Source organism: Nicotiana tomentosiformis, chromosome 10 (genome assembly GCF_000390325.3).
Source record: "Nicotiana tomentosiformis chromosome 10, ASM39032v3, whole genome shotgun sequence".
NCBI lineage: Eukaryota > Viridiplantae > Streptophyta > Magnoliopsida > Solanales > Solanaceae > Nicotiana > Nicotiana tomentosiformis.
The window spans coordinates 43,557,678-43,629,766 of record NC_090821.1 but is presented as its reverse complement, the minus strand read 5'-3'; the positions used below and the strand labels follow the sequence as shown (position 1 = coordinate 43,629,766).

At 38.6% G+C, this 72,089-nt stretch overlaps 4 protein-coding genes across 4 annotated transcripts; 3 read left to right on the top strand and 1 right to left on the bottom strand.

The window, feature by feature from the left end:
• Positions 1-37,370: 37,370 nt before the first annotated feature.
• LOC138900089 (uncharacterized) lies at positions 37,371-39,670 on the top strand. The gene is made up of 3 exons (XM_070186796.1): positions 37,371-37,797; positions 39,201-39,253; positions 39,647-39,670. The coding sequence occupies exons 1-3, from the start codon at positions 37,371-37,373 to the stop codon at positions 39,668-39,670; spliced, it is 504 nt and encodes a 167-aa protein (XP_070042897.1).
• Positions 39,671-41,837: 2,167 nt separating this feature from the next.
• On the top strand, positions 41,838-42,443 carry LOC138900088 (uncharacterized). The gene has a single exon (XM_070186795.1). It carries the CDS (start codon positions 41,838-41,840, stop codon positions 42,441-42,443), a length of 606 nt encoding a protein of 201 aa, XP_070042896.1.
• A 15,606-nt stretch (positions 42,444-58,049) lies between these two features.
• LOC104084920 (protein phosphatase inhibitor 2-like) lies at positions 58,050-59,194 on the top strand. The gene has a single exon (XM_009588883.4). It carries the CDS (start codon positions 58,298-58,300, stop codon positions 58,721-58,723), a length of 426 nt encoding a protein of 141 aa, XP_009587178.1. The 5' UTR covers positions 58,050-58,297; the 3' UTR covers positions 58,724-59,194.
• A 2,440-nt stretch (positions 59,195-61,634) lies between these two features.
• On the bottom strand, positions 61,635-65,524 carry LOC104084921 (uncharacterized protein At4g28440). The gene is made up of 3 exons (XM_009588884.4): positions 65,349-65,524; positions 64,916-65,133; positions 61,635-62,133 (listed from the first exon to the last, which is right to left on the bottom strand). Exons 2-3 carry the CDS (start codon positions 65,118-65,120, stop codon positions 61,943-61,945), a joined length of 396 nt encoding a protein of 131 aa, XP_009587179.1. The 5' UTR covers positions 65,121-65,133; positions 65,349-65,524; the 3' UTR covers positions 61,635-61,942.
• Between the last annotated feature and the right edge of the window lie 6,565 nt (positions 65,525-72,089).

Here is a 72,089-nt window from a genome sequence, read left to right as displayed (position 1 = left end):
ATGAAATAATAACCTAACACTCAGTTATATAGCCCATTTTCTGAACTCACCATGTGCGGTCCGCGAAATTCCAAGCACGGCCGCGCCTCCCAGGTCTTGCGGTCGCGAAATATTGGTGCGGCCACACTTTTTAGTGGTTGCACTACCAGGCTTTAGTATTTTGGTCATACCTTTCTCTACAGATATCTAAATTTATGACTTCTTTACCTTTATGGAAACTAGACACGAAGGGCTACAACTTTTGTTTTTGAATCATCTCAAAATTCCTTGTAGATAAAAAGATATAGGCTTCCGAAGTCGGACCGGCGAATCTGCAGAACTCCCTGGAGCGCGGACGCAGACAGAATTGTGCGGTCCGCGAAATTCCAAGCGCGACCGCAAAATTCTACTGCTGTCCGCACTCTTATGTGCGGTCTGCACCCAAAAATGTGCGGTCCGCACCCCCAAAAGTGCCAGAACAATATTAGAGTGCCGAAATGCCCGGACTCGCTCAAACCTAACCCCGAAAGTCATCCGAAACCTCCCAGACACAAACCATATATGAATTTCAGTTATACAACACGCTATGGACCAGCTCGCGCACTCAAAACACTGAAAAAAGGTCGTATTGACCCGATATTGACCATGTCCAAACTCCTAAATTTCTTAACTTTATAAATCTTTCAACCAATGATCCAAAATACATCTAAACCCCTCGGGACCTCAACCAAATATACCAACACATTCCATAACATAACACGGACCTACTCGAGGCCTCAAATCACATCAAATAACGCTAAAACCATGAATCACACCTCAATTCAAACCTTATAAACTTTGAACTTTCAAATTCTATCTCTTATGCCCAAATACATCGAATTAATCCAGAATGACTTCAAATTTTGCACACAAGTCATAAATGACATAACAAAGCTATTCAAATTTTCAGAATCAGATTCTGACCTCGATATAAAAAAGTTAACCCTCCGGTCAAACATGCCCAAAATTCAACTTTCAGCATTTCAAGCCTAATTCCACTACGGACCTCCAAATAATTTTCCGTACACGTTCCTAGGTCCAAAATCACCATACGAAGTTATTGAATTCATCAGAATTAAATTTTGAGGTCGTTAACAAATAAATCAATATCCGATCAACTATTTTAACTTAAGCTTCCAACATGAAAATTTATTGTTCCAAGCTAACTTTGAAATACCTTAAACCAAAACCAAAAATTCACACAAGTCATAATACCTCGTAGAAAGTTATTCAAGACTTCAAATAGTTGGAAGGAGGTAAATGCTCAAAACGACCGGTCGGGACGTTATATTTGGGGTATTTTTCTGAGGGTTTAAGAGAGAGGTAAGAGCATTTTAGAGATATAAGGAGGGAACCTAACATTATAATCATCCAATGTTGCACCAATCTTCAAGAATCAAAGAAGCTAATTACAAGATCTTCATCTAAGAGGTAAGGTTCCATACCCTAGTTTCCAATTTCGAATTTGGGCAAAAGATGGTTGAATTAGAGTATGATTCTTGGGTATAAGAGCATTATTTATATATGCTTGTACTAATAAGGTTTGTGGGAAGATTGTTGAGCTCAAATAAGTAAAGATTGGGTTGTGGAGTGAAGAAAATCTTGTAGAAGAACCTTGTAGTTAGATTTGCACACCTAGTGTTTGATAAAATGCTCAAATGAGCTGAGATCATGAATATCTTCCTAATAATTGTTCAATTTTTGTTATTTCTCAAAATAAATTGGGATTGCAAGAATTTCCGAAATGTTGTAGTAATTTAAGGAAAGCTCAAAGCAAGGTATGTTGGCTAAAGTTTCTCTCTTAGAATAGATATCCGTAATGTTTCCGTAAGATCAAGTATGATTGGCTTAAGATTCCTAACTTTTATATTCAGGGTTATTCCCTATAAACTTGTTTATTTCGAATGAGCCTTATGTCGAAAGATAGATGTTCAAAGTATGATTTGCATATTAAAATGTTGTGGCTTTGAGTCGTATTTTAAATGAGAACTAGTATACCAATTGGGTAAAAAAAAACTCGATATGCTTAAGACTCATAATTGCTCATATGTGTAACTAAAGACTTGATTGGAAGTGTCTTGTTGTTGATAATCTTTAAAGATGCTTGAAAATGAAATAAGCACATTGAAGAAAAAGAGTGTGGCTAACGTGCCAAGAATTTAAGTTATGCTATGGCTAGTAGTGCATATGATTTTAGAGGATGTGATAAAGAATATGAAATGAGCCTCGACTCCACTATTTTAAAAGTGATTTGGAAAAATAAAATTTTTCTAAGAGCTTTTATACTCAATTCATGCCCATTAGTGGCTGCTTTAACTAATGCTTTACTTTATAAATATATCCACTGTGATTCGAGTTCTATATACTCATGTGTTGAAATTGTACATTGTCATTTCTGGGAAAGAGTATTGCAAGAATAAATGGTATATTGATTGTTTATGATTTTTCATGTGTGTTTATATTGTTGGTTGGCATGCCTCATTCTTTGGGAAGAAACCATTCGTGTTTGAAGTTCCCATTTCATATGGATTTAAAGTACATGATTTTTGAAATATTCTATATATTGATATTTGTTGGTGATCTTTGAAATTGAAAGAGGTGAAAGTGTGAAATATGAAATACGGCCATCGTGCCAGGAATAAAGAATCTTGTGAATGGCGTAATGAGCCAAGAAAATATTGTCTGTAAATGACTGAAAATACTAATGAGAATTTATACAATGTGAAATATGTTGAGGTGAGTACAATTGTATTTATGATATTTCTGTTTGCAAATCAAATCAAAAATGTTTTTGGGAGCATCATTAGCAAAACCGAGGAAGGGTGGGTCATAAGGCCCACACCTGAAACTACACGTGCCAGTGTAGGGATGGATTGTGATTATTCTCCTTAATTGGAATGAAACTGGAACCTTTCTGGATTGGAAAAGTCAACCCACACGGCATATGTGGGAAGGCGGCCTAGCTGATCGGGTGGAGATCAGACGCCATGTTACGCACATGGTGGTACTACTCTTGGTAACAACTTTATTTCACATCACCTGTCAAACCACATTGTCCGTGGGGAGATGGCCTAGCCGATCGGGTGTGATCGGATTCCGTGCTAACGAAGACGGTGGTATATCGGTGCTAATGATCTCCCAACCAAAATTGTATATGAAGTTCTTATTTTGAAAATTATTATGTTTTAACTGAACATTTGGATATTGTTGATTATGACTTGCTGTTTCTATATGTTTCCTTCTCTTATATGTGCATTCTATTTTGAAAGAGGACTTTTAGCTATACATACTTGTGCTATTCCACAGTACTAATGTCCCTTTTGCCGGGGGCGCTGCATCTTTAATGGATGCAGGTGGTTTTACAGTAGGCGGCATTGATCAGTTATAGCAGTACACTCTTTTCAGCTGATTTGGTGAGCCCCACTTTATTTCGGGGTCATGTATCTTTTATTTCTCATGTACTGTATTTTGAGGTATAGCCGGGGTCTTGTTGCCGGCATTTCCATATTACTCTTTTATTGTATTTAGAGGCTCCGTAGACAGGTTGTGGGTTATGGTTTATGTTGGGAATTGAACTAGAAATGTTGGTACTTGGAAATCATATTTTTCATTATATTTTCAGTATTGATTAATGGAGTACATCTCCTCTTTATTCATGAATGAGTTTGGGTAGAAGGAAATCTAACAGGCTTGCTCGGTCGGGTTCTCTCGGTTAAGCGCCAGTCGCGCTCCCCGAGTTTGGGGCGTGACAGTAAGACTAGGAGTGTTGAAGATGGTAAGAAGATCATTTTATGAGGTATTTGAATAATATAATAGTCATATGTAAGTTTTTGAGTCATGCAAGTTGTAAAACAAAAGTCGGAAAAAAGTTATCGCATGTTACGTTTACAAGTTTACTGAAATTTAGATCTAATATAACTGAGTTTTTCTTCCAATATACTCGATGTTACGGGGTCACCCAACCACCTAATTGAAGTTTTAAGAGTCTATTTTCCAACGTATTAAGATATTTTTCGATATGACATCGGAGTAGAGAGATATTCATAATTTTGTGAGACTGCGTAGACAGCCCCTTTGGGACACACATAGGTGGTGGAGAGTTCCACCTTTCTATTAAAGTGATGAAGACCTTACCCCCACCTCATTTTCGCCCAAAATTGAATCCTAAGCTCCTAAAAATCTCCCAATACCTTCTCCTACCATTCAAGTAAATTTCTACAACAAATCAAAGTGGTTTTCCCCTTGAGATCATACAAGTGTAAGAGAAAACTTGTTCTTCCCTTGTTGTGGTGAGATTGAAGGTATTTCAAGTTGAAGCAAGGTATAAGGGGGTTGATTTTTTACATCCAAGGTAAAACTCACCCTCACCTACATGTATAAGAATTTAATGAACACTTTGAAGTGTTGTTTGATTAAGAACTCAAGAGATAAAGGTGGAAATCGTATATATAGTGTTGTGTTGTAGTGGACTATTTTGAAGCTATGTTTGTGATGTGTTGTATCTAGAAATAAGTGGAATAGCTTGGATATGATATGGTTAATGTTGTTATTATTTTTTTGTCGTTGTTAAGTTCTTGAGGAAAGTAGAGAGAAGTAGGAGAGGTGCTGCCCGATTTTGTTTAAGCAAGCTTGTCACTCACTGGCTATCGATATATTCTTAGTATTGGTAAAAGCTATATTTTCATCTTGTAGACTAACATATTGGTGAGTTGCTTGTGGTGTCGTGAAGAACAACTGGGGTTGAGGTTTATAAGTTCTTCCTTCCTTCTTTCGGCATGATTCTGTATGTTACATCACCCTTATAAGTGATTCAAGGGGACAACTTCTTGCATATGCTCTTTATCGAGGATTAAGGCCGTCTATAAGTTCACGACATTAATATAGATAAGTTGCAAGCTGTCTGTAGTTGTCCTTCATGGATATTCCCTAGAAACGAGTAGAGCTCCGGGAAGCTTGTATTGTATATAATACAAGAAGTGTAATCCCCAATTGATCGTTACCTATAAACGACTTAACGAGCTAGAGGTTTTGCACAGTCGATAGAATGACTTAATTGCTAGAACAAATCATGATAGTTTAATAAAAATATCCATAATCTCGTTAATGTTAGGGAGAGCAGCTAAGTAAGGTAATAAGCTGCCTAAACGCGAGTCCCCTCGTAGATTAAAGACTATGGAAAAATGATTTAACCAACGAATGGTAACATAAAAGTAGAATAAGATAAAGTTATATAAGTTCTAGAATCAGATTGTAATAGGGCCACATGATGACTGTACACATCCTAGGATAGACATGAACTTACAAAAGCTATAGGTTGTAGGAAATGAGTAATGAACGTAAGAAGCGGTTTAAAGAAAACGAGTTAACAAATGCAAATTATGAGTTTTAGCGAGTACTCGACAAATTTATTTTTTTATAAGTACGAGTACCTAGCTTGCAGATTGTTGATTGCTGAATGTTGTTTGATGTTGCATATACATAAGTATGGGCCCTATGTATGGTCGCTAGTGAACGCATAGGTGCGCAGTAAAGGTGGTTATGGACGGTCAGGAACATGCATAACCAAACCCGAGTATGTGAGCCTAACAGACGATCTGCTTAGGTAAGCGTACATGCCGCCAGATACTTATGGTTGTTATGCGCCTTACGGACTGTCTGCCTTGCTACGCATAACAGCCACTTTATGTTCAATTTTTATGAATAGACAAAAGTGTAGTAAAAGATGAGAAATCTAGTCATTAGAGATAGTTCAGAGTACTATGATAGTATAAGATGTGTAGTTAGACAGCAAGACCAAGCAGTCCAAGAGATTGTGATCTAGTAAGACGATTAAGAGTATATGATAAGTACACTCTTGTTCTTATCTTTCAGCAGAGATTCTACTATATTCATACATGTTATTTTGTTTTCAAGTTTATACATATTGTTTTATGCCTTACATACTTGGTACATTTTGTTGTACTGACGTCCCATTGCTGAGGCACTATATTTCATGCTTGCAGGTGCAAGCAATCAGTTTGATGAGCCCTCACAGTAGACGGGGTTGCTATTCAGCGGAAAATCGGTAAGACTCTATTTAATTTGGAGTGCAGCCAAGTCTAGAGGTCAGGTTAATCGAGTTTTGCTACAGACTTATGGGTAGGCTAGAGCCCTATCCCCACCATGTTTGATGTCAGACACTCTTAGAGGCTTTGTAGACATAGGTTCAGTAAGTACAGCATATAAGTGGCCTTTCCGGTCCTAGTTTGTGTTTTCCTTTTGGGTTGTATGGTATTGATTGTATCATACTTATTCCATGTTCTAATTATGTTTTCACTTGCTTATAGGTTGTTAGTAAGAGTCAGTGTCGACTCCTTATCACCACTTCTTCGAGACTAGACTTGATACTTACTAAGTATCGTGGTTCTGTACTCATACTATATTTCTGCACATTATTATGTAGATTCTTAGATAGGTACTAGTGGTTCCCATCCAACTATTTAAGAGCTTGCATTGGAGACTTTGTGGTGAGCTACCCTATTTGTTCGGTCTGCAACATATGGAGTCTGCCTTCCCATGTTTATGCATATTTGTCTATTTATTTTCTTCCACTGATTCTTTTATTTAGTAGAGATAGTTTACTCTTGTTAGATGCTCATAAAGATGTAACATCAGATTTTGGGAGTTTGTGAGACAGTTGTGGTCGTGTTTAGACCCAGTCTCTGACTTATGCATTCATGATGTTGTTTTGAAAATTATTTTGCTTTCATATTTATACCATAACTCTATTAATTACTTAATAATTGGATTCTATTGTGGTTGTTGTGTGTTGGCTTTTCTAGCAAGCAGGTTAGGCACCATCACGACCATTGGTGGAATTTTGGACTGTGACAAGAAGTAAAAGAATAATTTATTACCTAACTTCTCCCAAGTACACTCCACAAGTAGCTCAAAAATATAGCTTCCCTATCACTAACAATAGTTCGAGGTATACCATGTAATTTAGAAATTTGTTTGACACATAGATCAGCAACATGCGAAGCATCATCAGTCTTTAACCAAGGAACAAAACGAGTCACTTTAGAGAACCTCTCTGCCATAATAAATATGCTATCTTTGTCATACCTTATTCTATGCAAATCTTACACAAAGTCCATAGAAATATTAATCCAAAGTAAAGTAGGAACATGTAAGGGCATATAAAGCCCATGTGGTAACACTTTAGATTTAGCTTGGTTCTGTTCCAAACATCGCACACACACTTTTTTAATATCTTTTCTTATACCAGACCAAAAGAAATTTTCAGCAAGTATGTCTAGTATATTTTGGAGTCCAAAGTGACTTATAAGTCCTTCATAATGCGCTTCCCTTACAAATATTTCATGCAACGAGAAATTCGAGATATACAACTTATTTTCCTTAAAATAAACCCATTATGAAGATAAACTTCTCATAAGGATTCAACTTACAATCTACAAAAAGCTTTCCAAAATCAACATCATTAGCAGACATAGGGTAAGGGACTACCCCAGACTTAGTAGGGGTGCACCTCCGCATACTACATAGGCGCTACGGATTCCACCAGGTCCACAGGGTTCACAGACTATGCCGCTCCACCTGCACCACTGGCTAGGGAGTCCGTAGAAGCATACTCGTAGATGCAAAACATTTTCTGCAGATGCAGAAGGTTGGAAGCTGAAGGGGGATCGCAGAAGCGATATTTTGGCCGCACTTGCGGGATCGCATGTGCGGTTAAGTGACTCCAGATGCAGAATCACTAGCAGGTTCTTATATTCAAAGGGTTTGGATGTTTTCTCATTTTGATAGTTTTGGAACTCGGCTAAGGGCGATTTTTGGAGTGCTTTTCACCATAATTGAGGAGGTAAGTGAAGTTTAATCACTTTTGTTGATAAATACTGATTACCCATTCATTATTACACCTAGTTTATGTGAATTTGAAGTAAAATTTGAGAATTATAGACCATGTTGTTGGAGAGTGAGAATTGGTAATTTAGGGGTCGATTTGTGGATGGAATTAGATGAAATAGTATGGTAGGACTCGTATCAGAATGGGTGTTTGAAATTTGTGAGTTTGGTCAGGTTCCGAGGTGCGAGCTCGGGGTTGACTCTTTGATTTTCATTGAAGATCGAATCTTTATTATCCGAAATTGCTTTCTATGACCTTTAATTATATTATTAAGTTATTTTAGCTAGATTCGAGCCATCGAAGTTGGATTTGCGCGGGAAGAGCTTATTAGTGGATTGATTTAGCTTGTTTGAGGTAAGTGTCTTGCCTAAATTTGTGTGGAAAAATTGCCCCTTACGATTTGGGTTGATTGTATTATTTGAACTATATGGAAGACGTGGACATGAGGTGACGAGTGTGTACACGGACTTATATATGAAAATTGACCGGTTTAGATTCTTAGGTTAATCATAAGCATTTAATTGAAGTTGTTATTATTTGTGCTATCTTTTATTGTCAAGTTTATTCTCACATGCTTTAATTAAAGTTGTTATTACATGTTCTAGTTTCCATTGTCAAGGTTTTCCTTATATGCATTTATTAGTAGTTGTTGTTATATGCTATTCTTTCCATTGTTGAGTTATTCTTATGCATTTAGTCGTAGTTGCCATTTCACGCTTTCTCTTTCATTGTTAAGATTATGTTATGAAATAGAATTAGAAGATGCCGTTTCAGGAAAATACTTTCATGGTTGAGTATTGAAGTTGTAGTTGTTGAAAGCTATTAATATGGTTGTGGTTGAATTGTTGGTTATGGGAATACCTTTCCTTGTTGAGTTATTTCTTGTTCATTTGTTGTTATTGAGATTATTGTACACATTGTGGTTGATTCGTCGGTTAGGTATTGTGGTAACATTGGTATTTTTGATTTGGATAATGTTGTGGCATATGGGCACGTGTGGTGCAAGTTGATTATTGTGGTGTGATATTGATACTCGTGCGGTGTATATGGGTGGGTATAGAAATGCATGCGGTGAGATAAGGTGGGATTTGTATGCGTGTTTCTAGTAAGGGAATTGCTTGAAGCCACGCAGTGCAATAAAGAGGTTAAAACGTGTGTAGCTATTTCAAAAAAAACGCGGTGATATAAGGAAGATTTTATTTATGACTTGTGAAATGTGAAAAATGAGGGGTGGTACCTCAGTTGTGATTCTTGTTGTACATTCTATGTGAAAAGACTTATTGATTTGAACAGTTATTGTCTTTCCTTCATTCGCTTTTTACTTGTATTTTTAAGGTACTTGATCACTTGTTGTTCCTACCACATGTTCATTCTTTGTTTTTCTTTATTGCTTTAGTTTCCGTTGTTAGCCTTATATCATCGTACTGTTATGTTGTCATCTATTTCCTTGCTTTTCATTTTTGGATTATATCATATTCTGTTCAGGTTTTTTTTATCTAGTAGGTGCCTTGACCTGACCTCGTCACTACTCTACCGAGGTTAGGCTTGATACTTACTGGTACCGTTGTGGGGTACCCATGCTGTGCTTCTACACATTATTGTGCAGATCCAGGTACTTTTGCTCGTGCTAGACGCCTGTGAGTTAACCCAGTTACTTCGGAGACTTTAAGGTATACTTGCTTGACGCTCGCAGGCCTCAGAGTCACCTTATTCTATTGCCTTACTATTGTTTACCCCACTCTGCGATCCGCAGCGTACTTCTGTCCAACATTTTCTTCAACTCCCCAATGCACTGTTTAATCCAAAAAGTACGAACTACTATAACCACTACGCCTACTTTGGAATCACGGAAATCAGGTTTTTAGGAAATATTTTACGGGGCCTTACAGTTAATTTTTTTAAAATCTCAATATATGTTAGGCTTACCTAGTCTTAGAGACTAGGTGCCATCACGACATCCTAAGGTGGGAATTTAGGGTTGTGACATATTTATTTCTTACCAGCTTTGTAAATCTAAGTCTTAGTAGCTCATGACTTGTACTACCTGTCCTTGGGTTGTTGTATAAAACTTCAGACAATTCATTATTGAATTCTTATTACTTTCATTAGATATGTGTTTACTGTTACTTGGCTTACCTAGCGGGTTGGGTTAGGTGCCATCACGACTAGACGGATTTTAGGTCATGACAAATTGGTATCAGAGCACTAGGTTCATAGGTTATATGAGTCATGAGCAAGTGTCTAGTAGAGTCTAGTGGATCAGTATGATACCGTCCAAACCTCTCTTTGAGAGGCTACAGGGCATCTAGGATAAACTTCTCATCTTTCTTTCCTTATCGTGCGGCATTGATTCAGCTCGAAGCATATATCTTGAATTCTTTTCACTCACTTGTATGTTATGTTGAGCGCTCGATATCAGTTGTGCATCGATGACTTGTGATTCCATGGATGAGGTGCGAGATGTGTTTTCTCTGTTTTGGTGATGGGCCAGTCTAGAGGACTTGAGGCCAAGTTTAGACCGCATCTTGGGCGCGGTGGTTTCGGTTGTGTGAGTATGTGCATTTGGACTTATGCATCCGGTAGTGTCCCTAGGAGTGGGACTGTTGGCTCAGTAAGTGGTTAGATAGCTATATGATGAATAATATGTGACTGAGGGTTATGCTTAAATGGTTTGGACGTGACGAGGAGAGTTTGCTTTGGATGTGAAAGGACTATGGCTGCTCGATTTCAGTGTTAATGTGTTGTACAATCTTGAGTTTTAAGTGTTTGAAGGATCATTCATATTGTTCATTTATGGAATGAAGTAGATTCATATGTCTTATTGACGAGTTTAGACTAGGGAGGATTTAGCGATTTCATAGTGGTTGCAACTCTGATGGGGTCGTAGAGAGATGCCAGTTTGAGGCCAAATATGTGGGCTATCTCCTGTGAGATGTTCTGAGGTTCTATGATTATTATGATGTTTTGTGGAGAGTTTCTTCCTACTAGCGGGCTATACGTGTCGCAATTTGAGTTTGGATTGCTTGAGGAAGTTATCTTGACTGTCACAAGGATGAACGTGAGTTTAGCAGATGATTTGAAGTATTTTGTGCTTAGTTCTACGTGAGTGTATAAAGAATTTTATTGAATTACAGTGCGGTATTATGGTTGTTATGGAGTAAGGGTAATGTGGGTTATCAGATATTATATTTTATGGCTATGAGCCAAGTAGGGGAGTCTATTATTGACGATCAGCTGGCATGGTTATTTGTTATATTAGTTTCGGCCTGAGGCATATTTGAGGATCAGTTGTTACTTGAAGAGGTTGGTTTTTAGGATGACTTGAGTAAGAAAATTTCTGGATGCATGATGTACTACACTTTATTAATATATGGAGATCTTGGAATGGTTTAGGTTTGGTGTTCGTGAGGGATGTAATGTGCTAAGAAAAAGGGACTCGCTTAGTTGCGTTAAGGTGGGGTTAACTATTTGGGTATTGGTGTGCTAATAGAGTACAAGTTGTTTGACCTGTATTGGCAGTGCATTTAAGATTAGAGCAGAGTGGATGACTCTAGAGATGGTTCTAATGAGTTAGAGATTCATAGATGGTGTTTGAGGAATTTTTGAAGTTGCAAAAGGCTATGATTTGAGATTTGCAATGGATGGTGTCAGGACTCGCAGTATTTCTGTACCATTAGTGGTTCTATATTTCAGTATCAGAGAGTTTAAGGAAATAGCTTCAGATTCAAAGAAGGTCTCTTCGGAGTGGGTATCTCGGTTGCGGTACTTTTGGGTGCTTAAGAGGGAATACAATGGCTTATGGGCTTTAGGGCGATATGATTTCATGCTAGGATCTCTTGTGGTGAGCGTTGGGTTACAGATTGTAGTGTGCTGGCAAGGAGAAGAGTTAACTAGAAGGCAAGTCGAGATAAACTCGAAGAAATAGGTCAGCTTGGTAGTGGTTTAGATTGGCATGGTAATATAAATGATCGGTTCTTTTGGTTCTCTTGGTGTGGTGAGGCTTAACCGGTATTTTGCGTCTATACTCTTGGGTTGATCGACCTGCGTGATTTTGTTGAGTTAGATGGATTCAATTCTGATGGCTTGGTTATGTGTAAATGGGTTTCGAAGAGTTCTGGATAATTTCGACCACGACTTGGGGCATATGTTTTCTACATACATGGGGAGTTTGTTGTGTGTTGTGATTTTCTCCAAGATGGGGCAAGTGGAAGGTTCCCTGTGGATAGGAGTGTTTCATTCTTGTGATTCAAAGTTGATAATGGGATTCTCGTATTTTCATATGCTGGCATGATAGATACGGTGCGACGTATGGGATTGAGGTTTGCATGTACGAGGTTGCGGCTCTGTTCGGAGGGAAGGTTATGAGTTCTACATAGCATGGACGGTTTAAGATGTTTAGAATAGTGTTGGCACTATCTGGTATCACCTAAGAAGGGTGCATATTATAGAATGGCACACTATATTTTGGCTTGCGGATGCTTGACTAGTATAATGATAATCGACTGGTTGATCGACTACTGATGTTCAGATTTTGCTATGTGGAATGGAAGAATAAGGTAAATATTTCTTGTGAGATGATAATGTATGAGGGATGTGTCAGGCATTTGAGTGGTGAAGTTGGGATCGTACATAGAGATTCATGTATTCTAGAGATTTGGAGACTAGGAGGGTTCTCAGAGGCAGATTGTTCCTTGGTTGCGAACTGTGAAGGTATGGCCAAAGTTAGACAACTAATAATATGTGTTATGGTTAGGTTATTGTGTACTTTTAGAGGTTATTTATCTATTTTTGGATAGCCGGAGTTGATTTGGGGGCTCATTGGTAGGCCTAATGAGGATGTGTATTCTATATTAGGTCGGATTTGTTTACTCAACACAGCTATTATTGAAGGATGTTTCATTCGGTTAGGGTGTATGTTATGCTCCATGTGTCACTATTCTATGCTATAACGTGTTGCAAGACTATTGGCCATTCGCACATGATGAGGCTTTGCGGCGAAATTCGAGCGAGGTGGTTCTTGTATTCTTGAATGGTTGATTGTGTCTTGGTAATGGTCTTCCTATTTGTGGTATATTGTGCTAATTGTTTCTCCATGGTTAAGGTTATGCAATTCGCGTATTGGTTGTTGATATACTTCATGTGTTTTGTTTCTCCTTATGTGGTGGGTTCATAGCATTGCGCTTTGTGGTGATATCGGTTGAGTTTGCGGAACAGTTCTCTCATTTGATTCTCTTTCCATTATTGGGAGCATTCGAGTTGTTGCTTGTTTGGTGCACGAATTGCATGTTATGTGGTTCTAGGTAATATGGGGGTGGCATGTTGGGCGAGCAGCTCGTACTGGATGAGATGAGGTTTTGGACCTGAAATTAGTACTATCAGATTTGGATAAGGGTATGTTTTGAAGAATAATATTAGAAGTCACCTTATAATTTGGTAATGGCTCTTACTGGGCGAGGAAGCTCCACAGCTTGACGATATGATGATTGGTTATGAGTATCTCTGTGTTTCCTTCATCATTAGCAGTATAGAAAGGTTCAGAACGAGGTTTTATTTGATATGAGGTTTGTTATTGGTACCGAGTTTGTCATGGGCAACTATTATGGTCGGAAGTTATTGCTATGGGTTCCTGAATTATGCGGTATATCATGTGATTGTATTTTGGGTTATGGTTATAGCTTGATACATCATGTTTAGACTTATACAGTTTGTGAGACAACAGGACTTGAAATGGATTTCGGATATTGGGGATTTGATTCTAAGGTTCGTGGACTAAGCTTGAGGTAAGGATATTCGGTTATATTGTGTCGTCGGGCTTATATGGTTTGGGGTGACATGGGATCACCCATAGGTATGTGCATGATGAGTTTATACGGTGATTTGATGGCTTTGGAACAACACTTGACACGTTTGAGGACGAACGTATGTTTAAGTGGGGGATAATGCAACGACTCGACCAGTTGTTTTGAGCTTTTGCATTTAGTTATGTGGTTTGAGGTCATGAGTAGCTTCATATGGTGTATTGCGACTTGCGTATATTGCCGGTTTTGGTTTTTGAGTTGTTCGAAATTGATTTGGAAGAATGATTCTTAAATAGGAAGTTTTAAGTTGAAAGCGTTAACCAAGTTTGACTTTTCTCTATTTGACCTCAGATCGGAGTTTTGACGGTCCCGTAAGATCCGGATTATGATTTTGGACTTGGGCATATGACCGGATTTGCATTTGGAGGCTTCTAGAAGGCTTTGGCCATAATAGGCAAAATTCAGCAATTTGAAAATTTGGAATGTTCATAAGTTTTATTGGGAGTTGACTTTGATGATATCGGGTTAAATTGTTGTTTCGGGAGTTGTAATAGGTTTGTTATGTCATTTGAAACTTGTATGCAAAATTTGAGGTCATTCCGAGTTGATTTGATATAGTTCAGCACAGGTTTTGGTAGTTGAAAGTTCAAAAGTTTATTAAGTTTGATTTCAGGTGCGATTCATGGTTTTGAAGTTGTTATGTGTAATATGAGGCCTCGAGTAGGTCCGTGTTATATTTTGGGACTTGTTAATATATTAAGACGGGGTCCCGAGGGGCTCGGGTGAGTTTCGGGGTGGTTTTGGATCATTTCGAAATTTTATGCATTGCTGATTTTCTGCTTTTATCTTATGCCTCTGTTGGTCTTTGCGATCGCGAAGGTCCAGCCACAATTGCAAAGTGTGTGTTGGTCCAGTAGTGGTTTGTTCTTCACTGATGCGATAGATGGAACGTGTTTGCGGAGGATGGAAATGGTTACAGTTCGTGTGCGCGTTCCTATCTACGCGTTCGCGTAGTGTTGAGCTATGCTGGGCGGTCATGAAAAGTTCTTCTTTGCGTTCGTGTAGGTTTGACCGCGATTGTGGAGGTCTGGCTGATGTGTTCATCACGTTCGCGAGGGGAATACCGCGAACTCAGAGTATAATTTGTGGCAGAGGGATTTTTGTGCATCTTGATCGCGAGGGTACAACCGCGATCGCATAGGGTACCACTAAGCAGAGCATATAAGTACTCTATTTTCAGACTTTGAGTTATTTTATCACATTTTGAGTTATGAAGCTCGTATTTGGGCGCTTTTGGAGAGGATTTTCACCACATAGATTGGGGTAAGTAATTTCTACTCGAATTTGATTATATTACATGATTTCATCTTCGATTTTGGCATTTGATTGGTGAACTTAAAAGAGAAATTGGGGATTCTTGTCTAAATCACCCTAAAGTAATTAATTGAGTTTGAACATCCATTCGAAGTCGAATTTGAGTAAAATTAGTATTGTTGGACTCATATTCGAATGAGTTGTCAGAATTTGTGAGTTTTATCGGGTTTTGAGGTGCGGGTTCGGGTTGACTCTTTGGTTGACTTTGAGTACTTAATTAAAGATTCGACCTTTTTCATTTGGGTTTGTTTCCTAAGACATTATTTGATATTTTTGAGTTTCTTTTGGCTAGTTTCGAGCCGTTCGGAGGTTGATTCGCGTGGGATGCCGTTTCTAGAGTGTTTGGCTTGCTCGGTATTTGATTTGGCTTTCTTGAAGTAAACATCTTGCCTAAACTTGATTGAGGCACTAGTTGCGTGAGTTATTTGTCATAGCTACGTGCTATGGGGGCACATATGTGTAGGGTTTGAGCCCATGTACGAGCATCGGGATATTTATCCATGCCTGGGGTAGTGCTTAGGATATGACATGCCTTGAATTGATTGTTGAGCTTTAAGCTATGATGTTTCTAATAGCTGTAACCCTGTTTTGAGCTATTTGATCTATGTTTTGAGATTACATAGAGGCTAATCTCCTTATTGAACTTGATATTTGCTATTTTCATGATGAAAGTGCCGATTGAGCAATGATAGCATACTTTGCACATGCATACACCTTAGCATGTCACTTATACCAGTCTAGGAGCATGAAATCTGATATTCCTTGATCATATACATGTGTTCTTGTATATTTGCTTCTGTGTGATATGATTTGGACTGGATGCCTATGACCTTGTTGAACAAATTGTGTTTTTATGTCTGTGACCACGCCGAGAAAATTGTGTTATTATGCTTGTGACAACGCCGGGCGGATTGTATTGTTATGCCTATGACTATGCCGAGTGAATTGCGATATAGCATGAGACCATGGCGGGAAGATTATGATATTCCTATGACCATGCCGGGTTGATAGCACGTTGAATCGGCCATGCTGCGTGTGGATATGAATCCATCCCCCTATGATCACCCTTTCATGTGCCTTCTTGATGGTCTACGCGTGGATTGTGAGAAACCGATGGGTTTCTAGTTGATGTGAGCTCTAGGAGAGCTGGTTACTGGTTTGATTTGATTTTGGAGATTGTGATGTGGGCCTGAGAGCCGTGATGTGATTCTTATTTGGATCGAGATGCATACCGCAATGGATTGATATTTGATTATTGTATTTCTTCTTTATTTGCAATATTCATTAGATATTTATCTGATTTATTAGCATATCTTTCCTATATGTTGGATTTGTTGACTGAGCAAAGTACGTTAAGGATATTTTGTGCTCCAAGGTGATCTTATCTATAATTTCATGATTCGTTCATATTATTGTTATGTACTTGTTGGAAATTATGGACTGTACAGGTTAATGGCGAGTATCATTTATACTTTTGCTTCTATTACCTCGCCGAGGTTAGTTATGATACTTATTGAGTACATGGAGTCGGTTGTAATCATACTACACTTATGCACCTTGCGTGCAGATTCTGGAGCTGATGATGTTGCGTATGGCGAGAGTGGGCATTGAAGATGTACTTTCTTTCCAGATGTAGCTACCACTTGTCCTTGATAGTTTTAGATTTGTAATATGTTATGTACATTTCAAACAGATATTGTATTTATTTTATACCAGCTTTGTAAATCTATGTCTTAGTAACTCATGACATGTACTACCAATCATTGGGTTGTTATATAAACTTTCAGATAATTCATTATTTACTTGTTATTACTCTCATTAGATATGTGTTGACTGTTATTTGTCTTACCTAACAAGTTGGGTTAGGTGCCATCATGACTAGGCGAATTTTGGGTCGTGACAGATTGTTAGTAATAGCCTGTTTGGCCAAGTTTTTAAAATCAGTTTATTCTGAAAAGTGCTTTTCTTGAAATAATTTTTTAAAAAAGTATAATTGGTAAGAAACAGTTTGAGTTTGGCAAATCAATTTAAAAAGTAATTTTGAGCAGCAGTTAGTGTTTGGTCAATTTTTTAAAAAGTATACTTCAAAGTGTCGTACTTTTAAGAGGAAGCTACTTTTTTAACTTCTCAAAAACAGCTTTTGCTTCTGCTTAAAAATATTTATTTGCTTCTAAAAGCTTGGCTAAGTACTTTCAAAAGAAAATACTTTTGACCAAAAAAAAAAAATTATCAAATAGGCTATAATTGTTGATAAGATTAGAAGTTAAACTCATGTGAAAATAGCGACCTAAAATTAAAGGACATGGGACACTCCTGAAAAACGTAGTGCACTTGGCAGTTTGTACAGACCAGTAAAAAGAAAGGATTCTTACTATTTTATCCAGGAAGCAAAAATGTTTTTTTTTTACTTAGGTCTAATCGTAACGTCTTTTAGTCTTAGCAAGTGTATACCAAATGTATAATAATTGTATAGAAGTGTTATAATCAAAGTACACATGTATACCAAGTGTACAATAAGTGTTATAATCAGATATGCATTGATTAAATTTAGGATATTTATTGTTATAAGTTGTTTGTATAAGATAAGTCTATCTAGTTTGGCTATTAAAAGCAAAAATGCTTCCAATATTAGTCAATTCATAAGTTGCTATCAATATTAACTAATTACTCATAAAATGCTACCAATATTAGCCTAATTGGCTCTTTGTATGATTCTCTCTCTCTTTAATCTACCTCCCCCCCCCCCCTCTTCCCCTCACGTAGCCGGACCTAATTCTTACCAACCCTAAAAACAAATATCAAGAAGTATGCTCTATTGAAGACTTGTCAAGATTTGAAAAGAGATACTTTCTTATGTACTGCATAATACATGGCATATGATTTGAGCGTTGCACTACCCAGCTTATAAAATACAGAAGCTGCAAATTACATGTACCCGAAGCAAAGGAGGTTGAACTTCAGACTCTCGTACAGATTCTTCCGACGGCTTCTAGTTTTTGCTAAAATTAATTGTTAGAAATTATATTAACCTCAAAGGATAAGAGAATGATGAATTCTTATGTTACAACTACTTCAAATTATAATGAATTTTAATGAGCTAACACTCTAACCATTGAATCTCGCTTAAGCTTGAATTTCAAAATTTGAGTTTTTAAAATTAGAATTTATTTCGGGTGAGTGTTGTTGGAATTGATTGGGTACATAAGGAGTTTGAATCTTAATTTTTGAATTATTTGGTAGAGATTTGAGGTGGTTTAAATTACTTTGGAATCAAATTTGAAGTAAAGGTAAACATGGAAGAAGATGAGATGTGTATCCTCTTATGTGTTCCCCGTATTATTTTTGTATCCCATATGTATTAAACGTGTATTCCCTATCCCACGGATATCTATGTATATTTATGTGATATACATGTTATATACATGGATCGCACAGAAAAGTTTTTAAACTCAATTCAACTATAAATTTTGAATCCAAATCACCTCCAACACTTTTCAAATTTATATGTACTACTTTTCATCTATATGTTATTAATGAATTCTAGCCATACCCATTGAAAAAAGTCCCGTCTTCCTAAGTATTTTGAATATTGTATATTGTTGGTAATGACTTTTGACTTCAAATCACTCCAAATCACTTCTAATCTTCTTGAAATTTTGTGTATTGACTCATTTATATGTTTTTAACTAATTCCAACTATACCAATCGGAAAAAATTTGTTTGCCTAGGTTTTTTAAATATTATATAGCTTTGGTAACTTTATTGTTTTGGCTATTTTTGGTAGGATGACTTAATGGATAATTATTGATAATTAAGTAGTGTTTATTTTTTACTTATTTCTATAGTTCTCCCTTTTTTGGTAATTAAAGTTTTCATTAATCACGAAGAGAAGAAATTACAAATCAAACTTGACTATCCGCAACAAGCTACTCCATCAGATTTCTGTCACTACTCCGATAATCAGCTACTAACTATTTTTGAACATCAAAAATTAACAAAGAAAACTGGTCCATCTAGAAGCTCAGTTTCTACAGCAAATTTGTGATAGCACCACTAGCCCTAACATTATAAACACAAACTATTCTCTAGCAGTATTCTCATAATCTCTTGTTGCACCCTCAAAAATTACAGTATTCCTCTCCTTCCAAACTGCATGTGCAACTTCTACATATGGCCTTTTTAGACCTCTTGCCAACTGTTCTTTCCCCTTAGTGTGCAAAGTAATCCAATTAAGGAGTGGTTCCATGAGTCATAATCGTCTGGTGCAGTTGTAATCAAATCATTAATCTTTTTCATGGACTAAAAGTAAAGTTGCACTCCCGAAAGATATGATCTCTTGTTTCATCCTTATCATGACAAATAATACATCTAGTATCCATATTAACTCCCCTTTCTACTAGTTTGTTCCAACAAAAAATAATTTTCAAGCTCTACATATTGGGGAAATGCTAGAATGTAATTTAGTGCCTCTTAATAAAGGAGGTAGTACAACTCAAAAATTACTTGGTTGTTTTAGAGTACATGGGGAATAAATAAGAGGTATAATAAGAATGAAATAAAAGAATTATTTAAAAGATAAGCACATCAGAATTGCTGGTTTATTGGAAACATATATCAAAGAGAGACACGCCCAGTAGCACCTGAATGGGGCAGATTGGTTAATTATGACAATGCTGTGAAAGATAGTATATGGATCTTGTGGGATGAGAAGATCTAGGATATTCAAGAAATAAGTATTGATGCTCAACTCTTGCACTATCATATGAAAGGGAAACAAAATGATATGGACAGATACCTCACTGTAATCTTATATTACAATACTATTGAGCGGAGGAACGTCTATGTGGAATTAGATTCAAAGCATGGTCCCTGCAATTAATGCACCCTGATTACTTACTGAAAGTTTTAATGCTATGACATACCCTCAAGATAGGTTGTCTGGTGTGCCTGTGTCCCAAGCAGAGCTCAAAGATTTCAATGACTTCTACGACAATTTGTTCCTAAACGAATTGCATTGAAATAGAGATTATCACACATGATACAAATAACAGCAAGGAAAGGATAGACTATTGTTGGTTCCCAAGTACACGCAAGTATACGTGGTCATCAAGTAATAAAATGACTCGAAAGTCGGATGTCGAACCCACAGACACTTAGATTAACCATTAACCAAGCAAACTAAAATCAATTTTGTGTCCAAGATGATCTAAAGTTTAACTTTTCTATTACAACTACTATTACGAAATTTAAATACGTAACCAAGGGAGATATAGATTCCAGGGTTGTGGTCGATTTATCAATCGTAATTACACCTGTAAATCCAAATTATCTATGATTGCTAGTTGATCGGATCGTTTATATAAATAGCATATTCCCACAATACTATCCGTCTATCCATAATATATCAACCCTATAATCCTATGGTCTTGAATCCATCATGAATGAATATAATACGGTATTCAATTAAACAAGACTGTTAGGTATATTCCTATCCTAACCGCGAAATCTTTCCCCGAGCCACGGATTCAGAAACAAGCTCTCTCCAATTCTACTCTAATCTAAGCACGACTTTCCCAAGCATAGCATAGATAGTAAATAGAACTCAACTGCTGGCCAAACAATTAAGTAATTATGCACATAATTAGAGAAACAACCAAAGATGATAACTCGAATTAACGGTAATATAATTAATAAACTTCAATATTCATGACAACCTCAACCCTAGAACGTGAAGTTTAGCTCCACATAGACATGGTAGCAAAACAATAATTCATCAAGAAAAAGTAAAGATTACTAAGTTTGATGGAAGAAAGATGGAATCTGATGAATTCCGGCCTCCACGGCGGCTCCGTGCGCTCCCTCGGTCCAATCTCTCCAAAGTCGGTCTCTTCCAAAAATCATTTTTACGGACTATTTATATGTGTAGAAAAAAATCTTAGGTAAAATAACCCAATCCAAAATCAAAGGAGACAAAATAAGCTCGAAACTGGACCCGCACGTCGCCACGCCGCACACCTCGCGTCAGTCCGCGCCTCGCGAGCTTAAACGCGAGATGAGAGACTCGCGTCGCCCAGCTACTTCTTCAAAAAAATTCGCTGTCTGCCTCTTTATTACTTGTAGTGTTAGGCTACCTAACTTTTCTTTCCAAGCTTCTTAATATCAAAACAAACGGTGTTGCTTTTCCAGGTAAGTTCTACCTTGATTCTTTTCGTTAATGCTTCAATAATTACATCTTCTCCAATTGTTTTGTGCAGTTTGCTCCAAATTTTCATCTCCAAAGTACTTACACATAAAATAAACTCAATTAAGTATAATTATAATACACTTTAGCATTAAAGCACCTAAATGTAAGGTAAGCAATGCACTAAAATATATAATTATAGCCAAACATCACTACCCCACACTTAAACGTTGCTCGTCCTCGAGTCAACCAACAATTCACATTATCCTTGAGCACTTTGTTTTTACACAATTGAGGCACACTATACCAATAACCATGGTTTATAGCAACAATTAAAATTTAGCATGTGCAATCACATACACTTCCCTTTTCTTATGCCATACTTCACTAATATTCACAACAAAGAAAACATTCTCCTAACAATCCTAACCTCAAAAACCAAATCAATGTCACAATGCACTCATGGCTTGAACACCCAACATTATAGAGAGAAGTCCAATAACATTATTTATACCTTGTGAAACCATGTGCCATTACAACAAGAACAAGAGAGTAAGTTGAATCCATACATTCAAATCAAATGCTCAAATATATCAAAGAAAATCTCCCACTCTCACAAAAGAAGTCACATGCAAGCAATTGACACCATAGGCTTTCCCTTAATCTAAATCTCTACTAATATAGGCTCACTCATTCTAAAATCAATTAGGACTTTTTTATGGTTGTAATGTGGGATAAGAGACGGGAAGGATATATTTAGGAATAATGGCTAACCCTCCTAAGCACTTTAACACATCACATAATCAACTGTAAGCGCAAATTCTCCAATCGCAATTTTAATTTCACAACTAAAATCATCCCTAACAATGTTCCCTCTTTCTTTAAGCACTACTTTAATTCATTCCCACTAGCAAGAACAAAATATCAATTTGTTCATCTAAATTTTATTTTTATTTTTCTCTTTTACAATTTCCACTAGTGGTGTATTCTTTTACAAAATAAGTGCACATTTCTTTCTTTTACTGGTTCTACTCAAAAGTCAACCCACACTTAGTCCCTTCTTACTCCTTTTAGCGCTCATCTCACAATTAAAGTACTTTAAGAGGTAAAAGGATCAAAACAATATCAATTTAGAACAAAAGAGGTTTAGGCTTATAATGTGGGTGACAAATAAAAGTCTATAAGCTCAAAATGGTTAACTAGGGATATATTTTTTTTGTGATACACATTAAACTCAAAAAGAACAAAGATAACCTAAAATCATTTTTCAATCCGAGTATCACCTAAAATTTCGCTTCGACTCACATACCAGGCAAGTCCTAGACACAAGCACAAGAACATGGACTATACAAAACTCTCACCACACATGGCACATGACTCACTAAGGACGGTTTCATTCCGACTCTCAAACTAATGCAAGTATTCACGGAGCCACGGGATGTTAAGCATTAAGCACAAAGTGAACATAAATAAAGAAAATGAGACATAGGCGTCACAAAATATGCTATCCAAATAACCAAGGCATCATAAGCACTTTAAGCACATAGGGAAGATATTACGCATGCCAAATCCTAAATATGCTACTATCAAACAAGTCAAGGGCGCCTAGGAATCTCATCTTTCTTCCTCCATTTATTTCCTAATTTCTAATCTACTCTAACAATAAAAAGTAAAAGGAAAAACTACTACTCGATTCAAACTACATCCCATAGAAAAGAACCGAGGCACAAAAAAAATCACAGGGGATTATTACTACCTAAAGGAAACTAAAAGATATATTTTTGTATTTTTGTTTAGACTTTAATCCCTTAAGAAAACTGTCTAGGAGATCCATCGTCGGAAAAAGTCAATTTTTCTACATTTTTTTTTCCGTTTTTTTCTATTTTTCTTATTTAAAAAAAAAAAAATAGGAGCTACTAAAATACTACACAACTAAGAAAACAAAAATAAGAAGCTAAAGTTAAAATAAGAAGTTAATATTTTTCTAACATCCTACTACTAATTATTTAGAGAATTCTCCCACCCCACACTTAAAGGAGTGCAGTGTCCCAAATGAACAAATAAAGAAAAATAATAACGAGGGTGGGCAAGAAACTCCCTGAAAGGCCAAAGGCCGAAGCAATCACGGCTCACGAGGTACTCAGACTTCCCCCAGGCATGGTCCTTACTTAGTTCTCGCCATCTAGCTCGCTTTTGCACTTCCAATGGCTTTGCCTCCTATGCTTATAATCCTACAAAATCAAAACAAATACTACAAAAATAATATAATAAAAATAAAAATAAAAGAAAACAGTAAAGCTGGGTTGCCTCCCAACAAGCGCCTGATTTAACGTCGCAGCACGACTTGTAGCACTTTTTGTCTCCATCTCGATTTTATGAATTGATCCCCCAATAGGGCATCCAGTATGTGGCTATGCTCCTTCGGTGGGGCTACAAAGAAAATCAGGCCAAGCAATAAAATTTTCGCTCTATACCTCTTGACCTTTAGATGAGGAATATAATTTTTGCTTTTTGGCACAATAAATTCAAGAATTTGGGCACCCCGTTCCTCGTCCATTGGCTCCTCCAAAGGCTCAGATGACTCGATTTCCATGTCATCATCCAAACATAATATTGAAAAATGTATGGAATGAGTACCAATACGCCCTAACTCTGGAATTGTATTACTCTTTACATCCTCATATTTACATGCACTAGAATCTTCAAATATAACATTATCTGCTTCCTCGCATGGCTCTAGTGTACTTTTATCGACATGGGCATCATCAACAAACATATGCTCGAATGATTGACTCTCCACTTTTAGCTCCTCAATTTGGCGTATAAGCTCCTTTTCAACTTCACACAACTCATTACTGTTTTGATGGGCGTTAGACGCATCAACCTTTGCAATCAATTGATCTCCCAAGTCATGAATAGCAGTGCCAAATATTTTGATCTCTTGTCCTAGTTTAGTTCTTCCTTCTATTAAGTCTTTTATCCTATCTGTAGTTTTCTCACGTTTTGCCTCTTATATTTCCAATCTTTCAGCTTGTTCCACTAGCCAAGTTTGACTCATATTCTCCTCTTTTTCAAAATTTTCATCTTGCTAGTACTCGCTCTCTTCATTCTGTGGCTATGCTCCTTTGGTGGGGCTACAAAGAAAACCAGGCCAAGCAATAAAATTTTCGCTCTACACCTCTTGACCTTTAGATGAGGAATATAATTTTTGCTTTTTGGCACAACAAATTCAAGAATATAGGCACATCGGTTCTCATCCATTGGCTCCTCCAAAGGCTCATATGACTCGATTTTCATGTCATCATCCAAATACAATGTTGAAAAATGTATGAAATGACTACCAATACGCCCTAACTCTAGAATTGTATTACTCTTTACATCCTCATAGTTACATGCACTAGAAACTTCAAATATAACATTATTTGCTTCCTCACATGGCTCTAGTGTACTTTTCTCAACATGGGCATCATCAACAAACATATGCTCGAATGATTGACTCTCCACTTTTAGCTCCTCAATTTGGCGTATAAGCTCATTTTCAACTTCACACAACTCATTACTATTTTGTTGGGCGTTAGACGCATCAACCTTTGCAATCAATTGAGCTCCCAAGTCGTGAATAGCAGTGCCAAATTTTTCGATCTCTTGTCCCAGTTCAGTTCTTCCTTCTATTAAGTCTTTTATCCCATCTGTAATTCTCTCACGTTGAGCCTCATATATTTTCAATATTTCAGCTTGTTCCACGAGCCATGTTTGACTCATAATCTCCTCTTTTTCAAAATTTTCCTCTTGCCGGTACTCGTTCTCTTCATTCAATTCTTTCATATTGGCCTTCATTCTTATGATTACTGCCCTCATTATTTTCATATCTTTTTTGAGTTCATCATGTTGCTCTGCTACTTGCCTCAGAATATCCCTTATATATGCATCATGTTTCATATTCTGCACTTCATTGCCCCTATCAAACTCACAAACATAGTTAGCAAGATTATAATAAGGGCTCAGAGATAGAGGAAAAGAATTAGGACACCCATCCCAATGACCATCTTGATCACCACACATATTACAAATATTCCGCTCAAAGGATTGAGATTGTGCGCACAACTCGCTCCCAGAAATATTCTGACAATTTTTCTACCAGTGAGGTCCTCTACAATATAGACAAGGATCATCAAAATAAGAATAACCATCATTCGAAGAATTTGCATTCCAAGATGCCATGTGAAAGTAAGTAAAAGAAAAAAAAAATACTAACTAAATAAGAAAATTAAAAACTTGAACAAAAATCAATTAAAAGCTTAACTTAGATAAACAATCAATAACTAAGTCCCTGGAAACGACGCCAAAAACTTATTGGTTCCCCAAGTACACGCAAGTATACGTGGCCGCCAAGTAATAAAGTACTCGAAAGTCGGATGTCGAACCCACAAAGACTTAGATTAACCGTTAACTAAGCAAACTAAAATTAATTTACTGTCCAAGATGATCTAAAGTTTAACTTTTCTATTACAACTACTATTGCGAAATTTAAACACGTAACCAAGTGAGATATAGATTCCAGGGTTGTGATCGGTTTATTAATCCTATTGAGTTCGTAATTACACCTGTAAATCTAAATTATCTATGATTGCTAGTTGACCGGATCATTTATATAAATAGCATGTTCCCACAATACTATCCGTCTATCCATAATATATCAACCCTATATTCCTATGGTCTTGAATCTATCATGAATGAATATAATACGGTATTCAACTAAGCAAGAATATTAAGTATATTCTTATCCTAACTGCGAAATCTTTCCCCGAGCCACGGGTTCAGAAACAAGCTCTCTCCAATTCTACTCTAATCTAAGCACGGCTTCCCCAAGCATAGCATAGATAGTAAATAGAACTCAACTGCTGGCCAAACAATTAAGTTATTATGCACAGAATTAGAGAAACAACCAAAGATTATAACTCGAATTAACGGTAATATAATTAATAAACTTTAATATTCATGACAACCACAACCCTAGAACGTGAAGTTTAGCTCCACATAGATATGGTAGCAAAATAATAATTCATCAAGAAAAATTAAAGAATACTAAGTTTGATGGAAGAAAGATAGAATCTGATGAATTCCGGCCTCCACGGCAACTCCGTGCGCTCCCTCGGTCAAATCTCTCCAAAGTCGGTCTCTTCCAAAATTGTGTTTACGGACTATTTATATGTGTAGGAAAAGTGCCTAGGTAAAATAACCCAATACAAAACCAAAAGGGAGACAAAATAAGCTTGAAACTGGACCCGCGTGTCGCCACGCGGCACACCTCACGTCAGGCCGCGCCTCACGAGCTTAAACGCGAGATGAGAGACGCGCATCGCCCAGCTACTTCTTCAAATCAAATCCGTTGCCTGCCTCTTTATTCCTTGTAGTGTTAGGCTACCTAACTTTTTTTTCAAGATTCTTAATATCAAAACCAACGGTGCTGCTTTTCCAGGTAAGTTCTACCTTGATTCTTTTCGTTAATGCTTCAATAATTACATCTTCTCCAATTGTTTTGTGCATTTTGCTCCAAACTTTCATCTCCAAAGTACATACACATAAAATAAACTCAATTAAGTACAATTATATTATACTTTAGCATTAAATTACCTAAATGTAAGGTAAATAATGCACTAAAAATATATAATTATAGCCAAACTTTAAGTATGGAGAATGCTTGGCAAAAACTTGGGAAATGATTCTTGGATAATGAGTTATGGCAATCTGATTACTAATTATGTGGAGCCTCTTGTGTCAGATCATGCTCTTACGTTAATACTAATCAGGAACCTAGTGGATAACCTTAAGAGTTCATTCAGATTCTTCAGTGCTTGGACGGAATATTTATTTTACCAGATTATTGAAAAAGGGTGGACAAACTGTAAATCACTTGGTAAGATGGAAAACATTTGGTTGAAGCTATATGTTTAGATAGTTAATACAGAGGAATTTAGAGGGATCACAGAAATGATAGATCGAATCAGAACCTCACTAAAAGATATCAAGATTCAAATGCACAGTTAGTACACAGACAGCCTGGCCACTCAAGAGAAAGAGCACCTGTAACAACTAAAGAAATGGTCCTTAATGGAGGAGAGCATCTTACAACAAGCTAAGGGTCCACTAGATCAAGTTATGAGATTCTAATAGTAAATATTTCTTAACAGTGATGAAAGAGAAGAACCAAAGAAAACAGATTATTGAGATTCAATCCTTGGTTGAGGTCAAATTGACTGGCTTTAAAGCTACTAATAGGAGTTTATGAATATTTACAAGTCTTTGATAGGGTCTTGTGCATCTAATCTACCGATGGCAAATAGAATTATCATGAGGAATGAGCCTATTCTTTCTACCATCAATAATTCGATCTATGTGCAGAAATAACACATGTTTGTAACGATTAGGTCGATATTTTGTGTATTTAAGCCCCATTTTCCTATTGGATGCTCCCTATGTGCTTGCTTGTTATTTTGTGACATGCGGGAATAGATGGTTTGGTTTTGAAAAGGTTTTGGAGTGAATTGGAAAATATAGTTCCATTGTTGGAATCTTAGGTTACAAGAGTTGACCAAGGTTTGACTTTTGTATAAACGATCTCAAATTTATGTTTTGGTTGTTCCAATAGATTCGTACAGTGATCTTAGACTTAGGCGTATGCCCGAATTTTGATTCACAGGTTCCTAGTATGATTTGGCTCTTTTGCCGAAAATTAACAATTTGAAGATTTAATAATTTCATAAGTTTGACCATGGATTGACTTTGTCTATCAGGATCAAAATTTTATTTTCGGACTTAAAATGGGTTCGATTTTGTCATTTAAAATATGTGTGCAAAGTTTGGTCCCGTTCCAAGTTTGCTTGATATGAATCGGATGTTTGGTTGTGAATATTGAAGTTCTTGAGTTTTAAAGCTTGCATGATGTGTTTAGTGTTCGGTTAGTGGTTTTGTATGTTTATTTGATGTTCCAAGATTGCGAGCGAGTTCATATGGGGTTTATGTACTTGTGTGGATGTTTGATGTGGAGCCCGAGGGGCTCGGGTGAGTTTCCAATTGGTTTCGGAGGATTTTTGGAAGAGCTTCAGTTCTGTTGGTGCTGCATATCTCACATTTGCAAAGGTCTGCAATTGCAGATACCTTATCACATTTGTGATTACAGACTGCAATAGAGGAACTCGCATTTGTAAGATAATTAGTCGCATTTCCGGCATTGGCTGGCAGCTGGGGACTTTTCAATTGTGATGTTGGGGGTCACATTTGCAGCATTTACTAGGGCAGTCTGGGTTCGCATTTGCGAGCCCAAGGTCGCATTGGTCGCAAATGTGATATCTGCAGCTGGTTATTAGTTGGGCATTTCAGGACTTAGACCCATTTCCTCATATTTTGAGCCCTAGACTTGGTGAGGGGTGATTTTTAAGAGGACTTTCATACAAGGCTATTGGGTAAGTTATTTTCACTTGATTTTGATATTATATCTTGATTTCTCATGAATTTTTACAACTAAATCATGTAATTTGGAAGGGAACTTTTGAGGGGTTTTGACTATGTTTTTGAAAAATGAAAATTGGGGATTTGAGACTTGATTTAGACTCGATTTTAAAATCTAATCACATATTTGGAGTCGTGGGGGTTATGGGTAGCCCTACCCCTTGATCGGGTTTTGATCGTGCAAGCCCTTTTTTGGCTTTATGAGAATTGGGTAAATATTTGGACTTTATTGTTTGAGATTGATTTCTTTAGCATTATTTGATGTTACTGAGTCATTTTTTGTTAGATTTGAGCCACACAAAGGCGACTTTTAGAGGTAAGGGTGGAGCCCGCGCCATTGCTAGAGCCCCTGCTAGAGCAGTAGTGATGGAGCCACCAGTAGCTTTAGTTGAGGAGCAAGAGCCTGATCATATTGAGTAGGTGGGACTCGCTCGGGCACCTGATGAGCCTATTGCTACGCCGGGGCTCCAAGAGACCTTGGCTCATTTCATGAGTATGTTTGGGAGTTTGGCCCAGGCAGTATTGATTCTGGTTACACCAGCTACTTCACAGGATGGGGGATGGAGCTCAGACACCCGGAGCCCGTACACCAGAGCAGCTGGCTCATGCTTATCATACACCGAGGGTTATGCTAGTGCAGCCAGTAGTTGCAGTCCAGCCTGAGGTAGAACCAGTAGTGTCTACTGATGAGCATAAGTGTTTGGAGAGGTTTAAGATACTTCATCCTCCCAGTTCAATGGATGGGCTTCTGAGGATGCAGAGGGTTGGATCAGTGTCATTGTATTCTGTGTACTATGGGTTTAGTGGAGTCGAGTGAAGTTGACTTTACTAGTTTTTAGGTGACAGGGCCGGCATATAGATGGTGGCAGACTTATGAGGCAAGTAGGCCAGCTAGTGCAGCTCCACTTACATGGTCCCAGTTTTCAAATCTTTTCTTAGGGAAGTTTATCCCACAGACCTGCAGGGACGAGTTGCGCAGCGAGTTTGAGCACTTGTGCTAGGAGGGTATGACTATGAGTTAGTGTGCCATGAGGTTTACAGAGTTATCCCGCCATGCAACTCCTTTTGTAGCGACCTGATACGTAATTTTGAGTAATAACTCCCAATTTTATGTTTCAAGGCCTTCCATAGCTCTATTGATGATTTATGACTTGTGTGCGTGGTCCATGTCAATTTTTAATTAAATGTGAATTTTTAAATTTTTGACTTTAAAAGTGGCTAGATTTAACCACGGTCAACATATATGGTAAACGACCTCGGGTCATTATTTTGAATTCTAGTAAGTTCGTATGATGATTTTGGACTTGTACGCATGTTTGATTGGGGTCCTCGGTGACCCGAGGCCGTTACGGCGCGTTATGTGTAAAGTTGGAAATTTGAGTTTGAACTTTGAAAATCTTGAGTTTTGATGATCGATTCTTGACTTTAGATGTTATTTTGATAATTTGAGATTGTGAGTGAGTTTGTATGATATTGTTACACTTAGGTGAATGTTTGGATTGAAGCCCGGGGGGCTTAGATAAGTTTCGAATCAGTTGCAGACGGTTTTGCATAGCTGAAGAAGATATGGTGTTACAAGGCTGCAGGTCTCACATTTACGAGGTTCTACTCGCAAATGTGAACATCGCTTTTGCAAGGATTTCTTGCATTTGAGGTGATGGGCAGGGGCAGGTAAGATTCATAATTGCAAAGCTATGGTCTCTTTTGCTAGCTGGTGGACACTGCATTTGTGATCTATCTGTCGCAATTGCGACGCTAGGAAATAGAGGGGACAACTTCGAATATGCGAAGCTCTGTTTGCTTTTGCGATGGGTTGGTACGCTAAGGTATAGTCGCATTTACAACATCAGAAAGGCTTAGGGACTTATCGCATTTGCGATTGGTGGTTCGTATTTGCGGACATCACAATTGCGAACAAGAGTTCGCAATTGCGATACATGGAGCTGGGTAAAAGTTGGGGATTTCGGGACTTGGCTCATTTTACATCATTTTTGAGACCTAGACTCCATAAAGGCGATTTTTGGAGAGAAATTGTTTCCTAACTTCATAGATTAGTAACTTCAACTTGTTTTTCTTCAAATTCCATTGCTCTTTCATGAAATTCACTATCAAATCTAAGAATCATAGAGTAGAAATTGGGAATTTTGGGTGGAAATTAGGGATTCTGTAAAATTGAGATTTAAACCTCAAATTGAGGTCAGATTTCAAAACAAATTACATATTCGGGCTCAAGGATGAATGGGTAATCGGGATTTGGTCTTGACTTCGGATTTCGACCACTTGGGCTCAGGTTGACATTTTGTTGACTTCTCTAAATATGCTAAAGATCGAACATTTTTCATATGAGGGTAGTTTCTAAAGCTTTTTTGACTTATTTTAGTACAAATTGACTAGATTCGGGTGGTTTGGAGGCTTATTTCAAAGGAAGGTCGTGCTGGATTATTGATCTTGTCCCGGAAAAAGGTAAATGACTTGGTTAACCTTAATTGAGGAAATTAGGGTGTAATTGAGCCTTTTGCTACATGATATATGTGTTGGGAGAATTATATATATAAGGTGTCGAGAGTATATGCAATGGCCATGGGATAAGTATGCGAAAAGAATTAACCTTATTTGTGCCATGTTACCTTGTGTATTATGTCTTCCATGCTTAGATAAATTGTATAACTATATGATTTTTCATATTCATGTTATTTACTATGTTGAGCTTATTGAGATATTGGGAGTTGAGATCGTTGAATTGTTAATTTGGTTGCTGGTGCTAAGTTATTGGTAAATTCTCGTATGGCGAGTTATGTTCAAGTACTTTCCTTGATTTCGTTATACTTTCCACCCTGCTTCATACTGTGTTATATGTGATTCTTGGTGAGAAAGAGTGAAATGCACGAAAAGTGTTGTCGTGCTTACGAGGACGAGTGATTGTGCACGAAGGGTATTTTCGTGCTTTATTCATATATTGGTATCATTGCAGGAAGGGTATTTCTGTGCTTGAGTGCAAGTGAGGATATGCACGAAGGGTATTTCCGTGCTTGCTACTATATTATGATGTGACGATTAGAGTAAAAGCACAAAAGGTGATGTCGTGCCATTTTGTTGATTTCAATTTTTCTTGCTTTGTTATTCGGATTGTGGACCTGGCTTTGTGGTTACGTAATTTAATTTCTGACAGGTTGTGCAGAGTTGTTGTAAAAGCATGAGTTGTGGTTGTGCAGTAACACTATCCTTCACTTTCCCGTTTTATGTTCTTTTACTTATGTACTTATTGTCTTTCTCATATGTTATTATCATGTTTTATACCTGTTACTTTACTTGTCATCTCGTATTTTTTGATATTATAGTTGTACAGGTTTATTTGTAGGTGTCTTGTCTTAGACTCGTCACTACCTCATCGGTGTTAGGCTCGACACTTACGGAGTACATTGGGTCGTTTGTACTCATACTATACTTATACACTTCTTGTGCAGATTTGGATATTGTTACCAGCGGAATCCTGAGAGGTGCTTAGCGGATACCACATAGACGACTCGAGGTAGAGCTGCATTCCATTTGCAGGCCTTAGATTCATCTTCCATTTCTATTGTACTATTTCTATTTTTCCTCACAGTATTGTATTTTCCTTCAAGACACTGTATTTAGCAAACTATATAAGCTCAAGTACTTGTGACTCCACATCTTAGGATGGTTGAACGTTAGTGTTAATTTTAGACTTATCATGTATACTTCTGAGTTGCTTTTACATTGTATTATTATCTTGTTGTTAGTCTTTAATTCCAATCTTTCATATTTTCTATTGTGTGTAGGCTTGCCTAGCGAGTAGTGTTAGGCACCATCACGACCCCGATTTGTTGGGATTTTGGGTCGTGACAAGTTGGTATCAGAGCCCTAGGTTGCATAGGTCTCACAAGTCTTGAGCAACCTTGGTAGAGTCTTGAGGATCGGTACGGAGACGTCAGTACTTATCTTCTAGAGGCTATAAAGCTTTAGGAAACTTCACATTCTTTCTTTCTCTATCGTTCAACTTTGCTCTATCATTAAGTTTGAATCTTTCTTCTCTTATTCTCTCACAGATGGTGAGAACACGTGCTTCGTCCACAACTGAGTAGGAGCCAGAGCCCCCGGTTGCATCCACTATCAGGGGTAGGGGCAAGGGCAAAGACAGAGGTGGAGGTAGAGCTTAGCCTAAAGCACGCGCAGCAGCACCCGTAGTCGATCTCTAGATAGCTCAAGATTATGAGGATCCAGATCAGGATGATTGGCTCAGGTGCCAGAGGGGTTCATTGCTACCTAGTCCTTCAGGACGCCTTAGTCAACATGGTTGGCTTCATGGAGAGTATGGCTTAGACCGGTGTGCTTCTAGTGGCACCAGACATTTCTCAAGCCGGGAGAGGGGTGCAAACTCCCGCTATTTATACTCTGGGGCAGATGGCTTATGGTTTCCAGACCCTAGGAATTTTACCAGTTAGGTCGGTTCGACCTATTATCGCTACACAGCCCAAGGACAGACCCGCGATGTCAGTTGATGAGCTGAAGAGGTTGGATAGGTTCATCAAATTATTTCCCCTTCACGTTAGTGGTGCACCATCAAAGGAGGCCCATGACTTCTTGGACCGTTGCCATGAAATTTCGCGCAACATGGGACTAGTGGAGCCTAATAGAGTTGATTTCACCTTATTTCAAATGCATGATTCTGCCAAGAGGTGGTGGTAGGTTTATGTGCAGGGCATGCTAGCAGGATCACCTCCTCTCACATGGACTAAGTTTTTGAAGTTGTATTTGGATAAGTTTATTCCCTTCACTTAAAGAGAGGAGTTGTGCAGTCTGTTTGAGCGCCTTCAGCAGGTAGCATGACTGTTACTCAGTATGAGACTAGATTTGTAGATTTGTCATGCCATGCAGTTATCCTGATCCCTACTGAGATGGAGAAGGTTTGGAGGTTCATAGAGGGTCTTACATATGGCATCAGACTTCATATGGCTAGAGAGACTGAGGCTGAGATTTCTTTTACTCGGGTAGTGGAGATCACTAGGAGGATCGAGTACATCAGAGACCAGGCGTGGGAGATGACCTCTGACAAAAGGCCTTGTTACTTTGGAGAATTCATTGGTGTCTCGTGGGGTTCCTTCGGTAGAGGCCATCCTATCAGGATGGGACAACCAGCCCTAAAAGTCACACATGGAACTTCAGGAAGCCACGGTTCTTATGGACCTTATTCCAAGCAACTAGCATATTGTGCACCTCCAGCTCCCGTGAGTGCACCTCCAATACAGAGTTAGCATGGTGGTTAATCGGGTTGACAAGGACAGCTCCAAATTCAACAGCCACATCAGCCGAAGGCTTGTTATGTATGTGGGGATCTGAGGCACGTTGTGAGGTTCTGCCTTAAGTCACAAAGTAGTATGTCGTAGTAGGGTACTCATTCCATGAATCCAGCACTAGTTGCAACACGACCCGCTCAGCCATCTAAAGGCGAGTATCATGTAGCCTGAGGTAGAGGCTAGTTAGTTAGAGGTAGAGAACAGTCAATAAGAGGCTATCCTAAAGGTGGAGAATAGGTCGGTGAGTCTCAGCCTCGTTGTTATGTATTTCTAGGTCGTCCCGAGGCAAAGTCATCTGATGCAGTTATTACAGGTATTATCTTAGTCTATCATAGAGATGTTTCTGTGTTTTTTGATCTGGGTTTTATACATTCTTATGTGTTTTCATATTTTGCTTCACATTTGAGTATGCCTCGTGATTCTCTTGATGCTTTGTTTCTGTGTCTATGCCGGTTTGAGATTCCATAGTAGTTGATCGGGTGTATCGTGTCTTGTGTTGTTACTATTAATGGTTTAATACTGCAGTTGATCTTTTGTTGTTAAATATGGTGGATTTGGAGGTCATTCTTGATATGTATTAGTTTTCCCTGTATCATGCTATATTGGATTATCATGCCAAGCCTATGACTTTATCCATGCTGGTGTTGCCTATATTAGAGTGGAAAGGGACCCTCAGTCATTCCACTAGCAGGGTGGTCTCATATTTGAAGGCTTAACGTATAGTTGAGAAGGTGTATTTAGCATATTTGGCTTACATATGGGATTCTAGTGCAGAGTTTCCTTCTATGGATTTGGTATCGGTTGTGAGGGAGTTTCCTGAGGTGTTTCCTATAGATTTGTCGGGTATTCCACCCGACAGGGATATTGACTTTTGTATTGATTTAGTTCCGGGAACTCAGCCTATTTTTATTCCACCATATTTGATGGATCCAACTGAGTTGAAGGAATTGAAAGATCAGTTACAGGATTTTCTTGACAAGGGGTTCATTAGACCAAGTGTTTCACCTTAGGGTGCACCAGTGTTGTTTGTTAAGAAAAAAGGACGGATCGATGAGGATGTGCATTGACTACAAGTAGTTGAACAAGGTCACTATCAAGAACAAGTATCTGCTTCCTAGGATTGATGATTTATTTGACCAGCTTCAGGGTGCCAAGGTATTTTCCAAGATTAATTTGAGATATGGCTACCATCAGGTGAAAATTAGGGCATCGGATGTCCCTAAGATATCTTTTAGGACTCATTATGGTCATTTCAAATTCTTAGTGATGTCATTTCGCTTGACTAATGCTCCAGCAGCCTTCATGGATTTGATGAACCAAGTGTTCAAGCCTTATTTGGATTCCTTTGTGATTGTCTCCATTGATGATATTCTGGTTTACTCTCGTAGTAGAGAGGAGCATGAGCAGCACCTACGAATTGTACTTCAGACATTGAAGGATCGTCAACTATATGCTAAGTTTTCAAAGTGTGAATTCTGGTCGGACTTAGTTGCCTTCTTGGGTCATGTTGTGTCTTATAATGATATCAAGGTGGACCCCAAGAAGATTGAGGTAGTTCAGAACTGGCTCAAACCTACTTCAGCTATAGATATTCAAAGTTTTTTGGGTTTGGCGGGCTACTATTGCCATTTTGTGATAGGGTGTTCGTCTATCTCAGACCCATTGACCAAGTTGATTCAGAAAGGCACTCTTTTCAGATGGTCTAGTGATTGTGAGGAGAGCTTTCAAAAGTTCAAGACTGCCTTGATTATAGCCCTAGTATTGGTGTTGCCCCACATGTTTTGGGTCTTACACTATGTATTGTGATGCATCACGTATTGGGCTTGGCGTGGTATTGATACAGGATGGTAGGGTGATTGCCTATGTGTCTCGTCAGTTAAGGTCCATGAGAAATACTACCTCGTGTATGATTTGGAGCTAGTAGCCATTGTGCACGCGCTCATGATTTGGAGGCATTACTTATACGGCATGCCATGCAAGGTCTACATTGATCCCCGGAGTCTCCAGCATCCATTTAAGCAAAAGAATCTTAATTTGAGGTAGAGGAGATGGCTAGAGTTATTGAAAGACTATGATATCACCATACTATATCATTTGGGAAAGGCCAATATAGTGGTTGATGCTTTGAGTAGGAAGGTAGAGAGGATGGGCAATTTGGCATTTATACAATTTATTAGCCATAGATGTTTAGGCTTAGGCTAACAGGTACGTGAGGTTGGATATTTCGGAGCTTATTAGTGTTCCCTCTTGTGTTGTGGCACAATCATCTTTCTTGGAGTACATCAAGGCTCGCTAGTTTGAAGATCCTCACTTGTTGGTATTGAAAGATACGGTGCAGCGAGGTGGTGCTAAGAAGGTCGTGATTGGGGATGATGGTGTTATGCAGCTTCATGGCCGGATTTGTGTTCCAAATGTTAATGGGATAGGAGAGTTGATCCTTGAGGAGGCTCATAGTTCACATTATTCCATTTACCCAAGTGTCACGAAGATGTGTCGTGACTTAAAGCAGCATTATTGGTGGCGGAAGATGAAGAAAGATATTGTTGGACATGTCTCTCGATGTTTGGATTGTCAATAGGTGAAGTATTAACATCAGAAACCCGATGGTTTGACTCAGAAGTTGGTGATACCATAGTGGAAGTGGGAGCGCATCACTATCGACGTTGTGGTAGGCTTACCATAGACCTTGAGAAGTATGATATTGTTTGGGTCATTGTGGACCGATTGACTAAGACTGCACACTTCATCCCGGTGATGACTTCTTACTCTTCAGAGCGGTTTGCTCAGATTTACATCAAGGAGATTATCTGCCTACACCGTATGCCCATATATATTATTTCAGATTGCAACATGCAGTTCACTTTCCATTTTTGGAGAGTTGCTCGTGAGTTGGCACACGGGTTGAGATGAGTACCGCGTTTCACTCTCAGACTTACATGTAGTCCGAGCAGACCGTTTAGATTTTGGAAGATATGTTGAGGGAATGCTCTATGGATTTCCGGGGTTAGAGAGACCAGTTTCTACCTTTAGTAGAGTTTTCCTACAACAATAGCTGTCAGTTGAGCATCCAGATAGCTCCGTATGAGACCTTATATTGGAGGCGATGTCGTTCTCTGGTTGGTTTGTTTGAGCCCAATGAGGCTAGATTATTGGTTACAAATTTGGTTCGTGATGCTTTGGAGAAGGTTGAATTGATGTAGGAGAGGATTTGTATAGCACAGTCATGGAAAAAGCGTTATACGGATAGGAAGGTTTGGGATGTGGCTTACATGGAGGGTGAGAAGGTTCTTCTTCGAGTTTCGCCTATGAAAGGCGTGATGCGATTTGGGAAGAAGGGCAAGTTGAACCTGAGGTTTATTGGCCTATTTGAGGTCTTGGATAGAGTTGGAGAGGTTGCTTATAGTCTTGTATTGCCTCCTAGATTAGCGCGAGTACATCTGGTATTGCACGTTTCCATGCTTCGGAAGTACCATGAAAATAGGTCATATGTTTTGGATTTCAGCACGATGCAGCTTGATGAAAATCTAACTTATGAGGAAGAGCTGGTGACTATTCTAGACCAGCAGGTTCAAAAGTTAATATCTAAGGATATTCCGTTTGTGAAAGTATGTTGGAGAGCTCAGCCAACTGAGGAGGCTACATGGGAGTACGTTTCTGACATAAGGAGTAGATACCCGAACATTGTTACCAGTCCAGGTACACTTCTATGTTTGTTTGAGGACGAACGTATCTTTTAGAGGTGAAGTACGTAACGACTTGATAGGTCGTTTTGAGTACTAGCTCCACATTTTATGTTTCGAGACCTTCCATAACTCTACTTGATGAATTAAGACTTGTGTGCGTTGTCCAAGTCAATTTTTGGAATGTTTAATTTTGAATTCTTAAAAAAATGTGATTTTTGACTTTGAAAGTGGCTAGAGTTGACCGCGGTCAATATTTTTGGTAAATGACTTCGGATTGGTATTTTGACGATCGGTAGGTTCGTATGATGGTTTTGGACTTGTACGCATATTTGATTGGGGTCCCGGGTAACCCGAGTCCGTTTTGGCGCGTTATGTGTAAAGTTGAAAATTTGAGTTTGAACTTTAAAAATCTTGAGTTTTGATGATCGATTCTTGATTTTAGATGTTATTTTAATGATTTGAGCTTCAGAGAGAGTTTTTATAATGTTATTACACTTTTGTGAATATTCGGATTGGAGCCCAAGGGACTCGAATGAGTTTTGGATGGGTTGCAGACTGCTTTGCGTAGTTGAAGAAGATTTGGTGTTGCTGGGCTGCATATCTCGCATTTTCAAGGTTCTGTTAGTAAATGCGAGCATCGCTTTTGCGAGAGATTGCTCACATTTGCGATGATAGGCAGGGGCAGGTAAGCTTCGCAATTGCGAAGCTATGGTCGCTTTTGCGAACTGGTGGACATCGCATTTGCGATCTATGTGTCACAATTGTGACACCGGGCAGTAGGAGGACAACTTCGCATATGCGAAGCTCTATTCATTTTTGCGATGGGTAGGACCTTTGCAAATGCGAAGGTGTAGTCACATTTGTGAAATTATAAGGGCTCAAGCACTGATCGCATTTGCGATTAGTGGTTCGCAATTGCGAACATCGCGATTGCGAATAAGAGTTCGCAATTTCAATACCTGTAGCTGGGTGAAAGTTGGGGATTTCGGTACTTAGCTCGTTTTACACAATTTTTTAAACCTAGACTCCATAGAGGCGATTTCTGGAGAGAAATTTCTTCCCAACTTCATAGGTTAGTAACTTCAACTTGTTTTCACTCAAATTCAATTACTCTTTTAAGAATTTCACTATCAAATCTAAGATTCATAGAGCAGAAATTGGGGATTTTGGGTAGAAATTAAGGATTTTGTAAAATTGAGATTTAGACCTCAAATTAAGGTCGGATTTCAAAACAAATCACATATTCGGGCTCGGGGTGAATGGATAATTGGGATTTGGTCTTGATTTTGGGTTTCTCCTACGTGGGCCCGAGTTGACTTTTTGTTAACTTTTCTAAATATATTAAAGATCGAACCTTTTTCATACGAGGGTAGTTTCTAAAGCTTTATTTGACTAATTTGAGTAATAATTGATTAGATTCGGGTGGTTTAGAGGCCCGAGTTGGATTGTTGATCTTGTCCTGGAAAGAGGTAAGTGTCTTGGTTAACCTTGATTGAGGGAATTAGGACATTATTGAGTCTATTTTCTACATGATTTATATGTTGGGGGCGTCGTGTATACAAGGTGACGAGTGTATATGCATTGGCCATGGGATAAACATGCAGGTAGAATTAGCCTTATTTGTGCCATATTACCTTGAGTATTATGTCTTCCACGCTTAGATATATTGTAGAACTCTATGATTTCTCGTATTCATGTTATTTCCTATGTTGAGCTTATTGAGATATTGGGCGTTGAGATCGTTGAATTGTTGATTTGGTTGTTGGTGCTAAATTATTGGTACATTCTCATATGGTGAGTTATGTTCTGGTACTTTCCTTGATGTTTTTATACTTCCCACCTTGCTTGGTAATGTGTTATAGGTGATACTTAATGTGGAAGAGTGAAATGCATGAAGGGTATTTTCGTGCTTGTAAGTAAGAGCGATTGTGCACGAAGGGTGTTTCCGTGCTTTATTTATTTATTGATATCATCGCACGAAGGGTATTTCCGTGCTTGAGTAAAAGTGAGAATATGCATGAAGGGTGTTTCGGTGCTCGCTATTATATTATGATGTGAGGATGAGAGTAAAATCACGAAGGGTAATGTCGTGCCATTTTGTTGGTTTCATTTTTCCTTGCTTTGTTATTCGGATTGTGGACCTGGCTATGTGGTTTCGTAATTTAATTTCTGAAAGGTTGTTCAGATTTGTTGTAAAAGCATGAGTTGTGGTTGAGCAGTAACACTATCCTTCACTTTCCCATTCTTATGTACTTATTGTCTTTCTCGTATGTTATTATCATGTTTTATACATGGTACTTTACTTGTCATCTCGTATTTTTTGATATTATAACTGCACAGGTTTATTCGTAGGTATCTTGTCTTAGCCTCGTCACTACCTCGTCGGGGTTAGGCTTGACACTTACGGAGTATATTGGATTGGTTATATTCATACTATACTTTTGTAGTTCTTGTGTAGATTCGGACATTGTTACCAGCAGAGTCCCGAGAGTAGCTTAGCGGATACCACATAGACGACTCGGTATAGAGCAGCATTCCATTTGCAGGCCTTAGAGTCATCTTCCATTTCTGTTGTACGATTTCTATTTTTCTAGATAGTAGTGTATTTTCCTTCAAGACAATGTATTTAGCAAGCTTTAGAAGCTCATGTACTTGTCACTCCATGTCTTGGTATGGTTGAACGTCGGTGATGATTTTAGACTTATCATGAATACTTTTGAGTTGCTTTTACAATGTATTATTATCTTGTTGTTAGTCCTTAATTGCAGTTCTTTCGTATTTTATGTTGTGTGTTGGCTTGCCTAGAAAGCGGTGTTATGTGCCATCACAATCCCGATTAGTTAGGATTTTAGGTTGAGACACCTTTGGTTTCTACTGAGAGGGAGTGAGTCTGTAGATTTGCCGAGGAACTCACCTATAGTCTTAGATTTGGGATGGCACGGGAGATAGAGACAGAGACTGCATTTCATCAGGTTGTGGAGATTTCTAGGAGGTTGGAGCGTATCCGTGGCTAGGAGAGGGGGATAGGAGTCTAAGAAGCCTCATGGTTTTGGAGGATTTAGTGGCTCCTACTCTGGGGAAAAGGTTTGTCATGGTAGAGGTAGGGGCCAGGCGGGTAAAGGTCGTCATAGAGAGCGAGGCCATACTCATTATTATGCTTTCCCTGGTAGGACCGAGGTAGTCGTATCAGAGAGTTGTGTTCAACTACGGGAATACACCAGACTCATTGTTTGCTTGTGTTGTATCTCAGTTGTTCTTGTTTGAGCACACCAAGTCTCATCAGTGTGACGATCCCTATTTGCTTTTCCTTAAGGACATGGTGTAGCAAGGTGGTGATAAGGAAGTGATTACTAGCGATGATGGTGTACTGAATATTCAGTACCTGATTTGTGTTCCTAATGTGGATGGGTTGAGAGAGTTAATTTTTTAGAAAGCTCATAGTTCGAGGTATCTTTATTCACCCAGGTGCTGCAAAGATGTACCGTGATTTGAAGCAGTATTATTAGTGGCTATGGATGAAGAAAGACATTGTTGGATAGGTTGCTCGGTGTTTAAATTGTTAGTAGGTTAAGTATTAGCATTAGAGACCCGGTGGTTTGCTTCAGAAGATGGACATACCTGAGTGGAAGTGGGAGCGTATCACTATGGACTTTTTTGGTAGGTTTTCCATGGACATTAAGTAGATTTGGCGTAGTTTAGGTCATTGTGGACAGATTGACCAAGCCTACATATTTCATTCCAATATCAGCATCTGGGAGATTATTTGCTTGCATGGTGTACCTGGTTCTTTCATCTCGGATTGTGGCACTCAATTTACTTTGCAATTCTAGAGAGTAGTTCAGCGTGAGTTGGGCACGCAGGTTGAGTTGAGTACCGCATTTCACCCTTAGACGAATAGGTTGTCCGAGTAGATCATTCAGATTTTGGAGGATATGTTGAGGGACTAGGTCAAAGATTTCGGAGGCCAGTGGGATACATTTCTTCCATTAGCATAGTTTGCATACAACAACAGCTACTAGTCGAAAATCTAAATGGCTCCGTATGAGGCATTAGATGGGAGACGATGTCTTTCTCCAGTCGGTTGGTTTGCCTAGCAAGGCTAGACTATTGGGCATAGATTTGGTTCGTGATGCTTTTGAGAAGGTGAAAATGATTCAGGAGCGGGTTAGTATAGCGCAATTCAGGGAAAAGAATTATTCTGATAGGAAGGTTCGGGATGTAGCTTTCATTGAGGGTGAGAAGGTCCTTCTGCGAGTTTCGCCTATGAAGGGCGTGATGAGATTTGGGAAGATGGACAAGTTAATCCCTCGGTATATTGGTCCTTTCGAGGTATTGGAGAGAGTTGGTGAGATGTCCTACATACTTTCTTTGCCACCCAACTTATTGGGAGTTCATCCAGTATTTCATGTTTACATGCTTCAAAAGTACTATGAGGACCCATTGCACGTGTTGGATTTCAGTTCAGTGCAGTTGGATGAGAATATGGCTTATGAGGAAGAGTCGGTGGCCATTTCGGATAGGAAGGTTCAAAAGCTGAGGTCGAAGAATATCGCATTAGTGAAGGTTCAGTGGAGAGGTCAACCGATCGAGGAGGCGACATGGGAGACCGGGCATAATATGGGAGCAGATATCCTCACCTTTTTTATATCCCAGGTATGATTCTAAATCCTTTCGAGGACAAACGTTTATTTTAAAGGGGGAGAATGTAACGATATGGCCAGTCATTTTGTGTATTTGAGCCTCGTTACCCTATTTGATAATTCCTTTGTACTTGGTTGTTGTTTTGTAACCTGCAGAGATGGATGGTTTGGTTACGAAAAGGTTTTGGAAGGAATTGGAATACTTAGTTCCATTGTTGGAAGCTTAAGTTACAAGAGTTGAGTAAGGTTTACTTTTGTGTAAGCGACCTCGGATTTGTATTTTGATGGTTCCAATATGTTCGTGCAGTGATTTTGGACTTAGACGTATGCCCGAATTTGGATTCGGAGGTACCTAAGATGAGTTGGCTCTTTTTGCCAAAAATTGACAATTTAAACGTTTAGAAACTTCATAAGTTTAACCATGGGATAACTTTGTGGCTATCGGGGTCGGGTTGTTATTTCGGGACATAGAATGGGTTTGTTTTGTCATTTAGAACTTATGTGCAAAGTTTGGTCTTGCTTCAAGTTGGTTTCATAGGAATCAGACGCATGGTTTTGAATATTGAAGTTTAGAGTTTTAAGGCTTGCATGATGTGTTTTGGTGTTTGATTTGTGATTTTGTATATTATATTGATATTCCGAGCTTGCGAGCGAGTTCATATGGGGTTTATGTACTTGTGTAGATGTTTGGTGTGGGGCTCGAGGGACTCGGGTGAGTTTCAAATTGGTTTCAAAGGAGTTTTGGAAGAGCTTCAAGTCTGTCGGTGCGGCAGACCTTGCATTTGTGAGGATCCGCAATTGCGGACACTTTATATCATTTGCGATTGCTACCCTCCATAGGGTAACTCGCATTTGCGTGGTAATTAGTCGCATTTGCTACATTGGCTGGCAGCTAGGGACTTCGCAATTGCGAAGTTGGGGGTCGCATTTGCGACATTTGCTGGGGGTAGTCTGGGTTTGTTGCGATTTTTGAAGAGGATTTTCACAAGAAATTGGGTAAGTAATTTTCACTTGATTTTGATATTATAGCTTGATTTCTCATAGACATTTACACCTAAATCATGAAATTTGGAAGGGAAATTTTGGAGAATTTTGACTATGTTCTGAAAAATAATAATTGAGAATTTGAGAGTCGATTTGGATTCATTATTGGAATCTATTCACATATTTGGACTCGTGGGGTTATGAATAGTCGGGTTCTATCCCTTGACTCAGTTTTTACCATGTGGGCTCAGAATTGACTTTTGTTGACTTCTCGAAAATTGGGTAAAGACTGAGAATGTATTTTTTAGAATTGATTCCATTACCATTGTTTGATATTATTAATTCATTATTTTCTAGATTTGAGCCATACGGGATGGATTATTGTAATGACCCGGTCGGTCGTTTCGAGAGTTATAGCCCCGTTTTCTCCATTTGTACTTATTTTTGTGTTATTCAGTAATATTATATTATATCGGGTTAGTTGGTTCGGGACCAGAGTGGTTTCAGAGTGAATTGAGATACTTAGTCTCTTAAGTAGAAACTTAAGTTAGAAAAGTTAACCGGATGTTGACCTATGTGTAAACGATCTCGAATTTGAATTTTGATGATTCTGTTAGCTCCGTTAGGTGATTTTGGACTTAGGAGTGCGTCCGGAATATGATTTGGAGGTCCGTGGTAGAATTAGGCTTGAATTGGCAAAATTGGAAATTTGGCGATTTCGGTCGGCAGTGGAAAATTTGATATCGGGGTCGGAATGGAATTCCGGAAGTTGGGGTAGGCTTGTAGTGTCATTTGTGACGTGTGTGCAAAATTTGAGGTCATTAGGACGTGGTTCGGTTGGTTTCGGCATCGGTTGCCGAATTTGGAAATTTAGAAGTTCTTAGGCTTGAATCTAAGGGTAATTTGATGATTTGATGTTGTTTTGAGTGATTCAAAGGTTCGACTAAGTTGGTATGTTGATATATGACTTGTTGGTATTTCTGGTTGAGGTCCCGAGGGCTTCGGGGTGATTCCGGGTGGTTAACAGATTTGTCGAAGTTGGAAAATGCAGCTGAAGCTGCTCCTACTGCTATTTTTGCACCTGCGGAAGAAAGAGTCGCAGGTGCGAGGCCGCTGGTGCGCGTGGGAGTTTGCAGGTGCGGGCAATATTAGGCTAGGCAGATTGCGCAGGTGCGAGGTAGAGGTTGCATCTGCGAGCCAACAGGTGCGAAACCTGGGGCGCAGATGCGGAAAGGGGAATGTTGGACAGGCTTCGCAGATGCGGCGCGCCACGCGCAGGTGCACAAGCGCATGTGTGATGAGTTTGCCGCAGATGTGGAGACTGGGAGGATAAGTGAGTTGCTCAGGTGCGGTTGCGCGGGTGCGAGAAAATGGCTGCAGGTGCGTGAAGCCTGGGCAGAGGGTACATATTGCACACTTCGCGAATTTTTGTGCATTCTTCACCATTCCTATTCGGTTTTGGAGTTTTTGGGAGAGATGTGAAGAGGGAATCAATGGGGTTTCATTGAGGTAAGTTACTTGAGCCCTAATACTTGTATATATGGTGATTTTCCGTTGTTTAATTATTGTAATTAGTAAAAATGAGGGGTTAGGGCTTGGAATTTTTGGAGAGTAATTTAAGGATTTAAAGGACCAAACGATGTCGGATTTTGATAAATTTGGTATGGTTAGGTTCGTGAGTGAATGAGCTTTCTAGTTTTGTGAATTTTGTCGGATTTCGAGACAAGGGCCCGAGGGCCAAGTTTGAGCCAATTTCAGGTTTTGGTCTAATTTTATAGTTTTTCTTGTGGAATTCATTCCATTAGCGCGTATTGAGGGTATTGTAATGATTGTGAATAGATTCGGAGCATTTGGAGGCCGAGTCCAGAGGCAAGATCATTGCGGGGTAGAGATTTGACCGGTTCGAGGTAAGTAACGATTGTAAATCTAGTCCTGAGGGTATGAAACCTCGCATTTCGTATCATTCTGCTATTTTGAGATGACGCACATGCTAGGTGACGGGCGTGTGGGCGTGCACCGTTGGGGATTTGTGAGTTGGTCTATCCTGTAGCAACTGTAAAGTTGCATATTTTGTTGAAACTATATGATACTTATACGTTGTAGAAAGAGTTTTTGTAAATTGGGTTGAATGCCATGTTTGGGCCGTGTGCCAGTGCTGTTTGGACCCTTAGGGGCCTTTGCTTACTATCATCTCACTGTTTTCGATTGAAAATCTATACTCAGTCATGGTTATACTTGTTTACTGCATAACTCAGTTTTAAGACTCTATTTTGATGCATATTAATGTTTTGGGCCGAATGCCCTGTTTTACTGAAACGCCCGAGTGGCTTGAGATGTTTATGACTGAGTGAGGCCGAGGGCCTGATTGTGAGGATGAGTGTGGATCGGGGCTGCCCGCCTACAGCATACTTTATTATTATAGCACGTGAGTTGTCCGTACAGCACGTGAGTTGTTCGTGCAGATTATAGCGCTTGGGCTGAAGGACCCCTCCGGAGTCTGTACACACCCCCAGTGAGCGCAGGTACCTACTAAGTGCTAGTGTCGAGTGCCGAGTGCTGAGTGACTAGGAGGCATGAGTGATTGTGAGGTATACCCGAGTGGCAAGAGTGATTGTGAGATATGCCCGAGTGGCAAGAGTGACTGTGAGGTTTGCCCGAGGGGATGTATATAAGTGATGTTTTGTCCGAGGGGCTGTTTATAATTTCATCATTTTTGCTCACCTTTTCATTTTTCCTCTGTCTGAAAACTGTTGAAAAATATCTTTAAATGTTTTTTTACTGGAACTGGGTTAAACGAGATGTTTTGATTCAAACCCTGATTTTAAAAGCATGTGGTATTTTACTGAGATTTTCTGATTTGAATGTTATATGCTTTATTGCTCGTCACTACTGCTCAGTCGTTATTTATTGTTGTTACTTACTGAGTTAACTTACTCACATTACTCCTTGCACCTTGTGTGCAGATTCAGGTGTAGCTGGACACGGTAGCGGTTATTGATTTTTCTGGTTTTAGATTTTCTTGGAGATAGCAAGGTAGCTGTTTGGCGATTGCAGCCCCTGCTCTTTTTCCTCTTATCTTCCTTTAGTTGTATTTAGCTATTTTTCAGGCTGAGTTAGCTTTGATATTGTTAGACAGATTGTAATAGATGCTCATGACTAGTGACACCCCGATATCGGGCTTTTCCTTCCGCACTTTTATTTTGATTGTAACTCCTTTATGAAGGTTTTTATGTTAAATAACATTGAAATTATCTTTGAAATGAAAATATCGGTTTGTTTTGGAAATGAGTCGGCTTGCCTAGTTCCACGATAGGCGCCATCACGACAAGGGTTAGTTTGGGTCATGGCAGATTGGTATCAGATCCTAGGTTACATAGGTCTTACGAGTCATGAGCGGGTTTAGTAGAGTCTTGCGGATCGGTACGGAGACGTCTGTACTTATCTTCGAGAGGCTGTAGAAACTTTAGGAAACTCCACATTCTTGAATTCTTGTCGTGCGAATCTGGTTATTCTAGTAACTAAACATATGTTGTTTCATTCTCTCACAGATGGTGAGGAATCGTGCTACCGATCTGGAAGGCTAGCCACCAGTACCACCAGCCAGGGCCGCGAGGGGCCGAGGCCGCAGTAGAGGCCGTGGTAGGGGCAGAGGTGCAGCCCGTACAGCAGCTGGGCAGAAAGAGAGGATGCTCAGGACTTCTTGGACAGATGTCAGAGGATACTCCTTACTGTTGGTATTTTGGAGACTTATGGGGTCTCCTTTACTACTTTTCAGTTTTCCTGGGCTGCACACAAATGGTGGGAGACTTATAATAGGCGTAGGCCTGTTGGCGCAGCACCCATTACTTGGCAGCAGTTCTCCGTGGTCTTTTTGGTGAAGTCGTGCCTTGATCCCGCAGAGAGGAGCTGCGCAGACAGTTTGAGCGGCTTCGCCAGGGTGATATGTCTATTACACAGTATGAGATGTGGTTCTCTGAGTTGGCCCGTCATGCTATCTGGTTGGTTCCCATGGACAGGGAGAGGATCATGAGGTTTATTGATGGTCTTACTTATCAGCTACAATTGCTCATGACCAGAGAGAGGGTTTCAGGTGCTACGTTTGATGATGTTGTTGACATTTCTCGGCAGATTGAGATGGTTTGCGGTCAGGAGAGGGTTGAGAGGGAGGCCAAGAGGCCTCGTGGTCGGGGTGGATTCAGCGGTGCTCCTTTTGGGTATCATTTCAGACATGCTCAGTCAGCTCGGCCATTTCACTGTGGTGCATCATTTGGCCATGGTTCTCACAGTTCTCATCAGGGCCACTCATCACTTAGTGTCCTTCCAGCTCAGAGTTTGTCCCGTGCTCCACCTGTTCAGGGCTCTTCCATGCCAGGTTCTTCTACCAGTTATCCCGGTGCTAGGGGTTCCCTTCAGTTTCCGCCGCCAGCACCAGGGAGTTGTTTTGAGTGTGGGAAACTTGGGCATATGTGGAGGTAGTGTCCTCGTCGTCATGGAGGTCTATCTCAGTAGATGAGTTAGCCTCCGACTTCAGCACTAGTTACCTCACCACCCGCCCAATCAGCTCGGGGTGGAGGTCAGTCAGCTAGGGGTCGCCCTAGAGGGGGAGGCAGATCAGGGGGTGGTTAGGCCCATTTCTATGCTCTCCCTGCCATACCAGATGCTATTGCTTTAGATGCTGTGATTACAGGTATTGTCTCAGTTTGTCACAGAGATGTCTCAGTATTATTTGACCCTGGTTCCACGTATTAATATGTTTCCTTGTATTTCGCCCATTTTCTGGATATGCCCCGTGAGTCTCTACTTTCTTTTATTCATGTATCTACTCCTGTGGGCGATACTATTATTATGGACCGCGTATATCGGTCATGTGTGGTGACTATTGGGGGTCTGGAGACCCAAGTGGACCTTTTGCTACTCAGTATGGTCGACTTCGATGTGATATTGGGTATGGATTAGTTATCTCCATGTCATGCTATTCTAGATTGTCACGCTAAGACGGTAACATTGGCTATGCCAGGAATTTCGAGGGTTGAGTGGAGCGGTTCTGTAGATTATGTACCAAGTAGGGTGATATCATACTTGAAGGCTCAGCGCATGGTTGAGAAGGGTTGCCTATCTTATTTGGCTTTTGTGAGGGATGTTAGTGCAGAGACTCCTGTCATTGATTCTGTTCCAGTGGTACGTGATTTTTCGGATATGTTTCTTGCAGACCTGTCGGGCATGCCGCCTGATAGGGATATTGACTTTGGTATTGATTTGGTGCCGGGCACTCAGCCCATTTCTATTCCACTGTATCGTATGGCACTGACGGAGTTGAAGAAATTGAAAGAACAACTTCAGGAACTCCTTGATAAGGGGTTTATTCGACCTAGTGTGTCACCTTGGGGTGCACCGGTTCTATTTGTGAAGAAGAATGATGGTTCCATGAGAATGTGTATTGATTACAGGTAGTTGAACAAGGTCACAGTCAAGAATAAGTATCCTTTGCCTCGTATTGATGATTTATTAGACCAGCTTCAAGGAGAGAGGGTGTTCTCCAAGATTGATTTGAGGTCCGGTTATCACCAGCTGAAGATTCGGGATTCAGATATTCTTAAGACAACTTTTAGGACCCGATATGGCCATTATGAGTTCTTGGTGATGTCTTTTAGGCTGACCAATGCCCTAGCAACGTTCATGCATTTGATGAACAGTGTACTTCAGCCCCATTTGGTCTCATTCGTTGTTGTATTCATTGATGACATCCTGGTGTACTCTCGTAGCCAGAAGGAGCACGCTCAGCATTTGAGGATTGTATTACAGAGATTGAGGGAGAAGAATCTTTATGCAAAGTTCTCTAAGTGTGAGTTTTGGCTCAGCTTGGTAGCATTCTTAGGGCACGTGGTGTCCAGTGAGGGTATTCAGGTGGATCCGAAGAAGATAGAGGCATTGCAGAGTTGGCCTAGACCATACTCAGCCACGGATATTAGGAGCTTTCTTGGTTTGGCAGTTACTACCGTCGCTTTGTGGAGGGATTTTCATCTATTGCATCGCCCTTGACCAAATTGACCCAAAAGGGTGCTCCATTCAGGTGGTCGGATGAGTGCGAGGAGAGCTTTCAGAAGATCAAGACTTCTTTGACCACAACTCCAGTGTTAGTTCTGCCATCAGCTTTAGGTTCTTACACCGTGTATTGTGATGCCTCGAGGATAGGCATTGGTTGTGTTTTGATGCAGGAGGGTAGGGTGATTGCCTATGCCTTGCGCCAGTTAAAGACCCATGAGAAGAACTATCCTGTCCATGATCTTGAGTTAGCAGCCATTGTTCATGCCTTGAAAATTTGGCGTCATTATTTGTATGGGGTTCATTGTGAGATCTATACTGATCACCGGAGTTTGAAGTATCTGTTAAAGTAGAAGGATCTTAATTTGCGTCAGCGGAGATGATTGGAGCTTCTTAAGGACTATGATATCACTATTTTGTACCATCCGGGGAAGGCCAATGTGGTGTCCGATGCTTTGAGTCGCAGGGCAGAGAGTTTGGGGAGTTTAGCATATCTTCCAGCAGTAGAGAGACCTTTGGCATTGGATGTTCAGGCCTTAGCGGGCCAGCTTGTCAGATTGGATATTTCGGAGCCTAGTCGGGTATTGGCTTGTGTGGTCTCCAGGTCTTCTCTTTATGACCGTATTAGGGAGCGTCAGTATGGTGACCCCCTCTTTCTTGTTCTTCAGGATGGGGTTCGGAGAGGTGATGCTAGGGAGGTGACTATTGGTAATGACGGCGTGCTGAGAATGCAGGGCCGGATATGTGTGCCTAATGTAGATGGGCTTCGAGAGTTGATTCTTGAGGAGGCCCACAACTCGCGGTATTTCATCCATCCGGGTGCCGCGAAGATGTACCAGAATTTGAGGTAGCACTATTGTTTGAGGCGGATGAAGAAAGATATATGTGGGTTTGTGGCTCGGTGTCTCAACTGTCAGCAGGTTAAGTATGAGCATCAGAGACCGGGTGACTTACTTCAGAGATTAGAGATCCCAGAGTGGAAGTGGGAATGGATCACCATGGACTTTATAGTTGGGCTCCCACGGACTTCGAGGAAGTTCGATGCTATTTGGGTTATTGTGGATCGGCTGACTAAGTCCGCGCACTTCATTCCAGTTGGTACTACTTACTCTTCGGAGCGGTTGGCTGAGATTTACATCCGAGAGATCGTTCGCCTGCATGGTGTCCCAGTTTCCATCATTTCAGATAGGGGTACCCAGTTCACATCGTAGTTTTGGAGGGCCGTGCAGCGAGAGTTGGGTACTCAGGTTGAGTTGAGCATAGCTTTTCACCCGCAGACGGACGGGCAGTCCGAGCACACTATTCAAATATTGGAGGACATGTTGCGTGCTTGTGTCATTGACTTTGGAGGTTCATGGGACCTGTTTTTTCCACTCGCGGAGTTTGCATATAACAACAGTTATCAGTCGAGTATTCAGATTGCTCCGTATGAGGCTTTATATGGGAGGAGGTGTAGATCTCCGGTTGGATGGTTTGAGTCAGGTAAGGCTAGGCTCTTAGGTACAGACTTGGTCCAGGACTCATTAGATAAGGTGAAATTGATTTAGGAGCGGCTTCGCACGGCGCAGTCTAGGCAGAAGAGCTACGCGGATAGGAAGGTCCGTGATGTGTCTTTTATGGTTGGGGAGAAGGTTTTGCTGAAGGTATCACCCATGAAGGGTGTTGTGAGGTTTGGGAAGAGGGGCAAGTTGAGCCCCCGGTTTATTGGGCCTTTTGAGGTGCTTCAGAGGATATGAGAGGTGGCTTATAAGCTTACCTTGCCACCCAGCTTGTCGAGTGTGCATCCAGTGTTTCATGTTTCCATGCTCCGGAGGTATATTGGAGATCCGTCCCATGTTTTGGATTTCAGCACGGTTCAGTTGGAGGGTGATATGACTTATGATGTAGAGCCGGTGGCTATTTTGGATCAGCAGGTTCGAAGGTTGAGGTCAAAGGATATAGCTACAGTGAAGGTGCAATGGAGAGGTCAGCCTGTGAATGGAGGCCACCTGGGACACTGAGCGGGAGATGCGGAGCAGATATCCACGCCTATTCGAGACTCCAGGTATGTTTCTAGACCCGTTCAAGGACGAACGGATGTTTAAGAGGGAGAGGATGTAACGACCCCGTCGATCGTTTCGAGAGTTATAGCACCATTTTCCCTATTTCTACTTCTTTTTGTGTTATTCAGCAATATTATGTTATATCGGGTTAGTTGGTTTGGGACCGGAGTGGTTTCAGAGTGAATTGAGACACTTAGTCTCTTAAGTAGAAACTTAAGTTGGAAAAGTCAACCAAATGTTGACCTATGTATAAACGATCTCGGATTTGAATTCTGTTGGTTCTGTTAGCTCCGTTAGGTGATTTTGGACTTAGGAGTACGTCCGGAATGTGATTTGGAGGTCCGTGGTAGAATTAGGCTTGAATTGGCAAAATTGGAAATTTGGAGATTTCGTTCGGCAGTGGAAAATTTGATATCGGGGTCAGAATGGAATTCCGAAAGTTGGGGTAGGTTTGTAGTGTCATTTGTGACGTGTGTGAAAAATTTGAGGTCATTCGGACGTGGTTTGTTTGGTTTCGGCATCGGTTGCCGAATTTGGAAATTTAGAAGTTCTTAGGCTTGAATCCGAGGGTAATTTGATGGTTTGATGTTGTTTTGAGTGATTTGAAGGTTCGACTAAGTTGTTATGTTGATATATGACTTGTTGGTATTTCTGGTTGAGGTCCCGAAGGCCTCGGGGTGATTCTGGGTGGTTAACGGATATGTCGAAGTTGGAAAATGCAACTGAAGGTGCTACTACTGCTATTTTCGCACCTGCGGAAGAAAGAGTAGCATGTACGAGGCCGCTGGTGCACGTGGGGAGTTCACAGGTGCGAGAAATGCTGGGCTAGGCAGGTTGCGTAGGTGCGAGTTGGAGGTCGCATCTACGAGCCCGCAGGTGCGAAACCTGGGGTGCAGATGCGGAGAGGGGAATGCTGGACAGGCTTCGCAGATGCGGCGCGCCACGCGTAGGTGCGCAAGCGCATGAGCAACGAGTTTGCCGCAGATGTGGAGACTGGGCGGATAAGTGAGTTGCGCAGGTGCAGCTCCTTGGACCGCATGTGCGGTCGCACGGGTACGAGTAAATGGCCGCAAGTGCGAGAAGCCTGGGCAGAGGGTACATATTGCACACTTCGCGAATTTTGGTACATTCTTCACCATTCCTATTCAGTTTTGGAGCTTTTGGGAGAGATTTGAAGAGAGAATCAAGGGGGTTTCATTGAGATAAGTTACTTGAGCCCTAATACTTGTATATATGGTGATTTTCCGTTGTTTAATCATTGTAATTAGTAAAAATGAGGGGTTAGGGCTTGGAATTTTTGGAGAGTAATTAAAGGATTTGGAGGACCAAACGATGTCGGATTTTGATGAATTTGGTATGGTTAGGTTCGTGAGTGAATGAGCTTTCTAGTTTTGTGAATTTTGTCGGATTTCGAGATGTGGGCCCGGGGGCCGGGTTTGAGCTAATTTCGGATTTTGGTCTAATTTTGTAGTTTTTCTTGTGGAATTCATTCCATTAGCGCGTATTGATGGTATTGTACTGATTGTGAATAGATTCAGAGTATTTGGAGGCCAAGTCCAAAGGCAAGAGCATTGCGGGGTAGAGATTTGACCGGTTCGAGGTAAGTAACGATTGTAAATCTACTCATGAGGGTATGAAACCCCGGATTTCGTATCATTCTTCTATTTTGAGATGACGCACATGCTAGGTGACGGGCGTGTGGGCGTGCACCGTTGGGGATTTGTGACTTGGTCCGTCCCGTAGCAACTGTAAAGTTGCATATTTTGTTGAAACTATATGATATTTATACGTTTTAGAAAGAGTTTCTGTAAATTGGGTTGAATGCCATGTTTGGGCCGTGTGCCAGTGCTGTTTGGACCCTTAGGGGCCTTTTCTTACTATCATCTCACTAATTTTGATTGAAAATCTATACTCAGTCATGGTTATACTTGTTTACTGCATAACTCAGTTTTATGACTCTATTTTGATGCATATAAATATTTTGGGCTGAATGCCCTATTTTACTGAAACGCCCGAGTGGCTTGAGAGGTTTATGACTGAGTGAGGCCGAGGGCCTGATTGTGAGGATGAGTGTGGATAGGGGTTGCCCGCCTGCAGCATACTTTATTATTATAGCACGTGAGTTGTCCATGCAGCACGTGAGTTGTCCGTATAGATTATAGTGCTTGGGCTGAAGGAGCTCCTCCGGAGTCTGTACACACCCCTAGTGAGCGCAGGTACCTACTGAGTGCGAGTGTCGAGTGCTGAGTGACTGGGAGGCATAAGTGATTGTGAGGTATGCCCGAGTGGCAAGAGTGATTGTAAGGTATGCCTGAGTGGCAAGAGTGACTGTGAGGTTTGCCCGAAGGGCTGTATATGAGTGATGTTTTGCCCGAGGGGCTGTTTATGATTTCATCATTTTTGCTCACCTTTGCATTTTTCCTCTGTCTGAAAACTGTTGAAAAATATCTGGAACTGGGTTAAACGAGATGTTTTGATTCAAACCCTGATTTTAAAAGCATGTGGTATTTTACTGAGTTTTTCCGATATGAATGTTATATGCTTTATTGCCCGTCACTACTGCTCAGTCTTTATTTATTATTGTTACTTACTGAGTTGGCGTACTCACGTTACTCTCTGCACTTTGTGTGCAGATTCAGGTGTAGCTAGACACGGTAGCGGTTATTGATTGTTCTGGTTGCAAATTTTCTTGGAGATAGCAAGGTAGCTGTTTGGCGATCGCAGCCCCTGCTCTTCTCCCTCTTATCTTCCTCTAGTTGTATTTAGCTATTTTCCAAGTTGAGTTAGCCTTGATATTGTTAGACAGATTGTAGTAGATGCTCATGACTAGTGACACCCCGATGTGGGACTTTTCCTTCCGCACTTTTATTTTTATTGGAACTCCTTTATGAAGGTTTTTATGTTAAATGACATTGAAATTATCTTTGAAATGAAAATATCGGTTTGTTTTAGAAATGAGTCGGCTTGCCTAGTTCCACGATAGACGCCATCACGACAGGAGTTAGTTTGGGTCGTGACAATTATAAAGGAAAGGCATTTTTGGAGTATTTGTTTGGCTTATTTGAGGTAAGTATCTTGCCTAACCTGGTATGGAAAAAATACCCATTAGGATTTGGCCTTAATTGCCTATTCGTATTATATGAAAAGCGACGTATATGCGAGGTGACGAGAGTGTACACGGGTTTTATGTGTGGGTTATGACCGGATTAGACCTTAGGCTATGAGTTTGCCTTAATGTGATAAAATGCTTTATATAAAACATGTTTAATCACTTCGTGACTACATGAACTTGATTGTTATGACTGATTTGGTCGTACTCATGCTTTATATGTTGAACAGCTATCCGTATTTTATTATTATCGTGTCCTTGTAGATCTTGATGATAAAATACGAGCTTATATCTTTGCTGAAAATTTGGCATATTGCTTTGTGATAGTTGTGGCACATGTGGACATATTGGGTGGATTGATTGTGCATTGGAAGAAGGTCTTTGTTATGCGATTGTGATTATTGTTATGCGCATGCGGCAAAATAAGGGTGGTGATATGCACATGTGACAATATAAGGGTGGCATTTATTGATATTGTACATGTGAAAAAATAAGAGCGGCATTATTAATGATGTTATATGATAGTTTGAGGGTGATTCTCTTGATGATGTTCATGTGACAAAAGGGAATGATTTTTTTGATCATATACATGTTTTCTTTAATGTCCATCATGTATATTAATGAATTGCCAGTTGTATTTAACAAGTTATCATATGCTTCTGCTTTTATTTGATGATTTATTTTCATAGATGGATTCTTCAACGTTGAGTTGTTATCACATGTTCTAACGAGATTGTGGATATTGTATTCCGTTACATATTATGTTGACAGTTATTGATATATCGCACAAGTTCTTTGACTAGTGAGTATCTTATAACTTGAACCTCATCACTATTTTACCGAGGTTAGTTTTGATACTTACTGGGTACCGATTATTATGGAGAACCAAGTGTTGGAGGCAGCATACCTAGAGAGTGAGTGCTTACACTGGTCATGAGGATTCAAGGTAAAGCTGCATGACTGCCGCAGTCCCTTGGAGTCTCATCCTTATACTGGCATTGTTATATTTATATCCGAGCATATTGTATTTTGAGACATCCTTATGTATTCTGTTAGAACTCATGACTCTGTACTACCTAGTTCTGAAAAATTGTATTGGGTATTGTCATTTTGGCTTATGTTACCACTATTTCCGTTGTTTATTGTTAAATTCAATATTATTTCATCTTTTTTGATAAATCGATATTGTTGATGTGATGGGCTTACCTAGTCTTGAAGGTCTTCTTTAGTGAAATTTAGATTGTGACAATGTTGAAATCTTTGAAGGATTGTGTTCTATTGGGAATGAAAAGGCTCCTGGAATAGAATAGAGGGATACAATGCAATGTTCTTTAAGAAATTATGGTCCATAATTAAAGAGGGGTTTGTGCTGCATTTTTCAACACAAGAGCTATGTATAGAGTAATAGGGGTGGGCGTTCGGTTGGTTCGGTTTGAAGAAATTCGGTTCGGTTATTTGGTTTTCGATTTTGTAAAAGTAGTAACCGAAACCGAACTGAAATAAGTTCGGTTCAGTTCGATTTTCTAATTTCGGTTTGGTTTATTTCTAATGAGTTTTCGATTTGAACATTATTATATTGGGCTCTCTCTATGTAATAATTGGACTGGCGAATTTATTGATTTTCTTTTAAAATTTCGGTAAGTTAGAATAAAATGGTAAGTTTGGATTGGGTCTTTGATGGACTTCAAAATTAGGCCTATATTATTACCTATGGCTTAGCCTATATATAACTTAAAGAATCTATATACTAATAATTCGGTTTTTAGGTTAATCGAACCAAATAAATTAATAACCGAAAATCGAACTGAAAAACTGAAATTTTAAAATTTTAAACTGAAATCGACCAAAAAAATCGAATAATCAAAACCGAAATAAAAATATTTTCGATTCGGTCGGTTTCTTCGGTTCGGACCGAAATATGCCCACCCCTCCTGTAGAGCCATCATTGCACCACACTATCCTACTTCCTCAAATTGCCTACCCTACAACAGCGAGAGGCTTTATAGACTTATTGTCTGTTGTACAATGCTTTATAAACTAATTTTTAAAGTTCTTGCTTCCAGAATGCAGGATAATGGATTATATTATATCTGAATCTCAAGCTGGATTTGTCTCCGGAAGAAAATATTTTGATAATATTATTCTAGGACATGAGCTTGTCAAAGCTTATAGCAACTATGTTCTCCCTTTATTAAAGTAAAAAAAGCAGTGGCTAGCCAGTTTTCGGACTGATCATTCAAAAATAGTCAGCACTGGCAAAGTCATTGAAAAATAGCCACTATTTTGCTGCAACACGGAAAGTTCCAGTATAATATATTGGAGATCGGTGCACCTGTGTATGATCTTCCAGCATATTATGCTGGACCGGTATATTATACTGGAACTCCAGTATATTATACTGGAGTTTCAATATACTTATGCTAGAACTCCAGTATATTATGCTGGAGTTTCAATATATTGGAGTTCCAGTATACTTATGCTGGAGTATTTTCCGGATTTTGAATAGTGTTTTCGTTCAAATTTATTTTTACATGAAAAGTGACTAATTCGATTAGTTTTGAAATTGTGACTATTTTTGAATGACCAGCTGTAAATATGACTATTTTTGAATTTTCTCCCTTTATTAAACCCCTTTTTCAGAAATTCTTGCACAATCTTTTAGGGAAGTGCTCTAACACCCTCCGGCTAATGTAACCCGATTATTGAGTAAGTTTGTGGCTAGATGGGCTGAATAGTGAAGAAGAAGCAGCCCCGGAAAAAATGGCTGTGCAAACAGACTTACCAAATACTGGCTTTGGTAACATGTAAAATAGTTTATCGAGCCTAAAACCTTAAGGCAATGAATGAAATAGCCTACTACCATTTAAACCCTTATAAAAATTCTTACACAACCGATATGGAACAAATGCTCCAATAAAAAAAGTATCAAAATAGCAAATAATAAGAAGGAAATTAAGCTATTCAAAACATTCTTTCTTAAACAACCGTAACATTTGCAAATTATGAACACCTAATCACATAAAACTCTTCAAAGTCTTTTGAATCCAAGGGGAAGAGAATAACATTAATCAAGATTCCGAAGTTCAAATATGTGATTTTTAAATTTTCCACTTTTATTTGCTTTTGCTATATGAAATAACAAGAAAAACACCATTTATTGGAAAAGAAAAAGAAATAATTATTTTTCTTTTGTTTGATTTTTAGGTCTTTCCATAAGGTTAATTTACTTAAGTATATTATTTCCTCCCGTCCTTCTTAATTATCTTGTTTGAGCTTTACCGTTTAAAGAATTATTTACTAACATAAATTATAAAGGTTATTTTACTAAATTATCCTTCCCAATCGCGTGGTGTACTTAATTTAATTTACTCCAAGAAACAATCAAGACGTGTCATGTTCATGTCCGAACAAATAAAATGATAAATTTATTACTACATGAAGTTTCAACTTGTTTTGAACGTTTCTTCCATTCCTCTAATCTTACTAAACAAATTTTAACTCGTTCTTGTCCATATTTTTCTCCGGCAAACTCCTCGTGATGTACGTTTCATATTGAGGATCAATCAGGAATATCTCAATCAATATAGCACCTATTCCATATTTCAATTAATTGAGATCAGCTACACAAATAATTTACAGTGATTTCGTTTTATTTAGATCCATTTGCTTTAAGAATTTCTTTATAGTATTGTTGAAATGAAAGGCGTAAAATGGGACGAGGCAAAATTGGAGGAAATAGAGGCAAATAAACCCGTGAGAATGAAGATAACAGAGCCAAAGACACCATTTCATCACCTCAAGATTGATGATGAGAACAATTTTGATGAGGATGGCAATGGTAGCGATGTGGATGATGACATGACATCATGTTCAAGTAAAAGTCCTAAGTATAAGGATGATCATGTCATGGATCATAATGACGATGATGACGACGATGATGATTCAGAAAGGAAAAGGAGTTTCATAGAGCATAGAAGAGGGCATTATGATGAATATAAGAGAATCAAAGAGCTACAACAAAATGGTTCGTTTCTTGAAGAAGATGAAGAGGATGATTTATTATTGGAAGATGGTATTAAGGGCATAGAAATTGAGAAAGAAAAAGCAGACACTTCTGCATAGTCATCATCTGATCATCTTATTTCCATGAATGCTTTGTTGTCTTTTTTCTTTTTCTGGTTTAACCATTCAATATCAACTGCTCACATGATCTACATTTGCGCTAGATAGGACTAACGTTTGGTAGAATGCGATTTATCTTCGATCCCAAAGATATGACACCGTTGTTGGTGAAACTGCTGTTTTCACTTCTTCTTTTTTTCCTTTTCATGTGTATATTTTTCTTGCAAGTTGTATGGCACATCTTCCTTTTAGATGTCAATGGCTGCCATCACTTTTTGCTAGAGAAATGAATTATTAATGTTATGAGATCACTACAGTGGACGATGATGTGTCAAGTTCTTTAATTAGATGGTTTTACATAGTTTGGCATTGTTGTTTCAGTGACAGATTATACTGTTTGGATTTGATACGTTTTCCCTGGTTTCAGGTTTAATCTTAGGAAAAATGATGAGAACCTACTTCATTCCTGTATTTTCTTTAGTTTGTTATTAGTAACTATATTGTTATTTCTGTCTTTCTTTTTAAATTTTTCTTAGGATCTGGTTCTTAATTTGCTTCTGTGTTTCCTTTCTCATATGACTCTCACATGTTACGTGCCTCCGAGGAAAAGCTAGAAAGGGTTGTGGTCGAATGGTCATATATATAGTAGAAAACTTCCTTTTCATATTGAAAAGAAGAGCAGTTTATCAGGGATTAGAAACTTTAAGATATCTAATTACCAAATCTCCTTACAAAAATTAATCTTACCCCAAACTTATTTAGTAAAAATAGCACAGGCTAGCGTTTGTAAAGTCAATGAAAAATAGCCACTATTTTGCTGCAACACGAACCGGTCCAGCATAATATACTGGAGATTAGTGCACCTGTGTATGAACTTCCAGCATATTATGCTGGAACTCCAACACGCGGAAAGTTCCAGCATAATATACTGGAGAGCACCTGTGTATGAACTTCCAGCATATTACGTTGGACCGGTATATTATACTAGAACTCCATTATATTATATTGGAGTTCCAGTATAATATACTAGGAACTCCAGCATAATATACTGGAATATTTTCCACATTTTGAACAGTGTTTTCGTTCAGATTTATCTTTATATGAAAAGTGGCTAACTACCACTTGTAAATCTGGCTATTTTTGACCCACTTATTTAACCTGATAATTCTATAAAAGACAAATAGCATGTAGTCATATAAAAGGTGTAAAATTGGAAAATAGCCACTTTGAACACATGCTATTAGAGTTAAATCAATATTTAAAAAGCTATTAGCATTAATTTAGCCACTCCTTTCATAAGAAAAAATATTTGGACCAAAAACACCCTCAACACAGACACGAGAAACAACTCTAGCAATAGGTACTGGGATTAGGGATGTGCAAACTAAATCGGAAAATCGTACCGAACCGAAAAGTCAAATCAAACCGACTAAAAATCCGATTAGGTTTGGTTTGATTTGGTTTGGTATTGAGTAAAAAAATCCTGAACCAAACCGACATATAATTATGTAATTTTTATATATACTTTTAAGACTTTATATAGAATTTTCTTTAAAATGTCTAGATATATTTGAGATCCTCTCATGAGATGTAATATTTAATAGAACTATGAAGTGCATCCATTTTTATTTACTTTAAATAATGGGTTGTATCATCACTTTCTTATCAAGTGTTATTGAAATGCGTCAATCTCTTTGTTCTTCCATATTCATATGTCAAGATCTATTAAATTCTTATATCTTTTTCGAATTTGAAATGGTATTTCGATAATTTCAAAATTAAGTAGAACATATCATTATTAAGATTTCATATTTATTTTTATGTTTAATTATTAACTTTGGTTAACCTTGAAAACATACATTAACGAAAAATTATTGTTAGATGAGTAAAAAAATATCTATCATGCGTTACTATAAAAATCTCCCATAAGAATATTTTAATAGATCATATGTTTGTTAGTTGATTAAATTTTTACTAAACATATATTCGCTTATCTAAATTTTATCTATAACTTTAATAAAGTAGGATTGAAATAATATTAATGTAATAAAAAAAATCGAAAAACCGACAAAATCAAACCAATTCAGGCTGATATAGTTGGTTTGGTTTGGTTTGGTTTTGATAAAAATAGAACCAACTCAGTTCATGTACACACTAACTGAAATTCAAAGACCTGATAAGGTGAACCCTACTACACTATGCTGGGGTTCAAAAATTTGCTGAATTTTTAAACCCTAGGAACATATCATGGGGTTCAAACCCTTATAGCTTCAAACTACAGCAATGATTCCTAGAGTTTAAACACTATCTAGTTCGAACCCCAGCAATTATTCTCGGATTTGAGTTCGCTGATTTTAGAGGAAGCAGAATAGAGCAATTGCAGCGAACTGACAAGCCATAGCCTATAAGAGAACTTATCCAAGCCAAAGAATGTTTGGCCATGAACAGCAATTATCACCATTTTTCCATAGAGAAATAGCGCTAATACAAATAGCGTGTCTAATGCAGTGTAGAATTTTTGGCGTTAAATTTTTAGAACTTTTGGCACTTGGGAAGAGCACTATTAACTCCAAACACCATAATTAACAGGCTATGTCATTACTTACTTTTTCATGTTCAAGTCAACGTATGCAACTATTCCACCTAGTAACCGTCAACTCCCACCAACAAAAATACCAAATAACTCTACCTAAGAACGAAGTTAATTTTGAGGTCATCATTGCAAAACTCATTGTTTCAAAACCAAGCCTTAAGTCCTCATAGGATCAGAATTATATCTGCAACTAATCCAAGAAGACAGTTCCTACCGTTAATTTTGTTTATTAGTTCTGGTTGAAGATAATGGAACAAGAGTCAAATAGTGTCCTTACCTGTAGAATCCAAATAAGGAAAAAGTTGGAGCAAAGCAAAGGGAAAGAAAAGTTATAAGCAAATATACTAAAGTTCTGTGGTGGCTACAAAAAAACAAAACGAAGGTGCATAATACTTTGAAAACCAATCCTCCAACAAAAAAAAAAACGAGCAAGTTGTACTACGGTTTATTGCAGCTACATGACTTGCTATCTACAAAACATTTGGACCAGTCACCTCAACTACAAAAAGCTTTCTGACTAAACAACTAAGTAGTTTTCCCTCAACTGATATTCGTGCCCCTAAAGAACGAAACTTACTTATATTGCTTCTCTCTAACGGCATTACCGTTGTTATGGCTGCCTCGAATCACTGTTCAACAACAGTCACTTGTTCAAACTCAATAAGGGACAGATTGTTGTCTTCCTTGACAGAGAAACTAGCAGGTTCAGTAACTTCAATACGTCCCCATCTGTCCACTGCAAGTCTCATCGATCCTTTGAACATATCAATTTTGGCATTGCGCAAAATTACAGTAGCACCTTCTGTCATCATGTCAACTGAAAAAGAAATCCCCAAGTTAATAGAAGGAAAAGGTAAAGACACACGATGAAATCCAAAAACAATCCACGGAAGCAGTGAAAAAAAATTGAGATTCAAGATACACTCATTGTTTTTAACCTATAATGTATAAGATACATGTTATTTGACAGCAAAGTCTTGATAATTTCAAAATCAATCACCAAAATAATTACTAAAGAGATACCAGCTTTCCGGAATGAAGGAGCCTATGAATCCAAATTACAGCCATCACATGAAGGTATCAGTTTCAAAAAAGAAAGAGATAGGAAGAAAAACAGCATCGCCGAATTGGCCGAGCAAATCAGGAAAGCTGAATATGAAAGCAGTGAAAAGAAGAACCTCCCTGACTAAATATTTAATTTCACAATTCTCCTTCCTTCAAAAAATTTATATGATGCTTACAAGATGCAGAAACAGATAGAAAGTCAGCTTCTACATTCTACAAGACTCAGCTCAGTTTGCTAAATTTCGAAAGAAGCCAAGAATGGCTTGGATCGCACAGCCAACTATATGAAAGAAACTAAAGCAATGATTCCCTAATATATCTGATAACATACAGTTCATCCAGTAAAGACATGTAACATACCAATAAGTGAATGATATCTGTACTTGATGACTTGCTTAATTACTTATGTACAGTCATTTGCAGGGAAGATCATGGAGACTTCCTTTTATCTGTTTATTCCACTATTTGGAAACTGAAAATGAAAATTTTTCCTCACAAAACTAGAGACGTAATTAAGGTTTACAGAATAGCGGGGTTCTTTTTATTTTATAATTATCAGAAAGTTATTTATTTTTAATGACTCCAAGATTGAGCTATTCAGAAGAATAGCATGTTGAATTACTTATCAAAAGAAAAAAAAAAGAATAACATGTTGAATGCCGACTGATTGCCTGATTGACTCACAGTCCAGTCAAGTAAAATCTCAGCCTCAAAACTGCAACGTCAGCTAAGTTCAGGTATGTCTCAACTCTCAAATATTCAAAAATATCATAAGTTTGTCAGTTAAAATAAGTCGAAAATAAAAGAATCAGATTTAATTGCTTTGAATCTAACCAAAATAGCAATGAAAGAAAATGATCCATTTGGAATACCAATTAGTTTGAGTTGTCAATTAGTTGTTGTTACACTTACATCAGATCTAGGTAAAAGGAATAAGTTTGAGATATAAAGAACCTCTAGTTTTTCAGAACCCCTAACTTACCTTAGAGAGATACTAATATTGGAATGTAGCAGCTCAAATAGAGCAGAATATGTAGAGGATTCATATTGCCCAACCCCAACTTGTTTGGGCTGGAGGCATAGATTGATTGCTTGAATCAAACTAAAATAACAATGGTTTGGATAATTTTCCCATATTTCCAAAGAAAATTGAACTAGGATCAAGAATCAAAATAAGAGATATTGAACACTATTTTTCTCCTATTCATGTATCATAGGTCGGCAAGATCTGAACCTAATCCAACAGTCATTAAACCGTGGCGGAATAACTAAAAAGCAAAAATCTCTCCTACTGTTTCCCTTCTTGATCCTACTTTTAGAAACGCAAAATGGTAAACACCAGAGAACTTAACTTGTCTTAATTTGAGATCAGCTAGAGCTATGAACTGTATTCCAGCAAACATGTTAGTCCCTAAGGTTCACTCCTCTCGACTCACATAATACATAGTAACAGCTAACACTAAACATGCTAGACCGTGTGTCTAGAGGACAAATAAAATCTTTAACATGAGCAATTTTTGCCAAGTACAAACCATAAAGCTGTTCACGTATTGGAAGGTGGACCCGGTATCAACAGGTGAGAGAGCAATTAATATGAACATGCTCCTAGGGGCCGTTTCAAAATTTTCATGACTTCTAAAGTTAGCCAAACCTCAAATCATGTCGAGGTCCAGTACCTCAATCTGATCAGCTCTTCATCCCAAAGCTAAGATTGTCTCACGAAAAAGCCTTGTGAAGTAGACAAAACTAGAAAATAGCAATCTGATTCTTTTTTTGCTGGTTTGACCAGTATCAATCTGATGTAATACACCAGAAGTATTTACAATAATATATAATCTTGGATCCTAAGGAGTAAGGAGGGTAGAAAAGCTTGAGCATGGACCAAAACGTAGATCACAGAAATATGTGCCTCTAAGACAACTCCAAGGAAGATTATAGAAGAACACAGATATTATCACCCTAAAAGAGTTTTTGGTTTTTACCAAGTGCTAGTATCTTAGACAGTAGACCCCATAAGAGCTGAGAGCCTGAGACTTCAGCATGGCCTTAAAAACAAATGCAAAAACGTGTTTATTGGAAAAGTACCAACTATTATTCCCTAGGCTTAGCATTAAGCATTAGATCACACCCTATTCAAGTACCTCATTGGTCTTCTCTCCCCCCCCCCCCCCCCCCAAACAAAAAACAGCATTAGCACATCAAGTTCACAGCAGGAATGCATGATAAGACCATAAAAAACACGAAAACTTAGACCAATTAGATCCCTTACTTAGTCAATTAACATTAAAGGTACAATCTTTACTACCCTTATCCCCATAAAGGTACAGTCTTTATTACCCTTATCCCCTTATTATCCAGATTAATCTTTTCTTTTATAACCAATGAATCCCCGAGAGCAAGCTAATGCACGTGTGGAAATTTGGTGGATAATGAGCCCGCTCTTCTACCCTTCTCCGTATTATAAAGATTAATGCAAAGGAACATAATAGGCAATAGGATTCTCTCCTTTTACAGGTAAATACTAAATTCAATACCTTGATCATTTCTAGCAGTGAAAATGATCATTCCAGTTTCATCACCAACCAAGCATTCAGCTAGTCGCATCTGGCGGCTTTGATTTCCCCTTGGCACTACCATTTTTGTATTAACCACCTTCACTGTAAGATTTAGGCCTGCACCCATTGGTCTAAGCTGATCAACCTTAGTGAAAACTGGCTGCTGCTTCTTTGGTTCACCCATTTTTTATTTATACCTAACAAAAACTCACAAAGATCAAATTTTTACACATACCCAAATCAAGAAATTGAAAAATAGACTCAAACGCATATTCAAAAAATACAACAGATCAAAGAAAAACCAAATCTTGGTGAATAAACCACCGCAGAAAGCTGCAGAAAAAACAGAAAAAGCGAAATGGAAATTTATTTTTTTGAAGAAATAATAGAAGAGATTTGAGTTTTGGTTTACCTGAATTGCAGAGGAAATTGAGATCTGAGTATTCTTCTGGAGATTCAGATTGGAAGTAGGAAAACAGAATGGAGACCTCAGGCTTGGGGACTTTGGTTTTGACGAGAGGACTAAATATCAGTTTGCTCCCGGGAAATTGTTGAAAGGTTTTAATATGCCCCCTAAGAAAATAGTGTTCTACAATTAGTCCTCGACAAATAGTAGGAGTATTCTTTTTTATTTTCCCACTTAGTGTTCGATACCCGTTTTGGGACCCGACTACACCTGAATTCAAGCCGAAAAGTTTCACATTAGGGATAAAGCGTTCTCTAACAAAGGCAACTTCATATCGATGAGATTTTTTTTTAAAGAAAAAAGGTCTAAATTTACCCTTTAACTATGCAATACGGTCTAACTTTACCCTTTGTTAATAGTTGAAGTCGTCCATGTACCTACCATTAGAAAAATTGTTAAAGTAAGCAATCCATTAATCATAACAATCACTCTTATACTCTTTCTGTTTTAATTTAGATGATATATTTCATTTATCGATAGTTAAATTGATTAAATTTTGAAGCTAAATTAATTTTAACTTAATATTTTAAAATTAAAATTTAGATATTCAAAAATAATAGAAGAAATACTATAAATTATAATTTTTTCATGTCAATATGATAAAAAATATATTTTAAAATATTGGTCAAACTTCACTTAGTTTGAAGTGAAATATATAATCCAAATTAAAATGGAGGGAGTACAATATACAAAAAATAGTCATATTTACCCTTGTACTATGAAAAAATTCATATATAATATTCTAATCTCTACTGCTATACTTTCAGTCATATTTGCCTCCACCCGTGAAATGTTCTAATCCCAACTTAAAAAGTACATGTGGCTGGCCTAAGATCAATTTTAAATACCAGATTCATTTTAATCAAATCCGTGAGTCGAGAACTAAAGTGTGATTTGTTTGGATTCAAAGCACAAAAATAGTTGAAAAAAATAATTGATGACCATTTTATGTATAGCGTGTGGATTGCATACGTTATACCTTAACAACACGTTTGTCCGTTAGGTATAGCACATGCAGTCCATGCGCTATACTTCTTAATTGACTGACCCACAATAATTGGTGGGTATAGCACATAGCTTTACTGCGCTATATATATAGCGTGTTTAATTGTTATACACTCCAATTAATGTACCCTGCACAACTTTTTTGCTTATTGAAGGAGCTTCATTCTTTCTTCAAAAATCCATTCCGAAAAATTCAGTCTTTTGCATCCTTTTATTTTCCTTTACTCATTTCGAAATATTTGTTTACTTAACCTTTTTTGTATTTTTCCATAAAAGTCTGAAGAGCGAATAATTAGTGTTGCATTATATTGGAGGTTGAGATTGTCGTGGAGAATAACTCAGTATACTATAGTTGTTCTCCATAATGTATTGTTAAGTTGCCACTTACATTAGAGTATGATAGATTGGTATCGTTGATACGTAAAAGAATGAGTGTGAGAAAACGATCGGTTAATATTAAAGTAACCAGAAAATATCCATATTCTTTTATTCCGCAAGGGGTTGCTTGTTATACTGAGTTTAACATCGAAGACGATGAAACTCTGAAAGATTTTTTGAGGACTCCGAAAGAACACCGGGAACTTCTTGTGATAAAAATGCTGGAAATGTACATCAACTCTGAAGACGTTCGCAATATTGAGGTTCCACATCGGGTGGTTTTTTTGGAGCAGTTTTATCCGAACAGGTTCCGTTTGAAAGAGTTTGTCCAGATCTAAACTTATCTCCACAGGCAAATGAGGAGCGAGGACATAATTTCTCCCCAACTTTACATAATTCACACGCCGAGTGGTAAATTTCAATTTTTTCATTGTCTTAGTATGTTTTTTTTATGTATCATATTCGTACTAACACTCATATATTCCAAATGGGGTACCTGCCAGATATGAATTTTACCAGTTATGAACCAACCAACAGTTGAAATATGCCCAATTTTGATGTTTTGGATCATGGTGGTCCATCCGGGAGTCATCAGCAATTCGATAATGTGCATCATAGGGTATCAACAGATTATGAATTGTAAGTTAAGAGATAAAGTTAATATATAATGTTGGGATGAATTTGAGAAACTCATTATTTTATTGGTTGTGGGTGAAAATGAGCAACTTGAAGGTCCTGTCCTTACTCAGTTGCCCGAAGATGATATATTTATTCAGGATCTGGCAGATGCACAGAGTCAGGAAGATGATAGTGATTATGACAACAATGCTGATGAGTCTGGAGATGATACACGATTCCCTGATGAGGGCGACGAAGATGAGGAAATGCATTTTGCTGATGAGAATGAGAATGAGCAACCTGATTTGCCGAGGGAGCATGATGCCACCAATGAGCATGCTCCATATATGTAGACTTTACCTCCCATTAGACCCAGAGTGTACGAGTCACATGTGCCCTTTCATTCAAGGGCGATTCCCTACCTTGATCAGTTGCCCAGTATGCCGGATGTGGATGACCTCACTAGGGATCTTGATGACATTCAGACAACAATGTGGGATGAATCTAGACCAGCAGTGATGTCAAAGAATATATTTTTTGCTGATAAAGCGCGCCTTAGCAGGGTGGTGCGAATGTACATCTTAAAAGGGTGTTATGAGATCGAGGTTCATGAGTCATCTCCGGAAGTATATAAGGTTATTGTCGTAGATGGTTTCAAGGTTGTAGATGGATGTTACGTGCGAGAAAGTTGAAAACAAATATGTGGATTGTGAGGAGATACATTGGCACACATACTTGTGATATGGATACATTCAGTGGGAATCATTTCAACTTGAATGTTGACTTGATTTCTCTTGTCTTGATTCCACACATTGAATCGTCCGTAAGGTACAAGATTAAAGAGTGTATAACATTTGTCCACCAGGTATATGGCTGTACAATTACCAAAAGAAAGGAATTTCTTGGGCATAAACGTGCATTTGAGATTGTTTATGGTAACTGGGATAAGTCATTTGCCGCTCTACACGGGTACATGGCTGCTTTGCAATACTTTAACCCCGGGACTGTTGTTGAATGGAAGCTTGAGCAGAGTCCGAGAATACCAGAATTCATATTTAGATATGTGTTCTGGGCATTTAAACCAGCCATTGATGGTTTTGTGCATTGTCGACTGGTAATCTCTATAGACGACACTCATGTCTATAGAAAGTATGAGATTAAGATGTTGATCAAAATTACAGTAGATGCTAATGGAAGCATATTTCCCCTCACATTTGTTATTTGTGCTAATGAAAGTCAAGAGACTTGAACATTTTTTGAACCACTTGAAGGAGCACGTTGTTAGACAGCATTCAGGTATTTGTCTAATATTTGATCGGCATGGTGGTATTTTAAGTTCTGTACAGACTTTGGATGCATGGCGGGAACCATATGCCTACCACCATTACTTTGTTAGGCACTTGAAGGCCAACTTTCAGCGGGCTCATCCAAACAAGAGCTTACATGATTTAATGTGGATGACTACAACAGATCATCAAGAGTGTAAACTCAGGAGGCGAATGGAATTGATTAGGCAGGAAGACCTAGAAGCTTATCGTTGGTTGATGCGACATGAGCTTGATAAGTGGACTTTGCATAATAATGGTGGTAGAAGATGAAAAATTTTGACTACAAATGTGTCAAAGTCTTTCAACGGGTTGTTGAAGTCTACCTGTGGATTGCTTGTCATTGCCATGGTGCGGATGTCATTCAAGCAGATGGCAGAGAGGTTTGTTGAAAGATCCCAAAGTCAATCATCATTGTTGGAAAGGGGTGTTCAATTTGTGCCACATCCGATGAAACGATTTGAAAAATATAGGAAGCGAGCACAGTGGCATATATTTTTGCAATATTGTAATGAGCAAAATATTTTTGAAGTTCGCACTGCTATGCATCAAAACTGCGGTAATAATACCCACACCATCAATGAATCCTGAAGATTATGTTCGTGTGAGAAATGGTCGATCTATCACTTGCCATGCTCACATGCCATCAAGTGCTTTCAACATACAGGTTTTGCGGCGATGAGGTACGTTGATAAAGAATATATTGTTGCTCCATACGTAAACACCTATAGTGGCCACTTTCAACCAGTCAGTGTTGAGCATTATTGGCTGCCGAAACTATTTAAAATGGTGTGAAATAAGGATTATGTGCGTCACCGGCAAGTGCAAAAACGAACATGGATACGGAACCAAATAGATGTTGATGATACCGTTTATGTGCGTAAATGTGGTATATGCACCCAAACATGACACGATCGCCTTAAATGTCCTTCAGTTGGTTTGGGAAGCGGTGGTAATTCAGCTCTCGGTGGCAGTTCATCCAATGTGCCCAATTTTAGAGGATAAATTTAATGTTTTGTTACAGTATTTTTGTTGTACTAAATGTATGAAACGGTGTTGTTTGATATATTTATGAAATAAAATTAAGTTTCCAATAGGTTTAAATTTAATTGACATTTAGCATTGAAGATTCAATACAACAATTAAAAATAACTTCAATAAATAAATAATGATTTTCATTTGCCATTATCGTCATTGTCTGGCCTTATTTCATTGTCATTGTCGTCATCTTCTTCGTCAATATTTTATACGCATCCATCCAGACCGAGGGCATCATAATCTAGGCTCCAGTTAACATACATTTCTCGTATTTCAGCGCTATCATCAATAAGACCACTTGCTTGATTTCTACAATAATATGGGACTCATACGTCCAACGTTTGCGGGTAGAAACTTAGGTAGTACCTCACACTCAACAACTGTTGGAAATACAGGATAATCAATGTCTCTATACTATTTTTAATTTTCTAATAAATCTCAATACTGATCCTCCTTTCCTTGCAGGTAGTTAAGATCATCCAGTGCATGATGAATAACTAGTGCCTTTTCCATCTCTAAAATCTCCTTCATCAAATGCCGAATCACTTCTGGTTCATCTTTGTGTGTGTTTGTTTAGAATGTTACAGACAGTACTTGCCATACAACTAGCCCATGCCAATGTCATAGTACTTCATAATCATACCTTTTTGAGTAAAGGGGAACCCATTATAGTTTTTCACTCCAAATTCGCATACCTTCAGGCTTTGTATAATGCGCTTCCTTCTCAATAATGTGTCCTGCAACTTTGAGATCAGTGTGTATTTTGATAGGATTATTTTCCAAGGGACGTAAAATTAACACCATAGCACTTGTCATCCACCAAATCAGTATAACAACCTAGCATATTTTTTCAAGGTAGGGATCGATTGCGTTATGACGTGTTCCATGTGGATCTATTGAACTACCTTCACCTTTTTGCCTCTTCGTAAACCACTTATTAAATGTTAGTGGCATTTTCTAAAAATAGATGTTATAATGGTTCTTGAAATGATTTTTGAATACTAGAATATTGGTTCAACTTAAAAAGAACTAAACTGCACAAACTTGTACGTTAAACGTAGCGCATCAACAATATGCATTATGTGTATTATCATGTCGACCGGAAAAAGTTACCGACCTAAAACTCTGCACCAACTTGTACTGTAAAGAATCATTAGCACACAAAACATAGCGCATCAATAATATGCGTTATGTGTATTGTCATGTCGACCTGATAAAGATGCGGCGACTTGTACCGTAAAGAATCGTTAGCACGCGAAGCATAGCGCATCAACAATATGCATTTTGTGTATTGTCATATTGACCCAAAAAACTGTGGACCTGAAAAAGATGCACCGACTTGTACCATAAAGAATCGTTAGCACACAAAATATAACGCAACAACAATATGCATTATGTAACCTAAAATCACTCATGGCTGCCTATAAAAACCCAGCGCATTTTGCATTATTATTTGCGGTGTAACCAAACGAAGAAAATAACTTTCCATAAATTTTTCAAGTTCGAGCATTACAACATGTCTAGACGCAAGGTGTTATTGTGGCAAACATGAAATTTTGAATCCATGTTGGCCAAATTGCAATCTAGGACGCAAACATTGGATGTGTAAACAAGTTGTAAGTTATTATTATTGAAAGTTATGTTGGTTAGTCTTTTGTTGTCATTCCCATTTGTAGGACGAATATCAATGTGGTTTTGAAGAATGGTATGATGAACCCATTAACAAGGAATACTACAAATCATGTTTGCTAAACATTTAGAATCTGATCGGTGAGTATGAACTCCAAATCTTGAAATTTCAAGAACAACTTGCGGCAATGAAGGAGAAACTGAAAGAGGCACAAGAAGAAAATAATCGGTTGGAAGAAAAATTTCAGTGGTTAAAGCATAAAATAATGGGCGATAGTGACTAAACAAACACATGGATGTGTTAAGTGTAGTTTTTTATTTTTATGTTGTACGTGTCATGTATTATCTGTAATTTTTAACGAATTTAAATTTATGTTAATCTGTCTTATTATTTTGTGTTCTAGTTTTAAACTAATAAATAACCCGAAAAATGAAAACACATGCGCAAATTATGTAAAACATCAATAATTTTACTATTAAATATTTAATGTCATATATACAACTCAAAATACATATCAATGAGTCCCACAACCTGTATGCTTTAAAGCATTAGCTGGCCTGAGGCGCTACGCTATCAGGATCATCCTCATCACATTACCTTTTTATCGGAGGATGCGCAACAACATGATCGTCAATAAGGCTAGCAGGCTCAATAGAAGCGGTCGTTGGGCCATCAGTAACCTACAAAATAATA

What these genes read in the sequence shown, in the direction of transcription:
- LOC104084921 (XM_009588884.4), bottom strand. Translation starts at nt 65,120, where the DNA reads ATGGGTGAACCAAAGAAGCAGCAGCCAGTTTTCACTAAGGTTGATCAG. An exon ending in CACTGCTAGAAATGATCAAG is followed by an intron (nt 62,134 to 64,915) that starts GTATTGAATTTA and finishes TTTCTTTTTCAG; the next exon opens with TTGACATGATGACAGAAGGT.
- LOC104084920 (XM_009588883.4), top strand. Translation starts at nt 58,298, where the DNA reads ATGAAAGGCGTAAAATGGGACGAGGCAAAATTGGAGGAAATAGAGGCA.
- LOC138900088 (XM_070186795.1), top strand. Translation starts at nt 41,838, where the DNA reads ATGGGAGACGATGTCTTTCTCCAGTCGGTTGGTTTGCCTAGCAAGGCT.
- LOC138900089 (XM_070186796.1), top strand. Translation starts at nt 37,371, where the DNA reads ATGGAGGGTGAGAAGGTTCTTCTTCGAGTTTCGCCTATGAAAGGCGTG. An exon ending in GAACATTGTTACCAGTCCAG is followed by an intron (nt 37,798 to 39,200) that starts GTACACTTCTAT and finishes ATAATTGATTAG; the next exon opens with ATTCGGGTGGTTTAGAGGCC. An exon ending in TGATCTTGTCCTGGAAAGAG is followed by an intron (nt 39,254 to 39,646) that starts GTAAGTGTCTTG and finishes AATGTGTTATAG; the next exon opens with GTGATACTTAATGTGGAAGA.